The sequence below is a fragment of the Capra hircus genome, chromosome 14, assembly GCF_001704415.2.
Source record: "Capra hircus breed San Clemente chromosome 14, ASM170441v1, whole genome shotgun sequence".
Taxonomy (NCBI): Eukaryota; Metazoa; Chordata; class Mammalia; order Artiodactyla; family Bovidae; genus Capra; species Capra hircus.
In genome coordinates, this window is record NC_030821.1 from 20,707,363 (window position 1) to 20,779,451 (window position 72,089).

The following is a 72,089-nucleotide window of genomic DNA, read 5'->3' on the forward strand; positions in this document are numbered from 1 at the left end:
GTTCATTCAAAATACAGATTCTCAGACCTTGAGTTGACCATAGGGATCCATACAATGTTTTATTCATTTATTTACTTGACTCTGCTGGGTGTTTGTTGCTGTGTGGACTTTTCCCTAGTTGCAGAGAGCAGGAGCGACACTCTAACTGCAGTGCATGGGCCTCTCATTGCGGTGGCTTCTCTTGTTTCGGAGCACAGGCTCTACAGCGTTCGGGCTTCAGTAGCTGCAGTGCACAGGTTTACTTGCCCCGTAGCATGTGGGATCTTCCTGGACTGGGGATCGAACCCATGTCTCCTGCGTTAGCAGGTGGATTCTTTACCACTGAACCAGCAAGGAAGCCCAGATCTGTACTATTTAATAATCATCCCAGGTGATCTGGGGATAAAATGTAAGTTAGGGGTCTTGTCTACATAAAAATGTTGGGACAGAAGAAAATGCTGTGACTTTCCAAGAGTAGCTCATCTGTCCTTGTCATACTAACTTATACTGAATTCCCTGAGAAATGGAGATTGCAATCCCTGTGGCTTATAATCCAGCCCCTTGCTGTGGCAGGCAGTGACTGGGGGCCAGGGCTCCATCTCTAGGAATTTTAAATCCTGTGTCATTCATAAATGTGTGATGCCTTATTTTTCAAAGCAGCAGGTCACACTTTACTTGGGCGAAATGAGCTGTTTTAAGTAGGTCTGAGTTCTAACTACTCATCTCAGTGAAATATTTACTTATTAACAGATACTTAGGTAAATTGTAACAGACACTTATGTAAAATCATACCTATGTCCTAACTTTAGAGTAACTGAATGCAGTTTGGAGATTTTGGGGGAAAGTGCTGACAAGTAAATCCACAGCAGGTTTCAAAGAGAGATTTCCATTGTTGATTTCCCAGAGGTGGAATGTAAGGACTGTGATGGATTCAGCTTGAAAGCCATGTATTTAGCATTCCTCTGCAGTAACTGTCTCTTAAATTTCATTTTGGTTTGAGAAGCAGCAAGAACAAATACAGCATGAAGGGGGAATTTTGTTGTTTATTTTAACGGGGATGAAAATGAATGAAGAGCTTCTGCTCACCAGTAAAGAGGTTTCTCTCGTTAGTCTCCCACATGATTTTGTACCTCTGGTCACATCGGAAAGTTCTTTTTTTTCCTAATGCTGTCTGAGTTCTGCATTTTGGCACCCAGAACAAGGAAGTGTGGGATATACAAGACACACACATAATAGATATATAAAGAACAAGTGGGCTTCCCTCGTGGCTCAGTGAGTGATAAAGTCAGAGCCTGAACCAGGATAGTGGCTATAAGAACAGAAGGAAGGGGCGTGTGTGAGAGAAATTATGCAAGAGGACTTGTTAGGACTTGGAGCTAGGTGAAAATCACGAAGAAAATAGAGAGGATCTCAAGGTCTTCATCTTGATAAAATTATGGTATCATTTCCAGAAAAAGAAGATGGTTTACAGATGTGAATTGGTGCTTCTGACTTGGAACACATTGCTTTTGATTAAAGTGAAATATCTAGGTGAAAGTGTCTTCTAAGCAGTTGCAACATGGGAGGAGTAAATGGCATAAACTCTAGCTGAATGGAAGAAATGGAGAATGGCATGTTCACTCTTCAGAACGACTTGTCTTTGGTGGGTAGAGGAGGGAAGGAGCCATTGAAGGAGAGGGAGGACAAGTTGGATGAGCGAGAAGAAAAGTGATGTAATAAGCAAGTGTCAGGTGAGCCAAAAGAGGAGACAGACTGAAGCCAAGGAACGAGGGATGGCCGAAAAGGGAGAGGACGGGACCTCTCTGGCGGTCCAGTGGTTCCTCGGCGCTTTCACTGCAGGAGGTGCAGGTTCAATCTCTGGTCGGGGAAGAGCCCACATGCGGCAGGGTACGGCAGGAGGAAAAAAAGAGGACAGTGTTGGCCACCAGATGTTTGTGGGGTCCACTCTCATTCTCCTTACCTTCCTGCTTCCGGATGGCTCATAAGGAGGTCATGTGGGCTTAGGAGAAAGAGGGTGGCTCTGTAGAGTGAAGGCTATAGGTCCTACACCTGTATTTTTATTCATAAATAAATCTGATCATGGCCGGTGGCACCATCCTGGAATATATCAAAGTCCACCATTTTGATTTTTCACATCATTGTCAACCTCATCGTGAACTGACATTTTCTGAGCAACAGTGAGGATGCTTTGGCTGCAAGTTCAGAAACACATACTCAAACCAGTGTTAACAATAAATTGGAACACTGAGGTAGACAACCAACAATGAATGCCTGGTTGACCGGTGGCTCAACAAAACAAGGACCCAAGTTTTTTCCATTTCTTTTCCTTGCTATATTCAGTGGAAGCTTTTTCCTCAGGGAAGTAACAAGATAAATGTAGCAGTTCCAGGTATCACAGCAGAAGTCCATGTAACTATTTGGAGGAAAAGAGAGACCCCCCTTTTCTTGTCGCTTCCTTCTAACAGTGAGGAAACCTCACAGAAGCTTCCAGTCAACTTCCCCTCATGCCTCACTGGTCAGAATTAGATCACATATAAATTCACAACACGGTCATTGGTGAGGGAAATGGCATTGCATTCAGAGGCAGGAGACTCATTTCTCACCATTTCCACTGAAACCGTTGGCTGTATGATTGGGTCCCTAAACAAAACTGCTGCTGCTGCTGCTAAGTTGCTTCAGTAGTGTCTGACTCTGTGCAACACCATAGATGGCAGCCCACCAGGCTCCCCTGTCCCTGGGATCCTCCAGGCAAGAACACTGGAGTGGGTTGCCATTTCCTTCTCCAATGCATGAAAGTGAAAAGTGAAAGTGAAGTTGCCCAGTTGTGTCCGACTCTTAGCAACCCCATTGACTGCAGCCCACCAGGCTCCTCTATCCATGGGATTTTCCAGGCAAGAGTACTGGAGTGGAGTGCCACTGCCTTCTCCAAACAAAACTGGATTCTGTTAGAAAGGCTAAAGGAGTTAAATGAGGGGAATGTTACCAGACTCTAGGATTACAAAGAAATGTTTACACATTACAGTGTTGGTCTCATAGTAGGAACCTAAGTGTATTGCTGCTGCTGCTGCTAAGTTGCTTCAGTCGTGTCCGACTCTGTGCGACCCCATAGATGGCAGCCCACCAGGCTCCCCTGTCCTTGGGATTCTCCAGGCAAGAATACTAGAGTGGGTTGCCATTTCCTTCTCCAATGCATGAAAGTGAAAAGTGAAAGTGAAGTCACTCAGTCGTGTCCAACTCTTAGCGACCCCATGGACTACAGCCCACCAGGCTCCTCCATCCATGGGATTTTCCAGGCAAGAGTACTGGAGTGGGGTGCCATTGCCTTCTCCAATGGTTACATAAAAATTATATAGTAGTACACCCTAAGTCTTAAATGAGTAATAGAGCCAGGCCCTAGAGTTTCAGAAGAAGGACTGCTAATGGGTTCTAGTTCAGTGATTTAGTAAATACAGTATTGAAAGTGTTAGTCGGCCCGACTCTTTGCCACCACATGGACTGTAGCCTGTCAGGATTTTCCAGTTAAGGATATTGGAGTGGCTTGCCATTTCCTTCTCCAGGGGATCTTCCCGACCCAGGGATCAAACTAGGGTCTCCTGCACTGCAGGCAGATTCTTTACCAACTGAGCCAGAGGTTCTATTAAAATGCAGATACTCAGGCCACAGCTCCCAGACTTCATATTCAACGTTTTTCATGGGTCTTTGAATGGGTCATTGGAATTTTCCACAAGAATCTTAGGAATTTCTAGGACAAGCTCTGTTTATGTTAGGCAGAGTAGCTTTAAGGGTGTGGTTGAGGTAGGTAGGTAAAGTAAAAAAAAAAAAAACAACAATGTAATGAATCATCAAATTAAACTAGCAGTTTACTTTCTGATATTGTAAAGTGGTTGCTAGGATCCATAGTTCTTATCAAAGAGTCATACGTACAAAGGGAACTTACGCAACATTTCCCTGCTCGGCCTAAAATTGACTGATGAGGAAAAGGTGAATTATGTCTTAGCAATTAAACAGTGTTTCCAAGTTTGAAGATACCTGTTTATTTTAGAGTATAATCACAAAGAATTATCAGGGTTCATATTATATTAATAAAGAGTGGAAAACATTGGCTCATGTTTATCCCTCCCCAACCTCAATTTTTCCACCCTAAATTTCTTTATAATTTATCATATCCAGCAAATTTATAGGTCCTAGGAGACATTATTCTTTCCTCCTTGATTGAAAAATTTATGTTTATGGAAATAAAATATTCGTTTGCTACAGCTCTTATTTAACTGTCTAAAGTGAGGAAATGGAGTCTAAATTTCAACCAACAGCTTCACTCACTCTTGCTTTCATGTTGTCAATGCCATTTTCATTTATATCCCATTAATACTTATCCCCCTCTGTTAATTCACCCTCTTACTTCTAAGTTGTAGTCACTCCCTTTGCTTGGGGGGTACATGTGTACGTGTTACATATTTTATTTTCTCAAAGAATGCACACACCATTTTGGATTGGATATTTGTATAGCCTAGTTGGAAAATGTATATAATGATCATAATCATTACAAAATTTATATGTAGCAAGTCTAATTTCAAAATCAGGTTAGGAACTTGATTTTTTCCAGGGTCCTGAAGGTAGTGGAATCAGGAAAGAAAAACAAAGATTTGGTATGCCATGGTGGATTTGGTGGTATCATATAGACTGGATTTGATTTTTTCAGTATTTTTTTTAAACCGGTAAGATCGCCTCATATCCCTTCATACAGAATTAGCTATAGCTATGTGCTCTGTAAGTAAATTGATGCATTGGATGCATTACTAATGTCAGGGATTTTTTTCGATGCAATCTGGTATTTAGTGATATTTTAACTTTTGAAGGTGAAAAGTTTTACAAGTTCTAAATGTTTGTGTGAGTAGAAAATAGGTTATGATCATTCACTTGCTTCTTAAGACCCAGCTTGTGTTTAGCTTCTTCTTAAGGATGGTTTTTAATGTGGACCATTTTAAAAGTCTGTATTGAATTTGTTACAATATTGCTTCTGTTGTTTATGTTCTGGTTTTTCGGCTACGGCTGCATATGGGATCTTAGCTCTTAGATCTCTGACCAGGGATCGAACTCTCAACCTCTGCATTGGAAGGGGCAATCTAAACCACTGGACCATCAGTGAAGTCACATGTGCAGCTTCCGAGGCAGGTGTTTTCTGGAGTTTCAGGGCTCTGTTCTCATCTATGAGACCAACAAGCAGGGAGCGGATGTGAGGCCCTCCAGCTCCCCATGCTGAAATTCATGACCACCATCCTGTGCTTGACTGGTAACTATTCCAGTATCTTGGCTGCAGCCTTTTTTGAGATTCAGTCCCCTTGTTTATGTTTCAATTCTATTCATAAATAATAATGATCATTGTAGCTAGCAGTTTGTGGAAAGTCACTGGATGCCAGGGACTTGCTTAAATGCATTATCTCATTTAATTCTCCTAATAAGCCCATTGAGGGGTATATAGACGAGAACACCCAGAATCATACACAATAGTGAGTGGCAGACCCAGGTCCAAAGTGCTCATTACATGGAGTCCCTGCCTGATATCCATTCCCTCTAAGACTGTACTTCACAATCCTCCTTCTTTTTATCCAACTCAGGCTTATCCCTCACAGTCACAAAACTTTCATGGCCCCCAAGAGGAGTTACACCAAGAATATTTTGTCAGATGTTAATTCATATTAAAAACCTTGTGCCTCCCCACCCCAACAGAGTGATAATATGATATTAATTGTACTTTTCAAAGCCATCCCCAGCCTGCTTGAAGTTTTCTACTTTGGGATTCAAGTCCCATATCACACATGCCTTTGGGAGCTGTATAGCTCAGAAACTGAAAACCTACTGCTGAACTTAAGACCAAGAGCCAAGATATCTAAGCAATCTAAATATCCATTGACAGAGGACTGTATAAAGAAAATGTGATTCTATTTATACAATGGAATATTACTCAGCCATAAAAAAGGATGAAATCATGCCACTTGGAGTAACATGGATGGACCTAGAGATTATCATACTAAGTCAAGTGTGAAGTAAGCCAGACAGAGAATGACAAATATCATATGACCTCACTTATATGTGGAATCCAAAAAAAAAAAAAAGATACAAATGAACTTACATACAATGCATCAGTAGACCCACATACACAGGAAAAAAGCTTATGGTCGCCAAACAGACAAGGGAGAGGGGAGATAAATTAGAATTATGGGATTAACATATACACACTACTATACATAAAACAGATAACCAACAAGGACCTAACCTACTCTTTAGGAAGGGGACAATTCTCAAATTTTGTAATAATGCATAACGGAAAAGAATCTGAAAAAAATATATACATATGTATGAATGTATAACTGAATCACTTTGCTCTACACTGTAAATCAACTATATTTCAGTAAAAATAAATACCAAAAATTACAAAAAAAAAAAGAGCAAGGGTACTTTTGGACTCACGGGCCTCACTGGGTGGCTCCTGGATTGCCTGTCCCTGAGCTCTACTGAGACAGCTTGCAGCGCGTTAAGCCCTCCTGATGTGCCCTCCTGACCACAGCACTACCTGAGGGCTCTTCCTGCCCTCTCCGGACACCAGGTTCTATGAATTGGCCTACCCTCCCCCCACACCTCAGCTCCAACCCGTTCAATTCTCCCAACAGTCCACTTTCTCTACCATTTACCCTTAGAATTGACTTACTTCCCTGCGCCTGTAGAGTATCTTCCATTTTTCAATTAATAGACAAAGACTGACTGATCTGACCACGTTCTCTGCAGATACCAGCCTGACCTCTGACCGCAAATGTATCTTACACAATTGTTCGAATAAATCATTAGCCCATTTTAGTTCAGTTCAACATATATTTATCAAACAGGAAGCTGTTCCACATATTCGAGGAGTTGAGTTGGTGGAGGGCAGAGGGGGTGGTCAAAAACGTGAGGGGTTTGGGATTTCACCCTGGTTTGCAAGCTAACAAGGTAGCCTGCCATATTTTCATAGATGCTGACATAAGACACAAATCTCTTAGGTTAGTGAAAAAGGACTTTATTACTCCCCACACAGTAAGTGGCACGAGCATACTCATATGTATGTCAGTTCCCCTGCCTCAGTTCCTACAGGATGGATGTGGACAGACAGAGCTGGATGCCCAAACACACAGAGGGTTCCATCACAGAGAGGATCCTGAACTTAGAGAACCCATATCTCTCAGACTAGGCAGTATGAAAGCTTACCTAGACAAATGTACCAGGGAAGATCCTCTGGAGAAGGAAATGGCAACCCACTCCAGTATTCTTGCCTGGGAAAACCCATGGACAGCGGAGCCACCAGGATACATATGGGGTTGCAAAAGTCGGACACGACCGAGTAACTAAACCACCAATAACAGTAAACGATGATGACCATAGTGAAAACTGAATGTGGGGCTTATAGGAATTCTCTGCTATCGTTACCACCTTTCTGTCAACCTAAAACTATTCTATTCTAAAATAAATTGCTTACTTTGCCTTTGCTCTGGAGGGTGGGGCTACTATTAATATCTCTACTTTCTGACACTGTTATAAAAACACTCTTGAAAACAGAATCCAGACAAACAGCAGAAACGTGAGGAATCCATGAAGCATCGTCTCTCAGCAATACCCACCCGTTGTTTCTACACCATCTTGGTTTCTGGTGAATTTTTCCCATAAATAGCCACTCCACTGGCTGCTCTGATTAACTGACAGAGATTGGGCAACAAATCTGTTCAATTTGTCTCATACAGCATCTTAGTAAGGTTACTGTGATCAGGAATCTAGCATCACGAGGAGGCCTTCCTGTAGTACTGTCCTCAGTTATAACCCCCAGGGTCTTAGAATCAAACCACTGAACAAATCCCCCAAACTACCAGGGTCTTAGTTAAGAAAAGTCATGGGGCTCTCTCCATAAGTTTCTCTATTTATCTCTCCCCTTGGCCCAAGGCATTAATATAAGCATGGCAGGATTTATTAGCAAGCCTAGAAGCAATCTTATAGACTCTGCCATGGCACAAGAGGAAGAAGTTTAAAGCAATTCTACCGTTTATAATATCCCTGACCAGTAATCTGAGTCAGAGACAAATTTTGTACTGTTTTTTTTCTAATTGGATGACTTCCACTGGAGGAACAATTGGCCACAGATTGTGCATAAATCATGAGTCAGTCATCCCTTTGGGAAGCTCTTCCAGGGAAGTCCAAGGAAGCTTCACTGAGGGCTCTCAGTTATTTGAGGGCTATGTGGTCTACTAGTGGTATTTCCTTAAATACTTGAAGGTCTCTTATTATCGCCTATAAGGTGCAAGTCCCCGTGTTTGGGGAAGTCAAGATAACGCTTGGTTTCCATGCAAGCGATAGTTCTGGGAATGCACATGTTGGCACTGGCTTACTATTGGCGGCACCCCTCCAGTCAGACCTCCACTGTTCCAAGGACACAGGTTGGCAGTATCAGCAGCATGGCCTCTCCATCAGCTGTTAAATCTTGGCCTTCTCAGGTTGCTTTGAATAATCAGGTCTGGCCTTTGTTTATGGAGGAACTGCCTGATTGCAGTCAGACTAAACTCTGCTGTTTGTCCATGTCACCAGGCGGGTGGCATTTTCTCCGCCCCAAGGAATGGCTGAGCAATGGCTGTGGAATGGGGCTGGGGAAGACATCTAGAGGTGTGGACAGGGGTTTTGTGCGGGAGGTGCAGGAGTTGGGACACCCCTTGCTATTTCAGATAGATGTTTTGGATAAGTTAAGGAAAATGGGGGTCAAACTTCAAACTGTGTTCAGAGCCATCTGGCAGGGGATGGCAGACCCAGCCAGCAGTGATTTAAATCACCGTGCTTCCAAGAGTTTAGCAGAACCATGCTAAGATGTTTTCATTCCGAAAGAAGGCTCCGGGGACAATTCCAAAGGACAAAGGTCCTTAGGGTTCTTGCCCACCCACCCTGGATGACCTGCTGAGGTCTAAGGCGTTATTTGCAAAGGTGGTGGGTTGCTGTTCTCCTTTCGTCATCACATGTACTGTGTGTCCTATTCCAGTAGCTATACCTTTGCCTCTCCCCAGTCGTTCCCTCCTCTTACCCAGACCTTTCATCTCTGGGTCAGGCACGAGGGAGAAGGCATTTCATAAACTTACAGTGACTTGATGATGTTCCCACTTTGGCCCATGAGCCACTGTAGAGAGAGTTGATGAGCAGTGTATTGAACCAAATGGTCACTATCCATATGCTCTCTATCATTGTTGTTTGACAGGCTGTGGAAACTTCTGCCTATCCTGGACAAATATTAGTACCAGTCATTACAAAGGGCGGACCTCAGACTAAGTGCCAGAAATGTAGGAAGAGAATACTATAGCAACCATGACCACATTTGGAGTCTTTGAGATGACAGAGCCTGCAACCATTTCTCAAGTTTTCCTCATTTACAGGCAATTACAATTCGATCCCTGGTGGCTCAGACAGTAAAGAATCTTCCTGCAATGCAGGAGACCTAGGTTAGATCCCTGGGTCGGGAAGATTCCCCTGGAGGAGAGCATGGCAAACCACTCCAGCATTCTTGCCTGGAGAATTCCATGGACAGGGGAGCCTTGTGAGTGACAGTCCATGGGGTTGCAAAGAGTCAGGCGCAACTGAGTGACTAACACAGGCAATTAAGCAGAAGATCATTTATTGCTCAGCAGACCATACAATCTAGCCTACAACTGATTCCCAGAAACTGTACAATTGGGTTTACTATCAATTTCCATGGACTTCTTGCAAATTCCATTAATTGACCTATGCGATGCTCATCCTTTATTTTCCAAAAAACTCTATCTTTGATATATCCCATCCTTGTCACCAACATTATCAAGAACTGGGAAGGGTTTGAGATTTTACCCAACAAGTTAGCCTGGCCTATCACGATTTCATGGATGCTGGTAGTGGACAAAAAACCCCTGGGTCAGAGACAGAGGATTTTTTAAAAGTCTTATTTATCTATTGACATATAGTTGATTTAAAATGCTGTGTTGAGTTTCAGGTATACAACAAACTGATTCACTTATATATATGCATATATATATATATCCTTACATATATATGCACATATATATTTTTTCAGATTCTTTCTCTTAAAAGTTATTACAAAATATCAAGTATATTTCCCTATGCTATAGAATAGTTCTTTGTCAGTTATCTATTTTATGTATTGTAATGTATATATATTAATCTGAATCTTCTAAAATTTATCCCTTATCCCCTCCTCCTTTGGTAACTATGTTTGTTTTTATGTCTGTATATCTATTTGTTTTGTATGTAAGTTCACTTTTTTTTTTTTTTAGAATTCCACATATAAGCAACATAATATATTTGTCTTTGTCTGACTTACTTCATTTAGTATGATTATCTCTAGGTCCATCCTTGTAGCTGCAAATGGCATCATTTCATTCTTTTTTTATGCCTAAGTAATATTCCACTGAGGAGAAGGCAATGGCACCCCACTCCAGTACTCTTGCCTGGAAAATCCTATGGACGGAGGAGCCTGGTAGGCTGCAGTCCATGGGGTCGCTAAGAGTCGGACAAGACTGAGCGACTTCACTTTCACCTTTCACTTTCATGCACTGGAGAAGGAAATGGCAACCCACTCCAGTGTTCTTGCCTGGAGAATCCCAGGGATGGGGGAGCCTGGCGGGCTGCCATCTATGGGGTTGCACAGAGTCAGACACGTCTGAAGTGATTTAGCAGCAGCAATATTCCACTGAATACGACATGATCTTTATCCATTCACCTGTCAATGGACATTAAGTTGCTTCCACGTCATGAAGAACTGCAGGAACATACATTGTTTGTCAAGAAATTGGGACTCTGAGACTATCCCGGGTCTAGTACTAGGGTTCTCTGCCTCAGGACTACTGACATTTTGGATCAGATGATTCTTTGTTGTGGGGCTGTCCTAAACATTGTAGGATGTTTAGCAGAATCTATGACTTTTGCCCTGATTTCACTAGATATCAGCAGCATCTCATTCCCCACAGGCTATGACAAACAAAAACATCTCCAGACATTGCCAAACATCCCCTAGTTGAGAACCACTGGTCTAGTGTATCTTATTATTATTATTGGCTATGCTCTGCAGCTTGTGGGGGGATCTTAGTTCCCTGCCCAGGGATTGAACCCAGGCCCTTGTTAGTGAGAGCACAGAGTCCTAACCATTGGACCACCAGGGAATGCCTTAGCATATCCTATTCATTAACCTGAGCATTAAACTCTAAAAATTCCAGATGTATCAAATAATCTTCAATGCTTTACTTTCAGAGTAGGCTTAATTCAACTAAATCTTTAATGTTAATGATGAAAACAGATATGATGATGTAATGAACATATTTTACATAAATATTTTCCTATCTTTCCCATTATTTCCATCCTTATATGGATGAAAATAGAATGAGCATTTTTAAGGCTTCTCATCTATACTGTCAAATTGCTGACCATAAAAACTGTACCAGTTTACAGAACCACTAGCAGTATGAGAGATTCTGTCTTATCATATTCTCACCAGCATTGGCCATTATGTATATATTCCTATCTTTGCTAATGTAAGTTATTATTCCCATTTACTTTTATATATTATTTATTTTGATAAATATTTGTATGTATGTTATCTTACTTATATCTTTGAGCACTAGTAAGAGTGTGCATTTCTCCATATGTTTTACTTCAGCCAGTGGTATTTCCTTTTATCTCAATTTTTTGTGCTTTTTGCTCATTTCCCAGTTAGGATCTTATTATTGTTCTTATTAATTTGTCTGTGCACTTTACATAATATAAACTGGATACCATAAATTTTTACCAAAAAAAAAAAAAAAACAGTTCATGAAAGCATTTGAGTTCATTAAAGGTATGAGCAGATGGCAATGAATTTACATTATAGCAATTAAAGTGATCTCAAATGGGGTTCTAAGCAGACCTAATTTCACAAGTTCTTTATCACGTCGCTTTCCTTCTTCTCTGCTCCCTATGCCTTATGCATTCCTTGCATGCCTTCACCTGCTCCTCCTGTTTCCCTTCCTTTCCAATCTCAATTGGAAACTAGTTTAGACATGGCTTTTGTTTGTCTCCATGTAGCCAAGCTCAGCTTATCTTCAACTCTGCTAGTTTATCTAAGTATTTTCCTAAACAAGGACACTTCCTTTTCTAAGAGGAATATCAGTGCCACCTTTCAATATATCACAGTTGTTGCTCAGTCGCTTAGTCATATCTGACTCTTTGCAACCCCATAGACTGCAGCCTGCCAGGCTTCCCTGTCCTTCATCATCTCCCAGAGCTTGCTCAAACCCACGTTCATTGAGTTGGTGATTCCATACAACCATCTCATCCTCTGTCATCCCCTTCTCCCCGACTTCAGTTCAATTCAGTTCAGTTGCTTGGTCGTGTCCGACTCTTTGCGACCCCATGGACTGCAGCATGCCAGGCCTCCCTGTCCATCACCAACTCCACGAGTTCACTCAAACTCATGTCCATTGAGTCGGTGTTCAATGCTATCCAACTACCTCGTCCTTTGTTGTCCCCTTCTCCTCCCACCATCAGTCTTTCCCAGGATCAGGGTCTTTTACAATGTTAGTTCTTCACATCAGGTGGCCAAAGTATTGGAGCTTCAACTTCAGCATCAGTCCTTCCAATAAATATTCAGGATTGATTTTCTTTAGGATTGAATGGTTTGATCTCCCTGCAGTCCAAGGAACTCTCAAGAGTCTTCTCCAACAATACAGTTCAAAAACATTAGTTCCTTGGTGCTCAGCCTTCTTTATGGTCCAACTCTCACATTCCTACATTACTACCAGAAAAACTATAGCTTTGACTATACAGATCTTTGTCGGCAAAGTAATGCCTCTGCTTTTTAATATGCTGTCTAGGTTGGTCATAGCTTTTCTTCCTAGGAGCAAGTGTCTTTTAATTGCATGGCTGCAGTCACCACCTGCAGTGATTTTGGAGTCCAAGAAAATAGTCTGTCACTGTTTCCATTGTTTCCCCATCTATTTGCCGTGAAGTGATGGGACCAGATACCATGATCTTAGTTTTCTGAATGCTGAGTTTTAAGCCAGCTTTTTCACTCTCCTGTGAAAAATTATTTTGATTCCTATTTTGCAATTAATTTCAAATGCTTTCCTCACTTAGTTTCATTGAAACATTAATCTTTTTCCCTTGAAAAAACTATGAGGAAAAAAATAAAATCTTCTCTATGCATTTTTTCCAGTGCTTTAAGCTTAGAAGGTGCTTTAGGGACGTGGAAATGCAGGAAAACGCGTGTCATGCGTGCTATACATACTTAGATACCTATGATGCTCCTATGCACAGTAAGGAAAAGCAAGCATCCCCACTCTTTGTAAAACACATTCACTTCCTATCAGAAGCCATTAGAAAGCAAGCATGTCCTGCTTATTTTAAACATGTTTGCTAGATTTTTAAATGAGGCATGCTAGGTCTGATGATAACTGGAGCTCACATTTATTGAACAATGCTTTATTCTGCCTCTCAAGTATAACATGATGCTTAAAACACTGCAAAGTGTCCAGAGGTCAGAAATAGATGCACTTGAGTTTAAAAATTAAGAAACAGGCATGAGAATTCTGCCTCAGGGCCACACACAAGCATAAAGAAACCAAAAGGTTTCAAACGCAGACCCTAATTTTCACTGCCCAAAGCAGCTGTCACTAGTCTCACTGGTGGGTATTTAAGTTTTAATTAATGAAAGTGAAATAAATTGTAAAACTCAATTCTTCAGTCACAATAGCCACATCACAAGTGCTCAAGAGCCACTTCAGTCTAGTGGACGCAATATGGGAAGCACAGATTAACACTTTCACCACCAAAGAAAGTTGTATTGGACAGACAGAGCTACCAGAACATGGCCTCTGGGAGCACGTTATGATGCCAGATGAAGCCCTTGGAATTTCTGACGAGTTTCCAAAGCTGTGTTACAGAACCAGTTGTTGGAATTGCCTGAACAGCATCCAAAATTAGTGAAAAACATTAGGTTGAAGATACCTTGGTTGGTTGGTTGTTACTTTTTATTCAGATGTATTACTAAGGCTCTAAGAAATTCTGTGGTGAATTTCTGCATGGACACAACAGCCTGTAATTTTATCTGGCATAAAATAGGTCAGAAAACCTGGGTCCTATATAATACATAGTAATAACAGCAACCCTTCACGAGGCATTTCCAATGTGCCAGACACTACACTTCATTTAAGCCTTACAACACCCCTATCACATATATATTATTGCCACCAGTTTACAGGTGAAGAAGCTGAAATTCACAGGCCTGGGGTCACACAGCTAATTAGCAGCAGAGCCAGGACTGAAAACCAGATATGTCTATTCCCTTGTGCTAAACAGCTCTGTGATCTCTAGCTCTTCACCTTCACTAATATAAAAATACTGATTTAAAAAATAAAAAAGTTTTTTATTTTTTATGCATAGAGAAGATTTGTTTTTTCCTCATAATTTCTTCAAGGGAAAAAGATATAATGTTTCAATGAAACTAAGTAGGGAAAGTATTTGAAATGAATCGCACAATAGGAATCAAAATAAAAAACTGAATTAAAAAGTTCTCTAACATTTCATGCAAAGATGGGCTCGATAAAGGACAGAAATGGTATGGACCTAACAGAAGCAGAAGATATTAAGAAGAGGTGGCAAGAATACACAGAAGAACTGTACAAAAAAGATCTTTATGACCCAGATAATCACAATGGTGTGATCATTCACCTAGAGCCAGACATTCTGGAACTCGAAGTCAAGTGGGCCTTAGAAAGCATCACTACGAACAAAGCTAGTAGAGGTGATGGAATTCCAGTGGAGCTATTTCAAATCCTGAAAGAGGATGCTGTGAGTGTTGCACTCAATATGCCAGCAAATTTGGAAAACTCAGCAGTGGCTGCAGGACTGGAAAAGGTCAGTTTGCATTCCAATTCCAGAGAAAGGCAATGCCAAAGAAGGTTCAAACTACCACACAATTGCACTCATCTCACATGCTAGTAAAGTAATGCTTAAGATTCCCCAAGCCAGGCTTCAGCAATATGTGAACCGTGAACTTCCAGATGTTCAAGCTGGTTTTAGAAAAGGCAGAGGAACCAGAGATAAAACTGCCAACATCCGCTGGATCATGGAAAAAGGAAGATAGTTCCAGAAAAACATCTATTTCTGCTTTATCGACTATATCAAAGCCTTTGACTGTGTGGATCACAATAAACTGTGGAAAATTCTGAAGGAGATGGGAATACCAGACCTCCTGGCCTGCCTCTTAAGAAACCTATATGCAGGTCAGGAAGCAACAGTTAGAACTGGACATGGAACAACAGACTGGTTCCAAATAGGAAAAGGAGTACGTTAAGGCTGTATATTGTCACCCTGCTTATTTAACTTCTATGCAGAGTACATCATGAGAAACACTGGGCTGGAGGAAGCACAAGCTGGAATCAAGATTTCCGGGAGAAATATCAATAACCTCAGATATGCAGATGACACCACCCTTATGGCAAGAAGTGAAGAGAAACTAAAAAGCCTCTTGATGAAAGTGAAAGAGGAGAGTGAAACAGTTGGCTTAAAGCTCAACATTCAGAAAACTAAGATCATGGCATCTGGGCCCATCACTTCATGGCAAATAGATGGGGAAACAGTGGAAACAGTAGCTGACTTTATTTCAGGGGGCTCCAAAATCACTGCAGATGGTGATTGCAGCCATGAAATTAAAAGAGGCTTGCTCCCTGGAAGGAAAGTTATGATCAACCTAGATAGCCTATTGAAAAGCAGAGACATTACTTTGCCAACAAAGGTCCATCTAGTCAAGGCTATAGTTTTGCCAGTAGTCATGTATGGATGTGAGAGTTGGACTGTAAAGAAAGCTGAGCGCCAAAGAATTGATGCTTTTGAACTATGGTGTTGGAGACGACTCTTGAGAGTCCCGTGGACTGCAAGGAGACCCAACTAGTCCATTCTAAAGGAGATCAGTCCTGGGTGTTCTTTGGAAGGAATGACGCTAAAGCTGAAGTTCCAGTACTTTGTCCACCTCATGCAAAGAGCCGACTCATTGGAAAAGACTCTAATGCTGGGAGGGATTGGGGGCAGGAAGAGAAGGGGACCACAGAGGATGAGATGGCTGGATAGCATCACCGACTCGATGGACATGAGTTTGGGTGAACTCCGGGAGTTGGTGATGGACAGGGAGGCCTGGCGTGCTGCAATTTATGGGGTAGCAAAGAGTCGGACACGACTGAGCGACTGAACTGAACTGAACGTTTCTAAATTATGTTCTGAACCAGAATAATACCACCTACCTTCCTAAGCTAATGAAATATGCACGGCTCAGAAGAGCGGCTTGCTATCTTTTTCTCCCAAAGGATATGATTTCTCCTGTCCGTGCCTCTGCCCTGTAATCTTGTTTGGTTTTCATTTTTACCTACTGTGGTTCCAACCATCCGATGTTTATCACATGCCCCACAACAGACGCCCGAACTAGATTACAAGCTCTCTTCTGCAAGGAGTGATTCACGCCGGGAGACAATCCTAAGAAAATGAGCACAATGACGAGCGCATAGTAAATGCTCCAAGGACACGTATGGGATTAACTCGAAGTGGACTGTAAAGAAAAGGTGCATCAGAAGCTGAAGGGAACTCTAAAGGGTATTACTCAGAAAACCGGGCTGTCCGAACAAAATCCTGAGTGGAGAAGTCTGGAGGCAAATTCCAAGCCGCAGAAACGTGAAAAGAAGTGGGGGTAACCCTAAGGATGGCAGCGATGAAACTCACAGGATGCGGACGGGACTCCGGCGGACCTCCAGAAGCAGAAACCCCACCCACCCCGGAAGAGCTCCCCCTGCTCAGACTCTCGGGGAGCCTCCCAGCCCCGCCCCTCTTCTGTGGGCTCGGCCGCGGCGGCTGCGCAGTGGCGCGCGCATAGGCGGAGCGGCGCACGTAGGCGGGGCGGCGCGCGCCGCGGTCAGCTGACCGTCCCGGCTGGCACGTGACTTGCTCCGTAGGCGCCGGGGTCGAGGAAGCCGTGAGGCCGGAGCTTAGGTCGGGGAGGGATGGAGCGCTGAGCCGTTAACGCCTGCCAGGCTGTCCGCCTCTCTGCCTGTTACTGCAGCCACGTCCTCGTTTGACACTTCCGTGGGTCAGTGAGCGATGGCTACCCCGCCTCGGAAACCCCGGCCGGGCCGAAGCTCGCGCTGCGGTCGCCTCTTGGGAGGGATGGGGGCGGGCGCGGGGGCCGAGACTGTGGCGTTGGAGCCGCCGGCTGGGCGGCCGTGTCTGGTTTCTCAGCGCGAGTTAGTCGCCGCCGTGGGCCTGGGTTCTGTCTCTTAAGGGGAAGGGAAGGAGGGGAAAAGAGAAAGGGCCCTAGGGACTGTTCTGTGGCAGAGGCAAGCATAAACACTGCGGTTCTGAGGCGTTTCTCCTTGGGTTGGGGTAAGGGTCACAGCGAATCCTCGCTCAGGGAGACGAAAGGTAACAGTGGCCCAGATGAGGATCCGGGGTGGTGTGTGTGAGGTCACAGCGAGCGGGACAGTCTCCCCTGGGCGTACGTGCTTGCGAATAAGGTGATGGCAGTTTAGAGGGTCTAGGAGACCCTCACCGAGGACTCAGGGTCCCTGTGACGGGGAAAAAACGGGATTCCAGAGAACTCAGACCGTGGTTTGTTTGTTTGTTTGTTTTAATTAGAATGGGGGAAGAGTAGGCAAGAAACCGTGAAAAGGAACTGGAGGAGAGAGTCACACAGGCAAATTGAATCCCCTAGAAACAGAAGAGCAAAGGGAGAAAAGATTAGATTGTGTTTGCACCCCTCACTGAGGGTCATTGTAACTACCGCCCGCCCACCGCAAACAGCCCTGAAGTACACAGGAGATGTTGGATCATTTGGGGGTTGGGGAGACTCCTTTGTGAAGATCTGTTTCTGCCTTCCGAACTTATCCTTTGGTACTCTACTCCCGAATACCTTTTATTGAACAACAGTCACAGGAATTACGTTTTTGTTTTTGTTTTTAAATTATTGTGTGTTTTACTGCGCTGGGTCTTCCTTTTAGTGAGCCGGCTTTCTCCAGTTGCCGCGGGGGGGATACTCCCTAGCTGTGGTGTGCAGGTTTCTCAAGCTGTGTGCTTTCTTGTGAAGCACAGACTCTACCGCGCTGGCTCAGTAGTCGTGGTTTAGTTGTCCTGAGGCATGTGGGATCTTCCTGGCCGGGGATCGAACCCATGTCGCCTGCATTGCGAGTCAGATCCTTCACCGCTGGGCCGTCCAGGAAGCCCCTTTCTTGTTTGTTTTGTTCTCACAGGTCTTTGAGAGGAAGTAGATGAAAGTGCCATTCATCGTGTAGACTGGGACCTATCTAGATAGACTCTTGGATCTAGAAACAGATCAAATGATGTGTTTTAAGTCTAGTGTAACTTTTACTGTCTTCTGACTGCCAATTACCTGCCCAGTACTTAATCACAGTCTCTCTAGAGAGAAGGGTGAGTTTCTCCTAGTGCATTCTTACCTTTGATTCAGCACTTTCGGTGAAACTTGAGTAGGGCAGCTTCAAAGGGATTCTGCAGCGGTGGTCAGTGCTTTAAAAACCGCTTTTTAGTTAGTTTGGGTGAAGCTGTTCAGTTTACAGTTCAGCTGGAGGAGATAATAAGCAGCAGGGTGGGCAAAAGGTGCTTAGCTTGTCAATCACGGTTCTCTGGCAACCAGCACATCTCAAATTGTGCTCAAGAGGGAACCTCGGGTTTATGTCTCAGAACCCCCGGATCTTTTTCTCTCCCCGGTGTATCTTGCAGGGACTAGATAAAATCTAAAGAAACAGTACTCGGGATCTGACTAAAGTAAATGCTGTGAGCTAGATGGTTCGTGTATAGAACTGGGCAGTAAATGATCGCTTTTATTATTTGTTGTCAGTCTTCGGAGCCTTATTTACCTTAGTTCTACCTAAAAAGAAACATTTGGGCTTCAAAAGTCTGATTCTCTGATTATTTCCACAACTTTGTAAATAATTGCATTGGCCAAAGAGCAAAGCTGGAATGCCAAAATAAACCTTTGCCAAAGGGTCTCCTTGTGGTACACCAGTCCCTAAGTGATCAGTCTTCCTTTTGAGCTTGAGTCTGCTTGGTCATGTATGGCTGTGAGAGTTGGATTGTGAAGAAAGCTGAGCGCCGAAGAATTGATGCTTTTGAACTGTGGTGTTGGAGACGACTCTTGAGAGTCCCTTGGACTGCAAGGAGATCCAACCAGTCGATTCTGAAGGAGATCAACCCTGGGATTTCTTTGGAAGGAATGATGCTAAAGCTGAAACTCCAGTACTTTGGCCACCTGATGAGAAGAGTTGACTCATTGGAAAAGACTGATGCTGGGAGGGATTGGGGGCAGGAGGAGAAGGGGACGACAGAGGATGAGATGGCTGGATGGCATCACTGACTCGATGAACTTGAATCTGAGTGAACTCCAGGAGTTGGTGATGGACAGGGAGGCCTGGCCTGCTGTGATTCATGGGGTTGCAGAGAGTCGGACACGACTGGAATGACTGAACTGAACTATACTGCTTAGGGGTAACTACAGTTTGCACCAAATGTGTGTGTGTGTGTGTGTTCAGTCCCTCAGTCATGCCTAACTCTTTGTGACCCAATGGAAATACATACCTCTTAGTTGAATTTTGTTTTTGTACGTGTTCTAATCTGTCTGCCAGAGTAAACCTTTTCACTCTTTGGCTGTGCAACTTTATACCTTTTTATTTACAATCTAATTCATGTTCAGGTCACATTTCACTGATATTTTAAAGACATAGTAGAAACCATTAGCATGGTGCTCTTGGAAAGACAGCTCAAGCAGTGAAACCAGGCAATCTAAATTTTCTTTTCGACATGAGTGATCCTTCGAACTAGAAAATTCAAACTCTATTCTTGATAATGAAGCAAAATTCTGTTCCACAGGTGTAGCAAATCTGCTGTATATTTATTGAGTTCCAAGAGGAGTCCTTAGGGCAGTGGAGGAGAGGTGCCTTGGTTCCATTATAGACCAGAAGATGCAACCTTAGCTCTGTATTTGAAAATAAAATGCTAGACAAATGTAAAAATGGTATTTTATAGAAAGAGGTTGATGTATCTTTTAAGATACTTTATGTAAACTATCCATGAATAGGAAATTATTTGTAAATAAAGGTGGTTAACAGGTGGAGTGACTTAACCATGACAGTGTTTTGTTGTTGTTAACGAGCTAGCCTATAGTTTAGTGTTTCTCCATGGGTGGTGTTGGCATTTTGGACAGAACTGCCTCTTGTTTGGCCACCAGCTGCTAAATGGTGGTAGTGACCCCCCCATGTTGGGACAACCTAAAATGATCTCAGACATTTCCATACTTCTCCTTGAGGAGAGAGGTACAATTTGGTTGTAAAACACCCTTTGTGATGGCATCCTTTATCTGTTGAACATATACCTGAGTGCTTCTTAGTGACAGGCCCTCTACTATATGTTGGGGGCATAGAGGTTAAGAGTCGTGTTTTAGTAAACTTGCATGTAAAGTGTATGTAGTCACTAGCTCTGTAACCTTGGGCAAGACTTCATTAACTGCCCTCTCATTTGCAAATAAGGGTGGTGATACCATCTTCCTCGAAGGAATCAAGTACAGAATTGGTTAGCATGTTGAGTGCTGATCACATAGTGCATATTCAATAAGTGGTTGTCATTACCAGGAAACAGGATCTCAAGCTTACTTGAGTGAAGAATTGGGGAGAGCAAACATGAAATTAAAAGACGCTTACTCCTTGGAAGAAAAGTTATGACCAACCTAGATAGTATATTCAAAAGCAGAGACATTATTTTGCCGACTGAGGTCCGTCTAGTCAAGGCTATGGTTTTTCCTGTGGTCATGTATGGATGTGAGAGTTGGACTGTGAAGAAGGCTGAGCGCCGAAGAATTGATGTGTTTGAACTGTGGTGTTGGAGAAGACTCTTGAGAGTCCCTTGGACTGCAAGGAGATCCAACCAGTCGATTCTGAAGGAGATCAACCCTGGGATTTCTTTGGAAGGAATGCTGCTAAAGCTGAAACTCCAGTACTTTGGCCACCTCATATGGAGAGTTGACTCATTGGAAAAGACTCTGATCCTGGGAGGGATTGGGGGCAGGAGGAGAAGGGGACGACCGAGGATGAGATGGCTGGATGGCGTCACTGACTCGATGGACGTGAGTCTGAGTGAACTCCGGGAGTTGGTGATGGACAGGGAGGGCTGGCGTGCTGCGATTCATGGGGTCGCAGAGAGTCGGACATGACTGAGCGACTGAACTGAACTGAACTTGTTTCAAGTCTTTGGCTTGTTGGATTTCAGGCTAGAATACATCCTCTTAGAGATATTAACACCTTCTGGTGAAAAATGTGGTGGTGTGATTCAGTCACTATTATCAGATACCAACCTGAAAGAGAAGGGAAGTAACATTTTGGGAGACAATTAGTGTAGAGTCAGGGAGTTCCCTGGCATGGAAGGAATTGTTTGGTCCCTGGGTCAGTGTTGAGTTGCCTGTGGCAGAGAGGAAGTATCTGGGTGCTCCGAAGGTTCTGGTGATTCCTTTCAGTAATGGTACAGTGCCTTCCTTGCCTGTCTATGGATTCAACTTGCTTTAGCAGAAGTTGCAAGAGATTTTTTTTTTAAACATTGTGTTATGTGTTGTTATCTTTCTGGCTTGGTTCTGTTTTTATGATGGCATCTATGCCTAAGTAAGGCTTGGCTTTTGCAAATGTATTTCTAGCCAGATACAAAGATGTAAAAAAAAGATGGCCATTAATAAAATACATCTACTGAAGGTCTTTCACATTTCAGTATGTTTATGGCATGAAGTTCAGGTACTCCTTGATGTGGTTATAGGCCATCTATAAGTGCTGTTTCAGTTGAAGACAAAAGAACACAAAAATTAAGAAAGAAGGTGTGTATCCTAACAATTTTAAACTTACATATAAATCACTAAAGTCTCCCTTGGGAGGTAAAATTCCTTGTTGTTATTGGAAGCTTTTATTTAAACAAGTTTTATTGTGAGCAAGCCTGTCCAACAATCCCAGTTAAGATGTTTCCTTGTTAAAGGATAGAATTTAGCATTCAGAATTATTCATTCATTCAGAAGTTATCATTCAGGTTATTATTCTTACCTTTTATTTGTGTGGTATTAAAATTTCAGGGGAAGGATTAGCAACCTTTTAGGATTGATGGATTGTGGCTGTTTTGCACCGTGATCAGCTCTGTTTGAAGTTGATGTGTCACAGTTGGAGGGCTGTGTGATATTTCACAAGGAGGCATTCCTCCTTGTGCAGGTTGAAATAAGCCACTTTAGTGAACAGCTTGGTATTTTCAAGGACTGTAAAACAATGTTTTTTTGCATGTAGACCCCCATCAGTCTTCATTGTGAGATTCAAATTTACTGTGAAAGGTGATTGCATTTCAGAGACTGAGTGTTGATTTCTTGAAAGCAATTAAATATTGGAGCACTTATTGGGATGCTCTATTTTCTGTGGTTGCCCCTGTGTTGGTTCAGGCTCTTTCATCCACAAAAGAAGTGCTAGTAGCTGTTTTGAGTTTATTATCCTCACCTCTTGTGTTATCATGATAGTTGTTATTTACTCTTCTTTCGTGGTAGGGGATTTTGGGGATTCTGTGGGATTTTAGTGCTCCTGAATCCATGACCCCTGCAGTGGAAGCACAGGCTTAACCACTGGACTGTCAGGCAAGTCCCTGCTTTACTCTTTTTATTTCACGTCCTAATCACTTGTGGTTGGAAAATAATACACTGCCTTTAAATTCTTAGAAGTGGGCGATACAGTAATGAAATAAACAGGTTCTGAGCTTTGAACCCAGGATTTCCTTTCTTCTTTCCTTCCCTCCATTTTGTTACTGTTTAAAAAAATAATTAAAAAAGCATACTGATTGCAGTCAGACAAGATAGAAGTGTTTAAGAAATTTGACTCGTGTTTCTCTCGTGCCTCCAGTGTAGTCTGCTTGACTTTTTTTTAATCTCGTCATGTGCCTTGTTTTCTTTCTACTCCTTGGAGGAGGGCATGGCAACCCACTCTAGTATTCATGCCTGGAGAATCCATGGACAGAGGAGCCTGGCAGGCCACAGTCCACAGCATCACAAAGAGTTGGACACAACTGAATCAACTTAACATGCACAGCCTCCCATTACCTAGAGCAATTTTTTTTAAATTAAAAAAACCCCAAACTTGTGGCACCCTAGCTCCCCAGTCAGGGCTCGAACCCCTGTCCCTGCATTGGAAGGTGGAGTCTTAACCACTGGACCTCCAGGGGAAGTCCCTAGAGCAGTGTTTTTAGCCCTGGAAAAAATTTTCAAGAAGTTTTGGGAGTGAATCAGGACTCTACAATGTGGTCACAAAACCACCTATTTATATATATGGCATTTAAAATCCTCTATATTCTGTCCTTCACAAATGAAATAAAATTGTGTGTTTCTTGAGCAAAGCAGTAGTTTACCCAGATTTTGTTGTGTTTTGTACCTGATTTCATATATCATTTTGCTTTTCACTTATTTTTTAAGTTCATAAGCCGCCATAGAAAGCATGCGAAAAGTGGGTTGATACATTTAAAGTTTCTACATTCCATAGAACAAAAATCATTCCTGCATTATAGAACTGACAATACTGTGTGATTCTTGATAGTGATGATATGACATGTAGCCATCTTATTAAGGAACGGTTGCCATTTCATGTAACATTATTGTATAATTCACTAAATAATCAAGGAAATGCTTATTTTACAACACTGGTTCTAAAACCTGACTGATCATCTGATTTACTTGAAGGACTTAACAAGAAAATTTTGAAAAAGGGTCCTGGGTCTTACCCAGTATAGATTCATGGAATATAGGAGCAAAAAAGCATCCTGGATATGGGAATCCAATCCTCTCATTTTGCAAATGACATTTATACAGACGATGACATGCAGAACTGGGATTAGATTCCAAGTCTTCATATTCTCAGTGCAGTGCCCTGGTGGTTACGTTGCGTTTCCTTTGGAAACTGGCCTTTGGATTCTTTATGGCTGCAGTTCCCAGTGAGATAAAAAAGACCTTGCTCTCATGCTTCAGGCACAGGTACATTCCAGCAAAAGAATGACTAGAGAGCTTTAAACTAGGCAGTTGGCAGAGCTCATGGTGCTGAAGGGTTTATGAATACCTTATGAATTCCTGGGGCATTCCGAGGAATCCCAGGAAGATCAGATCTTAATTGGTAGGGCTACGTTAGCCCCAGAGTAAAGATTTAGTAAAGATTTAACCTAACAAAGTATTGGGGTGGCCAAAATTTTCCTTGGGGGTTTTTCCTTAAGATTTTACAAGAAAACCCAAAAGAATTTTTTGGCCAACCCATTGTAACAACCAGCCTTGAATGAAACATGCTAAAAGCTTAAGTAACTTAAGACTGTCAGAACAAAGCGCAACATACTTTTATTAATATTTATTTTTTTGGTTGCACCAAGTGTCCTGCAGATCTTAGTTCCCTGATTAGGGACTGAACCTGGGCCCTCAGCAGTGAAAGCGTAGTCCCAACCATTGGACCACCTGGGAATCCCCTCTTTTTAAAAAAAAAAACTTTTTTAAAGCATACCATTCTTTTAAATTTTTTAAAATTAGGTTTTATTGGAGTAGAGTTGCTTTACAGTTGTGTTAGCTTCTGCTGAAGAGCAAAGTGAATCTGCTATATGTTTACATATATTAAAACACAGCATTCTTAAAAGAAAGAACACAAAATCCAGTGATCAACAATTTAATGTTGTGAATTACAGATATGCTCAGGGATTCGATAGAAAACATGAAAATAATGAAGAAAGTTTTAAAAGACGGAACTTAACAAGGCTGAAAAATACATCTAGAGTGAAAAATTCACTTCTTGAGACAAATAGCAGATAACTGTAAAGAAAAGGTCAATCAACCAGAAGATGTAGCAAGAAAGTTTCTAAACTGAAGTGTAGAGAGAAAAACAGATGAAAAAAAAAGAATGGAAGCTCAGTGACCTATGGGACAATGTCAGGTGGTTTAATATACATGACGTATCTGCCTCAGAAAAGGGAAAGAGAAGCAGGAAAAAATTTTGAAGAAAATGAATTTTGTCCTGAATTGTTGAAAACTCTAAACACAGTTTCAGGAATCTCTCTGAACTACAAGCAGGATAAATCCTTGTGACCCTGGGGTAAGTGAATCATAGAAAAAGTTGATAAACTGGACATCAGAATTGAAAACTTCTACTCAAGAGCACCATTAAGGAAAGGAAAGGCACAGAATACATGTTTTATACACACATATCTCAAAGAAATTGCACCAAGATCATACAAAAAACTAACTCAGTAAGGTCAATGCAATTAAAAAAAAAAGGACACAATATTTGAATAGAAACTTCACAAAGAAGATATACAACTGGCTGATACGGTGAAAAGATCCTGAACTGTAGCCATCATGGAAATGAGAGCCACAGCCCACTGGAATAGTTCAAACTAAGAAGGCTGATAGCGCTAAGTGTTAGTGGACATGTGAGACAACTGGAACCGTGTATCTTGCTAGTGAAATGCAAAATGCTTCATCTACTCTGGAAAAGTTTGATGACTTCTTATAAAGTTAAATATAGGTTAATCATTTGACTCAGAAATTCTACTCTAGATGTTTATCCAAGATAAATGAATATGTATTTTCACAAAAGCTTGAAAAAGGAATGTTCTTTGTTGTTAGTGGCCCCAAACCGGTTACAATCCAAATGTCTTATCAACAGGTGAATGGAACCGCAAACCACAGTACATTCATGTAACGGAACACTAAGAGGTAAAACAGAACGAATCGCTACACAGTACATGGACAGTCAAAGCCATGCTGAGCAAAGGAAGCCAGATACAAAAGGGAATGCAGTGTGGACTTCCATTTACACAGGAATGCTAGATCAGGCCCAGTGAGCCTGAAAGTGAAAGTGAAGTCGCTCAGTCGGGTCTGACTCTTTGCCACCCATGGACTGTAGCCCACCAAGCTCCTCCGTCCATGGGATTCTCCAGGCAAGAATACTGGAGTGGGTTGCCATTTCCTTCTCCAAGGAATTCTAGATCAGGCCCAATGAGCCTAGAGTGTGACAAAACAGGTTAGCGTCTGCCCAAGGTCCGCAGTGGGGTTGGGACTGACTGACCCTACATGTGAGGGAAGGGTTTGGGAAGACAGAAATGTTCTTAAGCTTGGTTTTGGTGGTGGTTACACAGGTGTATGTGTTTGTCAAAAACTCATCTAACTGTGCTCTTGTGGGTACATTTTACTGTATATAAATGATATTTCAGTGAAATTGATTTTTCTTTTAATGTAAAGGAAGTAAAGGGGACCTAACCAATTTATAAGCAAGGTACTTTATTACCTTGTTTCATCTTCACTGTTACGTATTCATTCAGAAATATTCAACACATAGTTTTTGAGGTTTTGCATACCAGCTTCTGTGCCAGGTGCTGAGAATACACTTGTGAGCAAAAACTATCATGTTTTCCACCTCCTTTAATGTGCAGTTTACTTGGCAGAAAGATATCAATAAAAAGTGTCAAGGAAATATTGAAAAGGTGCTATGAGGGCATATAACCCATTCATGCTTAGCATATAAGCATGTGATTTGTGGCACTCGTGATATATGACATGATAATGCACTTTACTATATATTCATAATTTATGAGGCACTTTCTGTGCCTTGGTTTCTTCTTTTATAACTACTGTCCATCCAGTATGCTAAATGAGTTAATCCATATAAACTGTTTTAACTGGTGCTGGTAGATAGGAAGTGCGGAAGAAGTATTGGCTGCTATCTTGATGACATTTGACAATTATGGTTGTCCAGTGTTGCAGGGTACTAGGTGTGCTAAGGGAACACTCAGGTAGGACCGGGTTTGGGGGAAGAGATTAGGAGTTTGACTAGAAATATTTTTTTGTTTTTGTTTTTTGAGATATTCAGGTGAAAATGTCTTGTAGTCGAGACATGTTGGGTACAGCTCCGGATGCACAGAGGAGCCTAGGCTGAAGCTAACAGTTTGGGAGTGTTCAGCATCTAAGCTGGAATCACCTTGAGTATAAAAAAGACCACCCAGAGAGCAACCGAATACACACATACAACAGAGGGACCTAAACCTTGATCTGAGTTTTGAGGAATGCCTTTTAAATCATTTTATCTTTTGTTTAACATGTGATTTGCCTATGTTAATGCCTGACTTCCAGTATTAAAGATGGAACAAAGGGAAATAATTAGGCATAAAAACCAGTGAGTTGAAGCAGTCAGCAGAGGTAGAAGTGTCCAGACTTTTTGGACAGGTTTGACTCTGTTTCTGTGCAGCTCAGAGAGAAAGAGAAATGTTTTGTAACATGGATTTCATTTTTTTACCATCCCTTTCCCCCTCACACACACACACACATGTTCATCTGCAGAGATTAGTTTGTTGGAACTGAGCTTAAATTGTACTTAAATTTCAAAGAGAAAAAATTTTATGTGACTTATCTAAGTGACTGGATAACAGTGGGCATTGTTTAAAAAATAATTTGTTTAAAAACAGATTTTGCAGAAGACTTACTGATGCCTTTCTCATGAGCAGTTCTTACATTTATCCTTAGATACTTCAGTAGCTTGTCTTTCCCATCAGGTTCCTCTTGTATAGTTAGTTTCCTTTGACCAGAGGACAGAAGAAATGAGGCCATTGCTTTGCCTAAAGTACTTGGAGGTTCTTTCTCAATCCCTCTTTTTTATATTTCTGTATTCACACTTAAAATAACGAAAGACAAAGGCTTAGTTACTTGCAGCTTTATCAATTTTTAATGTCTATGTTACTCTAAGGTTGTTTTCTGAAAGACTCTTAAGTTAAAAAAAAGTTTAAATTTTAAATATTTTTCTCGGCTCTTATTTTTTTCCTCCAATCAGATTTTTTGATCGGAGTCATTGGTATATTTCACTTTATCATAAAACAAGCATTTATAAACTCCCTGATATTGACAGGAATTGCATGTGTTGGGCTTTCAGGGCATTAGAAAAGAAGGTATGATTTTGGTCCTTCAGGATTTCCCAGTCAGGTGGAGAGGAAAAAATGTTATGAAAAAAATGAAGCAGAATAGTGTGATAACTGCATTATAGTGGCATTGATAAGATAGTAAGTAAACAAGATAATTCCTACTTGGGATACTGGGAACAGCCTTTGAAGGCCAGAGGGGACTCTAGTTCTATTTAGAAATAACATGACATTATTTCATTCAACCCTAATGAAAACTCAGGAAGTCGGGCAAATATTTATTTATAAATGAGGAAATGTGGTCCTCTTTCTTATTTCTTGAAATCTTTTGAAAACCTGTTGGCTGAAAAAGATTTTCTAGAACTCTAAGTGGTATGATAGTGACATCTACTGTAATAGCTCATATTGTTACAGTCTTTGAAGAAACTGCAGTTTAGATAATTTAGCAGAGTCATAAGGAGGACGTTAAAAATTGATTCCATCACCTGCCATTTTTCGAGGAGAGGAGGTGTAAAAATGTGTCATCAAAGACTGGTTTTCTGGCCAGGCTGAGTGCTTTGTCTGGGCCTGCCATCACTATAAAAGCTCTGTTTAGTTTGTTGGCCATTTAAGAGAGTATAGTTCTTAGTGCAGCTTTTTTTTTTTTTTTCCCCAGTAATGTTGGAAAAATCATTTTAGAGTAGGATTCTTGAGAGATTGATTTAGTACCGGCATCTGTATTTTTATCAGTCTCATCTCTGTGAGTATGTTTTTTAATCTGTAAATGGAAAGGATCATATGTATCTTATAGAGGTGTTAGGAAGATTAATTGAGATGACAGTGTATAAGACATTTAGAGCAGTACCTAGTTTATGGTAGATGCTCTTGAAATGAAGTTAGGAAAAAAACAAGTATATAGAATGACATCTGTGATCGCCTTCAATTGTGTAATGACTGCTGCTAATTCACTTCAGTCATGTCTGACTCTGTATGACCCCATAGATGGCAGCCTACCAGGCTGCTCCGTCCCTGGGATTCTCCAGGCAAGAACACTGGAGTGGGTTGCCATTTCCTTCTCCAGTGCATGAAAGTGAAGTCGCTCAGTCGTGTCCGACTCGTTGTGACCCACCAGGCTCCTCCGTCCGTGGGATTCTCCAGGCAAGAGTACTGGAGTGGGGTGCCACTGCCTTCTCCGTGTAATGGGCTTCTAACATAAGGAAGTGAAGTGAAGTCGCTCAGTTGTGTCCGACTCTTTGCGACACCATGGACTGTAACCTATCAGGCTCTTCTGTCCATGGGATTTTCCAGGCAATAGCACTGGAGTGGATTGCCATTTCCTTCTCCAGCAGATCTTCCCGACCCAGGGATCGAACCCAGGTCTCCTGCATTGTAGACAGACGCTTTACCATCTGAGCCACCAGGGAAGTCCATTGTAATTAACTGTCATGCTTTACATTTTAAAGGAAATGTAAATTTGCAGAGTTCTTTCACATTCATTATTTGATTTATTATCAGAACAACTTTGTAAGACAGTTAATCTTCTATCTAAGACTCCAAATTTCAGGAAAGGTTTAAAAACAAGCTGTGGTAGTAGAAAGTTTATGTTGGTTATAGTGAAAGCATATTAAAGTAGAAACAATGATACTGTTATATTGAGTTCTTTTATATTTGTGTTTTCATGCTTACCTGCTTACATTCCCAAGAGGTTTGGCTTTGGGCTTTGTTTTTGTGTGTGTGAGAGAGAGGGGAGGGAGGGGAAAGGGGAGAAGGAGAGAGGTTGGGGAAGAGGGTTGTGTGCTTAATGGAGCTCTGGAAAGAGAGAGCCACAGCCTCTTACTGAGATCCAATAGTGTTGTATGTTATGCACCCCTCCCAGGCATGTTTTAAATAAAAGACTGATTTACAAGGCTGATTGGCAGTATTTTTTCGTGTGTGCAACTTTGTAAGCAGTTGATGGCCATTAAGTATATGCTAGGGATTGAGATTAGTTTGACTAGGGATTAGAATTTGGCTGACCTTGTAGGATTAGCTAAACCCGATGTAGCAAATTTATTTGGTGGCTACTGTTGAAGTGCATTGATTCAATTCTTTTTCAAAGGTCAGAGTTATATATGGTTTTTCACTTCCTGTTTAGGTTTTTTATTTTAAAAATTTGAGATAAACCCATTAATTGATGACTCTCCAACTTCTTTGGGGGGTTGAAACTGTTGGGGACTGACATTTTTGGTAGTCTCCCTTCTTGACTAGCTCCCGTTTTAGGATGTTGGGTAATTTTTTAAAAATTGTTTACTTCATGTATTAGGTCTTTATCATCACTTTTTCCTGCTGCTGCTAAGTCACTTTAGTCGTGTCTGACTCTGTGTGACCCCATAGACGGCAGCCCACCAGGCTCCTCTGTCCCTGGGATTCTCCAGGCAAGAATACTGGAGTGGGTTGCCATTTCCTTCTCCAATGCACTAGTATTGTAAATAAATCACTGTTTCCCATTTATATGGACTTATATCCAGGTAAGTAAATTTGACTTTGTTTAGGATTGTATGCCAGTGTTGAATCAGTTTTGCAACAGGCTGTGCTTATCACTCTGAAATAATTTAGAAACAAGTGGTAGTAAATGTATTTTTAGTTTGTTTCGTTTTACATTTCAGAGTCTTAATTTTGGAAGATACATCTGGTAAACAACATGACTGAGTTCTGGCTTATATCAGCTCCTGGGGAGAAAACATGTCAGCAAACATGGGAGAAATTGCATGCAGCAACTACAAAGAACAACAACCTTGCAGTTTCTTCAAAGTTCAACATTCCTGACTTAAAGGTAAACCTGTGCTGTGCAGAGTAGTTCATTGTGTAGGAAAGGACAGCTGTCTCTGCTTACCTTTTGGTCGAAATGAGATACCCAGGTTCTTTTGAGAGAAAAGTCTATGGATTGGCATAATTTACAACTTACCTTGTTCTTTCTAATTTTCAGATTTTAGATAACAAGGAAATTGAGGTTTCTTTGAAGAAAACTGCTAAAACAAAGTAACATTTTCCCCTAAACTTTTGTGCTTTTCTAAATTATAATTTAAATTTTAATGAGAAATCTTATGAAAATACTTGATGTGTTACTTTCACAAGGAAGAATTTTAGAAGTGAGAAATCTTAAGAATATGTATTCTTAAATATCACAGTGAATACGTTTTTCTGTTATTCATGTAATACTCACTGATATTGTAACTGTTCTACCATTGCATCTCTTTAAATTATTCTTGGCAAATTTAGTTATTTAATGTAGTTTATCTGTTTAATGTTTATTAAACATCAGTAACCTAGCAACCTCTTAAGTGAAGCAGACTGCCAGTAATCAGCTGACTGAACTTTTGTAATGGATGGAAAAGATCATGAGATTCATATTTTGCTGGTTAACCAAATGAGACAGTTATACACAGCACTCATTTAAGAAATACTTAAAGCCCTTTGATACACTCCTATAGACTGTGGGCATTTCTTCTAAAACGTGCTCATTTATACATACTTGGTTTTGTGTACAAAGTAAATTACAGGGAATTCTCTGGTGGTCCAGTGGTTAGGACTCCGCGCTTCCACTGCAGGGGATGCAGATCGATCTGGGGTCTGGGAAATAAATTCCCGCATGCCCTGTGGCATGGCTAGTAATAATAAAGATTTCTTTAAAAAAAAGACCAAAAAACCTAAATGGAACTAAAGACCCTCTGATGCACAGCCCTGGATCCACTTTTAAAACCTGCTAATGTAAACCACAACTTCAAGTGAACCCTCCCATTGGGCAGGACAAGTAGAGGCACTTGCCTGCTCTTGTGGAATCTTCACATCTAAATGGTGGTCCTCATGAATTAGAGGATTATCTTGTACAATAGCTTTGAAATGTCTTGCATTTTTTTAACCATATTTGCATATTGTGAAATAAAATATGGAGAACTTAAGATCTGCAGGCCTTTCAAATCAAGATGCTGTATTACCTTGTTTTTTAAAAAAAGGATGAAATCTAAGAAATAAAACGTTGTATTTCCCTTCTAGGTTGGCACACTTGATGTCTTGGTTGGTTTGTCAGATGAACTGGCTAAACTGGATGCATTTGTAGAAGGGTAATGTATTTATCTATATGCGCAGGCTAGAGCAAAATGAGAGTGGCTATTATCAGGCTCCCTGGGATTGGGTTTATTATTATATATATACATACTCTGCTTATTGGAATGAATTTCGAGATCAGTCAACTTTAGTGCCTTTTCATCCCCCTTCTGTTATCATAACATCCTATTCCCATTAGCAGTTATCCCCTCCTCCCACTACCCACTAATCTGTGTTCTGACACTATAGATTTGCTTTTTGTGGACATTTCATATAAATGGAATCGGAAAACACTTGGTCTCTTGTGACTGGCTTCTTTGCCTTATAGTGTTAGTTGCTCAGTTGTGTCTGATTTTCTGCAACCCCATGGACTATAGCCTGCCAGGCTTCATTATCCATGGGATTTCCCAGACAAGAATACTGGAGTGGGTTGCCATTCCCTTCTCCAGGGGATCTTCCAAACCCAGGGATCAAACCCTGGTCTCCTGCATTGCAGGTGTATTCTTTACCATCTGAGCTTCCAGGGAAGCCCTTCTTTGCCTTAGCGTAATGTTTTCAAAAGTTCATCCATGTTGTAGCATGTATCAACATTTAATTTCTGTTTATTACCAAATAATATTACATTGTGCAGATAGACTGTATTTTATTAATCCATTTATCAGTTGATGGACATTAAGGTTGTTTCCACATTTTGGCTAATATGAATAAATGCTGCTATGAATATTTGTGTGTATTTATATGTTCATATGTTTTCATTTCCTTTGGGTATGTACCTAGGAGTGGAATTACTGGGGCATACGGTAACTGTATTTTCAACATTTTGAGGAGCTGTCTAATTGTTTTTCAGAGTTGGCTGCACTATTTTACAGTCTCACCAGCGGTGTATGAAGGTTGTGATTTCCCCACATTCTTGATGAGACACTCATTACGATCCATCTTTTTGATTATAGCAGTCCTAATGGATATTAAAGAGTATTTCACCGTGTTTTTGATTTGCATTTCCCTAATGGCTAATAATGTGTTAAGCATTTTTCCATTTGTTTGTTGGCCAGTTGTGTTTCTTCTTTGGAGAAATGTCTGTTTGGATCCTTTGCCTGTTTTTTGATTGACTTATGATTCTTTTGATTATTGACTTGTAAGAGTTTTTTATATAGTCTGGATACAACTCTCTTATCAGATAGGACTTGCAGATATTTTCTCCCATTCTCTGTTTTTTCTTCACTTCCTAGATGGTTTTGCTGTCCAGTTTATCGTTTTTTGTGGCTTATGTTTTTGTCCTTGTATCTAAGAAACCATTGCCTAATCCAAGGTCACAGTTTTGTGTCTATATTTTCTTCTAAGAGTTTTCTAATTTTAGCTGTTATATTTAGGTCTTTTTAATGGGAAATAGATGGAGAAACAGTGAAAACAGTGTCAGACTTTATTTGGGCTCCAAAATCACTGCGGATGGTGATTGCAGCCATGAAATTAAAAGACGCTTACTCCTTGGAAGAAAAGTTATGACCAACCTAGATAGCATATTAAAAAGCAGAGACATTATTTTGTCAACAAAGGTCCGTCTAGTCAAGGTTGTGGTTTTTCCAGTGGTCATGTATGGATGTGAGAGTTGGACTGTGAAGAAGGCTGAGCGCCAAAGAATTGGTGCTTTTGAACTGTGGTGTTGGAGAAGACTCTTGAGAGTCCCTTGGACTGCAAGGGGATCCAACCAGTCCATTCTGAAGGAGATCAGCCCTGGGATTTCTTTGGAAGGACTGATGTTAAAGCTGAAACTCCAATCCTTTAGCCACCTCATGCGAAGAGTTGACTCATTGGAAAAGACTCTGATGCTGGGAGGGATTGGGGCCAGGAGGAGAAGAGGACGATAGAGGATGAGATGGCTGGATAGCATCACCGACTCGATGGACATGAGTTTGAGTGAACTCTGGGAGTTGGTGATGGACAGGGAGTCCTGGTGTGCTGCAGTTCATGGGGTCGCAAAGAGTCGGACACGACTGAGCAACTGAACTGAACTGAACTGAATTCATTTTGTTACTTATTGTATATGGTGTGAGGTAGAAGTCCATCTTCATTCTTTTGACTGTGAATATCCAGTTGTCCTAATGCCATTTGTTAAAAAGACTATTCTCTCTCTGCAGTGAATTGTCCTGACACCCTTGCAAAAATCAGTTGAACATAAATGTAAGAGTTATTAACATTTCTGAACTCTCTTTTGTGTTCCATATTCCTGTCCTTATGCCAGTACCACATTGCCCTCTTTACTGTAGCTTTGTAGTTAGTTTTAAAATCAGAAACTGGGAGTTCTCCAAGTTTATTTAGTCTTTTCAAGATTGTTTTGGTTATTCTGGTTCCTTTCATTTCCATTTGAATTATAGGAACACTGTCAAATTTCTGCAAAACGTCAGCTGGAATTTCAGTGGGGATTGTGTAGAATCTGTAGATAATTTCAGGAGTGTTGCCACCCTAGCATATTAAGTCTTTGGTTGGTGAACAGGGGATGTTCTGCTATTTATTGGAAGATCTATTTAGTGATGCTTTTGTGTCCAAAATTCAGTTACATTAAAAGACTTTTCTAGATTACAGGTTTAGTTACTTAGGAAATTCAGTTTCTGTGTATTTTGGCTGAAGGTGGGTATGGGATCCTTAATAACTTTCTGTATCTTGATTAATTGACAGAATCAGTCTACAATCAAATCATTTGAGTCTTGAGATACAGAGCTTTTAATACTTAGGGCTTAGGTAAATAGGTATAATTAGTTAAAAAAAAAAAAGAATTTTGGCGAATCTTAAGAAGTGTATATCTGATTGACACTCTTAAGGAACAGGGTTGAATAGAGGGGAACTTCTCCAAATCTATGCAGAAGGGTCTTCCCTTCTGTGGTGTTAGACTTTTGTGAATTGATAGAACCTCAAATGCACTGGCTCTGGTAATAGAGGCTGAGGTGTTTCAGAGAAATCTTTCCACATAACAGCGTGTGCTAAGGAAATAGATAGACCTAAAGATGTACTAGGCTTCCCAAGTAGGGCTAGTGGTAAAGAACACACCTGTGAGTGCAGGAGATGTAAGAGATGTGAATTTGATCCCTGGGTGGGAAAGATCCCCTGGAGGAGGGTGTGGCAACCCACTCCAGTATTCTTACCTGGAGAATCTCCATGGACAGAGGAACCTGGCAGGCTGTGGTCAATAGAGTCGCACAGAGTTGGACACGACTGCGGTAACAGCACGTATACACGCGAAGTCGTATTCCTGAGTGAAAGGCCAGTTAAGAACCAGTTTTACAGTTGAATTAGGCAAGAAATAATGGAAACCTCAAGTAAGAGGAGGCATTAGGCAATAAAAATGGAAAAAAGAGGATGAAAGCAAGAGTAACAGATTTGCTTTAAAGGGTTAATAATTCCTTGCATCCGTATAGAGCAAATGTGAAAGTAATTATTGATGATACTCTGAAAAAACTGACTGATGGTAAGAACTGTCTCTTGGTTTCTTAATGTAAGTTTTTAATTAAGAAACGAGTTTGGGGAAACTTTCTGTGGCTGCCACCTTGAGGTGATTGTCTTTCCTGTTGTCCCACCTACCTCATTACAATGTTAAGTCATGACAAGGAAAGAGACATTGGGGAGGGAGGCTCCTGAAAATATAATTATCAACACTTATTTGGAGCCTTATTCATCACCTCAATAGCTTTCTAGATTTTTCTTTAAATCAGCAGGATGTCCTGAATATAGTATAAGGTTGGTGCACATTTTTTAGGAAAGTAAGTGTCACACAGATGCAGTTCTTACGCACTGTTATGCAGTCATGTCCTTATCAGTCTCCCTGAAAGATGTGAGGAATTTAAAAAACCATATGGTTCTTAGACTTTGGTAGAATTGATAGATACTAGCTTATAGTGTTTGGAGAAGGCAGTGGCACCCCACTCCAGTACTCTTGCCTGGAAAATCCCATGGACGGAGGAGCCTGGTAGGCTGCAGTCCATGGGGTCACTAAGAGTCAGATATGGCTGAGTGACTTCACTTTCACTTTTCACTTTCATGCATTGGAGAATGAAATGGCAACCCATTCCAGTGTTCTTGCCTGGAGAATCCCAGGGATGGGGAGCCTGTTGGGCTGCCGTCTATGGGGTCGCAAAGAGTTGAACACGACTGAATCGATTTAGCAGCAGCAGCTTACAGTGTTACAGCTTTGAAGTTTGAACATTGTGGTGGAGTAAATTATAGTTTGTACTTTTTCAGTGGCCTAACCGTTAGAACAGTTTTTTTTTTTTAAGGTGACTATATGTCACAGATACTCCTGTAGGGATGCAGAGGGAGATTTTGAATTTCTGAGTTATGTAATATTAAGTTGATAAATTTGATATCAGGCAGTTTTACACTCTGAACAATTTTCTGTGGTAAACCTGAACTTTTTTTTTAAATTGAAGTATAGTTGATTTGCATTGTTGTGATCGGGCCCATTTTTGAATGTTCATAGCACATGGTTCTGTTTACAAGATGCTCCTCAAGTTATATGGGAATAATGATTCATCTTTGAAGGAATGGGTGAATTTTGGAGATACAGCCAAGTGTATGTACAGATCCCAGGTTTAAGCATGTTGAAGACTTACAGTTTATGTCATTTTTTTCTGAATTTGTTGCACTTTCTTAGAATTGAGGTCAGTTATGACCAACCCAGATAGTATATTCAAAAGCAGAGACATTACTTTGCCGACTAAGGTCCGTCTAGTCAAGGCTATGGTTTTTCCTGTGGTCATGTATGGATGTGAGAGTTGGATTGTGAGGAAGGCTGAGCGCCGAAGAATTGATGCTTTTGAACTGTGGTGTTGGAGACGACTCTTGAGAGTCCCTTGGACTGCAAGGAGATCCAACCAGTCAATTCTGAAGGAGCTCAACCCTGGGATTTCTTTGGAAGGAATGATGCTAAAGCTGAAGTTCCAGTACTTTTGGCCACCTGATGCGAAGAGTTGACTCAGTGGAAAAGACTGATGCTGGGAGGGATTGGGGGCAGGAGGAGAAGGGGACGACCGAGGATGAGATGGCTGGATGGCATCACAGACTCGATGGATGTGAGTCTGAGTGAACTCCGGGAGATGGTGATGGACAGGGAGGCCTGGTGTGCTGCAGTTCATGGAGTCGCAAAGAGTCGGACACGACTGAGCAGCTGAACTGAACTGAACTGATCCTAGGTTTGTCATTCACATTTTGTCTTTCTGTTGCTTTTTCCTGGCCCTTCTTGGTTCCTGTTGCAGGAGTTTCTTAATTTGTCTTCCAGTTTACACTCCCTGCCATTAAACACAAAAGTCCTAAGAGAAATTGTCCCAAGTCCTGACCACGTTACCCCTCTTCCTGCTGACTGCCATCAGAGGCAATCCACATGCAGTCTGACCCCAGCCTGCCTTCCTAGCCCAACCTCCCTTTCTCACCAGCATGACACTCCAGACTGTCTGGACCCCTCCTCATTCATTGCTTTTCTCTCTCTCCAGATCTTGACTCATACGATGCCCTGTGGCAAGAATATACATTCTTCATGCCTAATCAGCCTTTCAAAACCATTCCTATCCTTCACTGCCCTGTTCTTGTTCCATTATGCTTTTTTGATTACAGTCGCTGGAAGTGAAATCTTTTTCCTTTATGCATCTCTCTCTGTAACCTGATCATCTCAGTTGACACCACAGATTTGCTTTGAATTTAGTCATCTTGTCTTTTTTGGTATTAATGTTTCTTCATTTCCGTTTTAAGCATTGGGAAGCTAGACGGTTTTGTCATATATTTAGGCGTCTCTTAATTTCATGGCTGGTGATTGCAGCCATAAAATTAAAAGACGCTTACTCCTTGGAAGGAAAGTTACGGCCAACCTAGACAGCATGTTCAAAAGCAGACATTACTTTGTCAACAAACGTCCATCTAGTCAAGGCTGTGGTTTTTCCAGTGGTCATGTATTGATGTGATAGTTGGACTGTAAAGAAAGCTGAGCACCGAAGAATTGATGCTTTTGAACTGTGATGTTGGAGAGTCCCTTGGACTGCAAGGAGATCTAACCAGTCCATCCTAAAGGAGATCAGTCCTGGGTGTTCATTGGAAGGACTGATGTTGAAGCTGAAACTCCAGTACTTGGACCACCTCATGCGAAGAGTAGACTCATTGGAAAAGACCCTGATGCTGGGAGGGACTAGGGGCAGGAGGATGACAGAGGATGAGATGGCTGGATGGCATCACTGACTTGATGGACATGGGTTTGGGTGGACTCTGGGAGTTGGTGATGGACAGGGAGGCCTGGCGTGCTGCGGTTCATGGGGTTGCAAACAGTCGGAGACGACTGAGCGACTGAACTGAACTTATATATCCCACTCATGGCCCATAGGTGGACAAGGAATGGGGTGTGAGGGGAACAACACAGAACGCAAGAATCAGGATGACAGGTTTCTCCCACCTGTCTGCCAGGAACTGGTTTCGTGACTTTTGGAACTAAATCATGCAGTGTCCTTATACTTGGGTGTGTTTGTGAAGTAAAGGGGTTGGCAAGGTGATGCCCAGTTGCTTCAGTAGTTTGGCACCATGGCTTGTTTCCTCTTTAGCTGAGCAGGAGATCCTGTGGACAGAGGAGCCTGGCAGCCTATAGTCCTTGGGGGTCACAAAAGAGTTGGACATGGTTTAGCAACTAAACAACAGCAAAACAAATCTCAAATAGTGGATCCTCAGTAAATAGGTAATGAATGAAGAGTGTAGGACTGCACTGTTGGTTGTATTCTGTTGCCTGCGGGATTCCTTTTGTCCTGAGGGGAGGTGTGCTTCTGATGAATGCAGGTTCCTGCTTCCCACTTTGTTTTTGCAGGGCGGCGAGGTCTGTTGCACACTCAGCTTACCCTTGCCAACTTTCCACTACTTTCTTTCCAGACTTGATAAACGTATTGCAGGTGGTCTCCTTAAAACTACAGTTATTAAAAAAAAAAAAACAACAAAAAACTACAGTTATTGAGTTGAGTTTTACATATAATAAAATCTTGGTTCATTTGTCCTTAACATTATTTTAGAAGTTAGGACCCATTGTTTAATATTATTATACAGGTAGTGTAATGGAAACAGAGTCAAATTCATGTGTTCATGTTACGTGTTCATTGTGTAGCATGGAATTTAGGTTGTTTTCCTGAAAGTGACCACTGATTTTTTTTTCTCCTAAGGGTGGTTAAGAAAGTGGCTCAATATATGGCTGACGTATTGGAGGACAGTAAAGATAAAGTTCAGGAGAACCTGTTGGCCAATGGAGGTAAGCTAATGTTTCATGATTTGATATTGACTTCAATAAAGTGGACAACATAAAAAAGATCTATAGATAAGGGTATCAAATCCAGTAGAAAGCCATTAAAATAGGATGATTATTAACAGTTTGGTTATATTGCCAGTTACATTCTGTCCTCTGAAACACAACCTCTCATAAGACAGTCCTACATAATAAATAGTATATATATATATTTTTTAATATGGATCCTTCCAAAAGCAGTATCATAAAGATTTACCTTAGTTCTTTCCAGGATCTACCTGTCAGTTCCACTTAAAAGTGTGTTTCTGAGTTACGTGTTTCAGCATTGTTCCAGGTGAATACTTGCAGTTTTCTCTAGCTTTTTGTATGTAATTGCGTCCAACTACAGAAGCTTTGGAATAAAAATTATTAATCTTATTGCAAAGTAATGCCTCTTCCCCTCAAATTTCATATGGCATTTCTTTAGTACCCATAGAATAGTCTACTACTGACCTGTCTGTAGCTAGAAGCTAATATTTACATAAAGTTTTTTCTGTGTAATAATAGCTGCATAAAGATGGTTTCAACTGCATCATTGTCGTTTGTCCTTGCATTTGTTGTTTCCTCCTGAAATATCAGTTTAGGATGTGTTTATTTTTCAGTTCAGTTCAGTTCAGTCGCTCAGTTGTATCCAACTCTTTGTGACCCCGTGGACTTGGAGCACGCCAGGACTCCCTGTCCATCACCAACTTCCAGAGTTTACTCAAACTCATGTCCATTGAGGCAGTGATGCTGTCCAACCATCTCATCCTCTGTCATCTCCTTCTCCTCCTGCCTTCAATCTTTCCCAGCATCAGGGTCTTTTTCAGTGAGTCAGTTCTTTGCATCAGATGGCCAAAGTATTGGAGTTTCAGCTTCAGCATTAGTCCTTTCAGTGAATATTCGGTATTGATTTCCTTTAGGATTGACTGGTTGGATCTTTAGTGATATGTCATTAAAATAAGAAAAAATCCTTTCCTCTCTGTCCTGTATAGCCTACTGTGGTAGGTCACTATGATAAATTAACATTTGTTAGGTAGAGCCCTGGGTTATCATAGGATGTTGAGCCACAGCAACGAATGACCACAGGGGAAAGAGAAGTAGAGTTGTTTATTACTCACAGGTTCTGGAGGGAGGGGAGCAATGCAGGGAAGTTAGGGCGGGGCGCAGACAGGAAGAACGTAGGACCTGGGGCACATACCTTTATTAGAGTCCATGGGTGGAGTGATTCAGGATTCCCAAGCCAAGTCCTGATTGGTTAATTCAAACTGAAAAGGGGAATTTTGATTAACTTGAAGAGACGTATGCATGCTCAGTTGTGTCCGACTCTTTGCAACCCCATGGACTACAGCCTGCTAGGCTCCTCTGTCCATGAGATTCTCCAGGCAAGAATACTGGAGTGAGCTGCCATTTCCTGCCCCAGGGGGTCTTATCTAAAGGGTCCACTAACAGGGGAAGCCCTGGGCAGCAGGGGAGAGTGCTTATCACAGGTTGGTATCGGAAATCGAACCAGGAACTGAGCTTATATTTACTTGTGATCGCAGACTTGTTATCTAGGGCTGTTAGCCAGGAAGGCTGTTACCTAGTGTGATTTCTAGGCACCTGCTGGCTACTTGGCCATGTAAAATGGATGTGGAAGCAGCAGTATGGAGGTTTGGCTAAACTCTCAGTGGTCACTGTATTTTAAATTCAGTGTTTCTCATTTCATTTGTTTCCTTTGGAAATCATAGATGTTCAGTAAGTACTTAATCAGTTAAAAAAAATTAGTAATTTATTTTTGCTCTCTGTTAAAATAGCAACCCTGACTTGCTTACTGTTTCTGTTAATGTGTGGTTGGGGCAAAAGGACAGGAGTTAGATGTGTTAACTTAGGTGCCTTCGCTGATCTCTAGGTACTTGATGAAGTAGGGCAGTCAGTCTACTTGGACGAATGGGGAGGTGACAATCAATCTAGGGGACATTGCATCCAAACTGCTTTTGAAAATACCAGATATGTTGCTGACTTGCTGGTATTCTGTCGGGAGAAGTTGAGGAGAGAAGATATTTTGATGTGAATTACTTTCGCCAATTAACTATAATTGACATTTGATTTCCCTGACCTTGATCCCATCAGGCTTGAGGGATAAAAAGTCATCTTGACTACCAGACTTCCAGGGAATTAGTTGTTGAGTTTCTCTTTGGCTTTGCATTTTTTATTCTTTTCATTTGAAAGTGAAGAGGTCCGTGTTTTGAATATTACTGAAATACAGACTCCTAGAAACAGTCATCACATGGTTTTAACAGACAAGTTCATTTTCAATTTGTTTGGGTAAGTTGCAAAGAAATAACATACTTTTGTCAAATTCTTCTTATTGAGGAGACACTTTGCAGTAGTTTCTCAATCTCTGTGTGTCTCTCACCTTCCCATGTATCATGGGTATGTGCATATTCCATTTATTAAGTCATCAAGTTAGAAGGAGCATTTTAATATATATATTAAATTTTGAGTAAGGAGAAGAGAATTCAGTCAGATTACAGGTAAAAATTTTGAATAATCCATGTTACCTAATACAGTCCCACATTTATTTAACCTTCACAAATGATGATATCTTTACTGATTTTCTTAATGCCCATTTTGGCATTACTATATAGCAAACTATAAAAAATTCTATTGCTTCTCCTCAGTAATTAATTTCTTCCCTTATTTCAGTTGACTTGGTTACTTACATAACAAGGTTTCAGTGGGACATGGCTAAATATCCAATCAAGCAGTCCCTGAAAAATATTTCTGAAATAATTGCCAAGGTAAGATAAGAAAATGACACAGGTAGGCCACATTGATTTATAGTGATTCTGTTTATTTTATAAGTATTTAGCTATTAAGTTCTCTAATTTAGGTTTTGACAAGGCAACTTAATTCTATGTGACATTTTGCAACTTTACTTAAAAAAGAAAGTTGTCAGAAAAGGATAACACTCACATGCACATTATCCATGTGTGTAGTTTGTTTTTTTAAGTGGTTAAGTTAAAGGTTGCATCAACAATGTTTGACTAAGAAAAGTCACTTTAAAGTTATAAATTTTAAGCATAACTGAGATCACATAAAATGAGAAATTGGAATTGATTAGAGATTTACAAATCATTCAGATATATGATAATGGTCACTTGAGTGTGTTTATGTCCAGTACTGATTCAGATTAAACTTTTTGGGTTTTCTGACGCCTTCTGAGGTTCAGTTTTGATTCCCTACCCAGAAAAATTGCCCGTATTCTCATACTGCGTGATTCTATGAACAGTTTCAGGGAGTCCACAGGTGTTGAAAGTCCATCCATGAACTCACTAAACTAAGAGTTCCTTTTTTGTTGCAAAGTCCTTGAGCTTGAGAGAAAAATGTAAAACTGAAACTGTAATGAGGCAATAGACAAGGACCTATTCACTGTTTGACAACATATCTATGACCTGGCTGGATGAACAGTACAGTTTAAATCATTTGGACAGACTTCCTTAGCATCCACGGACTTTATTTGTACATTGTGCTCTATGGTTAAATGTAAATAAATGGGCTATCAAGGATTTAACTCAGGGTCAAATAATTTAATGAAAATGAGTAGTCAGATAATATAAAATGGTGTCCTTCCTATGACTAAGCATTATTTTCTTTTAATCCTTATCAAGGATTTAGTCATCATCTTCCTGATACTATTATAGATGAGGAAACAGGCTCAGAGAGGTGAAGTGATTTACCCCAGAGTGCCACATGGCTGATAATGGTGGAGCTCAGTTGAAATTAGTTCTTCAGATGTTAAATCTACTGCTTTGTGTTTTCTCCTTAAATTGTTAGTAGTTTTAATCATATTTTTGAAAAAATCAGCATGTGTAACATTTATAAATAAGTTGAAGCAAAATTTTAATTTCATCGCAAAAATGTTTTGTGTAAGAATGGTGGTGTTATAAACAACAAAACTGTATGATTTCATTCCTTTGGAAATGAACTCTTCAGACTTGTGTATTAAAACCTTTCATTAGTCATGTCTTTAAATAGTGTCCTAGATTTCATTTACATGGTTTAAGAATATAGTAACAATAATGAAAATACATGTAGACTAAAATATTATCTTTAGTAGAAAAGATTATATGAACATTCCCATAGTTATTAAAATGAAGTAGCTTATTTTTTTAATGACCTTTAAAAATAATGCCTTTAAAATAATAGAATATTCTTACATCAGGATCTAGTGGTGGGTTTGTTTTTTAAAATTTAAGCACAACTACTTTAATTGTATTAGTAGAGGCAGATTTAGGAAGATTCTCCCTATTTCTCTTCTTTCTTCTATAAAGGGTGTCACTCAGATTGACAATGACCTGAAATCTCGAGCATCCGCATACAACAACCTGAAAGGGAATCTTCAGAATTTGGAACGAAAGAACGCGTAAGCATGTCAACTATATGTGAATAATTTAGAATTGGAGAAGCACTGTGGCACAGGGGTCCCCAACCTCTGAAATCTAGTGCCTGATAATATGAGCTGGAGCTGATGTAATAATACTAGAAATAAAGTGCACAATAAATGTAATGGGCTTGAATCATCCTGAACCACCTGGCCCCACCTGCCTGGTCATGGGAAAATTGTCTTCCATGAAACGGGTCCCCAGTGCCGAAAATGTCAGGGCCCACTGTGGATTGGACGTCGCAGTAAACGGGTGCTGGGGGTTTTAGTAAGTTCCAGTTTGTGCCGTTTCTGTAGTCAGATGGTGTTTTTTCACTTGCTCATTAACTCAGGCTAGTCAAAACAGATGTGAGGCTGATTTATCATGCTCGTTTCACACATAATGCTTCTGAGCTGGGTCCTGGTTTATCCTTTATCCATCTGATTTTTCACTGTAAAAATTATCTAAAGTTAATTGTTTTAAATTAAATCATAATTTAATTACATAGCAATTATCTGCTGCTTAAGAGGATTCTATAGAAAAATCCTTTTTTATGTAATTCTCATTCTTTAATTTATCGGTTTTTATGTTTCAGTTTTTTATGCTAGGTTTTCTTAAAATAGAACACTCTTCTTTTGGTTGATCTCACTATAGTATGACTACTACAAGTGTAGCTTTAAGCACTTAACTCTTCAAGGTATACATTCGTATCCCAGAGGCAGAATTGACTTGTCCTGTCAGGGGTACATACAGGGCAAGTCATTTTCAGTGTGAAATCTACTGGGAGACCAAATGAAGACTTGTATTCAAAGAGTTGATTGTTGGGTTAACTAACCAAAATTGATACCCAAGGAGAGGGAGGAAAATCAAAGGTTGTGCTTAGATGATACGATTTCATAATTATGGTGAGGTAGACTTTAATTGATGCTGAATGAGTAACGCTTTCCCAGTCAAGACATTGTATATATATAATCAAGAGAAGAGCTGAGTTATAATAATTAAAACAAACGCAAAGAGAAACACTAGAGGCAAATTCTGATAAAATTTTGACATTTCTTTGGGTTTAGATATGGGAAATATTCAGCTAAATTTTGGCTTCTTGCTATATCAAATAAAAATGTTAACTCGGGCTAATCCCTCTCGAGATGTATGTGTAGTATATGTAACTATACTTAGCCTGCTGTATCTTTACTTGTATTATGGAACCACATAATTATCAGCCTAATGATCTTTTTCTTATTCCTCAGAGGGAGTTTGCTAACTCGAAGTCTAGCAGAAATTGTGAAGAAGGATGACTTTGTTCTTGACTCAGAGTATCTTGTCACGTTACTGGTCGTAGTTCCCAAGTATGTCTTTTCATTACAGAAGGTTTTTACTTATTAAAATACAAGAAAAATGTTAGTGTCTGACACTGTAATTTGAAGTTTTCCACAAAACCCGAGTGTAAATGGAATATCACCTTGTCATTTGTTCTGTCAACCAACATATACTCATATGGCACATACAGTGGAATTTATTTCTTAACCTGGTAATAGAGATGTCAGTTATAAATTGAGATTCTAAATCAAGTTCAGCTTAGTAGAGTTGACCCATTAAAAAATTAACTAATGCTAAACTATTGGGTTTTTTAAAAAATACTGTTTTTAGATATTTCAAAATAAGTTCTTTTTTGAAAAATCTTTATGATTGATTAGGATGAATTAAACCCTCTAAGAAGTAAAGGATTGGATTAGATCAAAGGTTAGCATATCTTTTATATAAAAGGCCAAATAATATTTTACCCTTTGCAAGCCATATGGTTTGTGATACAGCTACTCAACTCTGCCACATCAGTTTTGTGGTTGTAGCTGAAAGCAGCCATCCCCAGTGTGTGCGTGAAGTGATGTGGCTGGTGTGAGTAAAACTTTATTTACAAAAACAGGTACAGGTTATGGGCATAGCTTGGGTTGGATAATTCTTTGAACTCGCCTCTAGATTAGGCCTTCCGCATTAATTAACATTTGGGCCTAGTTCATCTTGATAAAATGAAATCTTTTGAAGGTTAGAATTCTGTATGTGTGGGTGGGTGGCGGAAAACACTGTTAATGGTTTCATTTCTGACCTGCACTGAAATCTTAGCATCAGGAAATCATTGGGGGATCCAAACTGGCGTGGGAGATTTGGGGACTCTTCTCAGCATTATTCATAAAGTCTTCTTTTGATGTGCTCTCCATTTTTATCTGGCTAGGAAACTGGGAATATAGGAAAATGATGCCTCCTGGAAAGGGGTGGGAAAGTACCTCTGTTTAATTTACAGTGGCGACAATATCATCTGATTTTTGCCTTTCCCTGCTTACTGCAGAATAAGAAAACACTGATTATTTCTGAAAAATTTCTGTGTATTTGTGTTTTTATACTATGCATGGAAATAACCTTTGCCCAGATAAAAGATTTGTCTTATGCAACCTTTGTTTAAAATTTGTGTTTAAGACAAGAAATTTTCATAGTTTTCTGTACACTGTACTTGAAACCTAGGGTCAGACGTAGGGTACCTTGTATAATGGCTTATTTATTATCCTGGCTACAGTACCATCAATCCAGTTCTTTATTTTGTGTTGCCACACCCACGAAAGCCAGCGGTCTCTAGAGAAGGCTGCTGCACAGTGGCCCGTGGCCGCTTGGCTCACTGTCGCTCTGTTGACTCAGTGCTTCCTGGTGCCCTGTGCTTTCAGTACATGTGCTTTCACCCGGCGCTTCTGAATGGCCACTGAATAAAGATGTTAGTGATTTCAGCATGGCTTCTCTCTCTTTCTCTCTCATTTCTCTCTCTCTCTTCCTGCTTTGCTTTCTTCTTCTTTTTTTTTTAGTGAGGTAATATAAATAAACCCTGAAGTTTAAAAATAATTTCAAATCTCCAGTTTGCTTTGCTTCTCTCCCAAATTGAGTTGTAGGGTGTGCCTCTTTTGCAGTAGTTACTGGATGTAAGAGATGGTGAGTTATGTTTCCTCCTTCACCACTCAGTGTATTTCAATTCATTCTCTGTAGGAAACTTGATTTTTCTTTTGTTAGATAGATTTGAGATATACTTACTATAGTTGAATTTCCTATTTGTCTCATAATTTTTTCCTCTTTCTGGGTTTGGCAAGAAGTAGGACTTGTTTTTCTCTTCTAGTAACTTAATTGTACCTTTTCTGCAGGTTAAACCACAATGACTGGATTAAGCAGTATGAAACACTAGCTGAAATGGTAGTTCCAAGGTCTAGCAAGTAAGTAGTAGACTTAAAAGCCTGCTCATGCCTAGAATTCCTTTGATAGTTTGGGTGTTGGATTAGAAAATATCTTTATCTTTTCTTTGTGGTAAATTTTATAGTTTTGGAACCATCTTTTTCACCTAATAAATGAATTATGTTAGCTCTAGTTATTATAATTTTAGACTTGGAAGGGCCTTTGCACAGTCTCACCAACCCACTCATGTTGATAGATGTGGAAGTTTGAGGCCACAGAGCTGAAGTGGTTTGCCCAGAGTCGCATATCTCATACGTGGCATAGATGTAACCAGAACCCAGGTCTCCTGTGTGGTACTTTTTCTGCTGTACCACCTTCTCAAGATCCTTCTTTCAGTACTCATCTCATACCTACTGTGTGTCTATAATTCCCCATTCATCTTATTAAGGAAGTATACCGAAATGGCTACCAGGGTACTGTGTTGGTCTGCAGATATTTACTATCACTTTCCAGTGAGCATAGATTCTACCTAATCTGTACTTTCCCTTGGAAAAAAAAATTACTAAGCATTTTTGAACTTACAGATTAATATTCATTGTCTAATTTGATATTTACAACAGTTCTGTGAAGTAGTTTGGGCAGTTGTTACACTTTTTCTCATGGATGAAGTAAAAAATGCAGAAGAGTTAAGTTGTGGCCTAAAGCATATGGCCATAAAAGTGTCAAATGGCAAAGTCAGGACTAAAAATTCAGGTCTTTCCACTGCAAGTTGTGCACTCATGACACTGTAGCATATCATCTTTTCCTGTATTCTGCCTTTCCACATGAGATGCTTGCTAAGAAAATGTAAGTACAGTGTGTATGCTCCCCCAGAGAATTCTTGTGTGTGTGTATCCCTCAAGAGGTGTCAGCATGATGAAAGGAAAGTCTGGGAGGCAGTAGAGAAGTGGTGTTAGTAAGGCCAGGCCCATGAAATATTTTCTTTTCCAGTTTCATTGTGTCATATGGGAGGTAGCTTAGTATAATGGAAAAAGTCCTGGACCCAGGAATCTTGAGTTCTTTTGCTGGTTCTGCTACCAACTTGCTGTGTGACCTAGGGGAAGTCTTTTAACTTCTCTGGGCCTCATTTTCTTTGTAAAATGAGCATCATGCCTTCGCTGTACACATTATGAGGTCCTTTTAAGACTCGAGATATATGAAGTAGGAGTTCCCTGTTGGTGCAGTGGTAAAGAATCCGCCTGCCAGTGTGGGAGACATGGGTTCAATCCCTGGTCTGGGAAGATCCCACATGCCTTGGAGCAGCTGAGCCTGTCGCCACAACTACAAGCTCACACTTTGCAACTAGTGAAGCCTACATTCCTAGAGCTGGTGCTCTGCAACAAGAGAAGCCATCTCAGTGAGAAGCCCGCACACCACAATGAGGAGTAGCCCTGCTTGCTGCAACTAGAGAAAAGCCTCACAGCAGCGAAGACCTAGCACAGCCAAAAATAAACCAGATAAATAATTTTGAAAAGATATGTAAAGTAGGAGGTAATATGAATCTTGCAGTTTCATAAATGCTGACTGTTTTTCTTTTTTTTGAGAACAAAACCACAAACTTGTGCTCATTGTGAATTTTTTTCCCATTTTTGGGGAGTGCTTTCCATTCACACTGGCCCTTCACACGGTAAACTGAAGATTCAGGTTGTGTCTTGATACTGGTTTTCCTCTGAAGCTGTTTATCTGGATGAATGACACATTCTTAAACCTTGTTCTTTGGAGTGCATTAAAGCCACAGAGATTGGCTTGACATTTGGGGGTGGGGGAGGAGGAGAGTGAGGACACAGTGCGCATGGCATGCCCTCCGGCGCTGTGGTGAGCTGAGTCTGAGCCCAGGGGAGTGGCATGTGAGCCCAGGTTTACTCAGGAAGAAGGACTTTAGAAATATTCAGACATTTACATCTTTTGAAAATCACTTTAGTAGTTTAAAGGAAAAAATTTCAGATGCTGCCAGTTGAGTATAGGCGATACCTATCTTCTGAATGACCCCCAAGCGTCCACTGACAGCCTGAGCACCTCCAACTCTTCCTCACTCAGTGAAAACATCTGTTCATCTGTTTAGCAGTTCTAAAGACTGATTTCAGATCACCTCCTTGAAAATGTATTTGAGTCATTAAGAACAGGGCAGTAGCTCAGCCAACCCTGAAGAGGATGGTTAGTTTATGTGAGGCAAACAAGTTTTAGTGAGTCAATCTGAAATTCTGTACACTGTTTAGGAAAGAGCTCTATGAGCTAATGCTGGATTTTTTGCTTCTCCTAATAACTAACATTTTTGAGTAATTACTATGTGCTAGTTATTGTTCTAAGTGCCTTATTTTAAAGGGAATTGTAAGTAGCAACATTGTCACTTGTTGCCTTTTGGCACAATACTTGAGTGATTACTCTTGGAAGCAGTGAAGATGAAAGTGGACTTTGGGGAAGAAGAATAGATTGAAAAAGACCATCTTCAAACCTAAAGACATAATTTAAATTAAACACAGAAAATCTAGCTATTTGCAAAATGTTCTCCATAAATCTTGAAAGACTGGACCATGTGAAATACTGCTGTCATTGGGTGGCTAAGTGCCACATCAGAATTCACACAGCCAAAGAAGTGGGAGCTAGACTATTGTTCTGCTGCTTTTTGTTGGAAAAACTGTTCAAAAAGAGGTGCTTTTCACTTATACTTTCACAATTACCGCTTAGCTGTTTGTCTCTACTTTTGCCTGTTCAGATAAACTAGTTGGGTCAGATCATTGGTTGACTCTGGCCTTTTCTCTGTTGTGGGAAACAGCACCACAGACTTGGTGGTGCTTCACAGAAGCTTTTTTGTTCAGGGAGCTGGAGTTCTAGATGAAGCAGAGGATGCTAGCAGGGAGGACCTAGAAAAAGATGACACTAGCCGTTGTGCAGAGAAAAGTTTCACCTGTGCTTTGGAGCCGGGTTTGCACAGATAATTTATGAAGAAAAGCAGGAAAGATGCTTCAGCAGTGAAAGGGGTCAGTTGATTGGAGCAGAGCAGATGGCAGAACTGAGCGTTGGGAGAGAGGTAAGAAGGGAACAGGCAGAGCCTGTAAGCTCCAGAAGCACTGCCACACACGTGGGTGACTGAAAATGCCATGAGACAGCTGAAAGCACTGACTCTTAGTTTCGTCTTGGCTTGGTTACGCAGGTGAGAATATACCGTTTGCTTGTACACAACAGCAGAATTGAATGCAGCGAGTTTGGAGACTCAGACCTGCAGCTCACAGACTGTTATCCCCGCTTGAGTTCTGCCTTGGTTTTTAAATGAAGTTCTGCCCACTTGGTAGCTGCCTTGCTTTGGATTTGATGGGCACTGGGTGCAAGAGCTAAGTGTAATAGTCTTGAGAGGGCACAAATTAAAAGGGATGGGCCAGGTCTCTGGGGGCAGGGCAGGAGAGAAGAGGAGAGAATTCAGGTTCCAAAAGAGAAGAGGGCAGGGAGGAGGGAAGAGTCTGGAAACCAGCCAGTTGCTGGACAGTTTGTCCTTGGCTGGCCTGCTGCTGATACAGATTGAAAATCATGGTTCTTAGAGTTTGGAAGCTCTTCTAGAGTTAATGCTTAATTTTGTTGGTTAGGAAGAAATGTACAAGGGGCCTATTAAGACACTAAGTAAAAACATAAAGACTGCGTGTTCTCAGTGTTTGAGGCAGTACAGCTGAAAGGCACTGAGGGGTTCAGGAAGGGCTGCCATTCCTTTCCGTTTGTTCTCCTCCCCTTGTTTCTGAATTCTGCCCTCAATATGAATGTGAGCAATAAATATAAAGCTTTAAATGGACTTTGTCTTTCTCTCTCCAGTGTTCTCTCAGAGGACCAAGACAGTTACCTATGTAATGTCACCTTGTTTAGGAAGGCAGTTGATGACTTCAGGCACAAAGCCAGGGAAAACAAGTAAGAGGATTATTTAAAAAAATGTTTAATTTGTTAGATTACCTATACTTCCTGTGGACAATTTTGGCTTTCTTTTTTTTCCTAATTTAGATTCATCGTCCGTGACTTCCAGTATAATGAAGAGGAGATGAAAGCAGACAAAGAAGAAATGAACAGGCTTTCTACTGACAAGAAAAAGCAATTTGTATGTGTTTTTAGTATTTAATATTATCAGTGTTAAGCAGAAAAACTGGTACTGCTTTTCTTTAAAAGAAAAAACTTTCCTGATTTTGATTTCAGTTATTTTTTTCTATTAAATAGTCAAAATGAGTTTTCTCTAAGCAAGCTGAGATCTGTGAATTGTTATCTTAAAATGTATATTTTAAAATTAATGCAAGTCTGTATCAAAAGTTAATTTTAAATACAGTGTTTTGATTAATGCCCCTGTAGTGAGGGGTCATTTTAGTTAAGTAATTGTTCTCTCTTTTCAGTAGGGTAATTGTTTTCTCTTTTCAGTAGGAAATTTCATTTTCTTGAGGCAGAATTTTTTTTTTTTAATGCTGTAGTCTTTACTGAAGGAATTTGTATTTACACCATTGGTGAGTTAGTATGTTCTAGGCACAGTGGAGAACAGGGATGGAATTGTGAGTGAAAGATAGTGTTGACTTTCTTGCCATCCTCAAGTAAAGGATTTTTGTGAAGATTAAAGAGTGTATGGAAGGGAAAACGTGATGAGTGAAAATGTGTTTCTCTTATAATGCAAGAGGAAACAAAAGCACATTCCATTTACAGCTATTTCCAAGTACTTTATAAACCGTAACATCTCAGTTGGGAAAAACTAACCCTAATGAAGTAATGTCAAATAAAACCAGCTGGTTGTGGGGGAGATCCAATACCATAAAAGAACAGATATTTTAACCAGAGACTTTCACTTTGTTGTGTTGTTATCCTCTTTGCGTAAGTGGATTGCTATATCCAAATGAGCCTAGTAATATTACCCAAATAACTGTTAGCTGAACTGATCGTGTGTGTCTTTTGAGAAATGGTAATAAGTTGTTTGAAGTTTGTTTCTTTAAAGAAGTGTTTTTATTTAGTACTAGGAATCATCCTGAATAGTTTAATAAGTTCATAAAGAATTTATGCTGTCAATACATAATAGAATCATTAAGAAATTAGAACATAATAAGCAGGTTTTAGGGATCTGAGTCAACCCCCTGATTTTATAGATGAGAAAAGTAATACTTAGAAATATTAAATGACTTACTACATAACTATTTTTCCTGTTCTGAGAAGTTGTTTGTAATTAAATTCTATTTTGAATGTATTAAATGCTTAACAGTATTGGATAGTAAATTTAGATTTTTATACTTTGGTTTTCAAATCTATAGGACACTTCTATACTCTGTATCATTTTAAGTGACTTTCACTATAGTATATGCCTTTTTGAGAATTCCCTGGCAGTCCTGGTGGTTAGTACTTTTACTACAGGGACCATAAGTTTGATCCCTGATCAGGGAACTAAGATTTGCAAGCTGCACAACATGGCCCCCAAAAAGAAAAATACACACACATACATGCCCTTTTCTGTGTAGTGAATTGAGTCAATGGATATTTGTATCTACTGAGGTTACACAGTAGTAGCTAAACTTTTCATCTAATGTAAGGTAAAGTATGCAAGATATGAGAATAATGAAACATTTTTAAAGTGAATTACAATGTGATTGGGGCTTCCCTCGTAGCACAGATGGTAGAGAATCTGCCTGCACTGCAGGAGACCTGGGTTTGATCCCAGGGTTGGGAAGATTCCCTGGAGAAGGGAATAGCTACCCACTTCCGTATTCTTGCCTAGAGAATCCCCATGGACAAAGGACCCTGGCGGGCTACAGTCTATGGGGTCCCAAAGAGCTGGACATGACAGAGTGACTAAGCACACAGACACATAAAGTGATTGAATTCTACTTAAGATTCTCACTGGATAGTCACTCCTTTAAAAATACTTGGTTTATCTGATTTCTAACTGCCATTTTCAAGACCAAATTTGTGGTGATTCTTTTCTGTTTTGTGGTGATTCTTTTCTTTCTTTCTTTCTATAGGGACCACTAGTACGGTGGCTGAAAGTGAATTTCAGTGAGGCGTTTATTGCGTGGATACATGTGAAAGCTCTGAGGGTTTTTGTTGAGTCTGTTTTGAGGTAAAGAAAGCTCATTGAGAAACTTGGAACTAAAGAATGTGTAGGTCCCTTGGCATTGCACCTCTTCATTGAAACACAGTCTGCTAATAGGAAATTGATTTGGGGAAACCGAAGGGCTACTTGTGAGGGAGAGATTGTCAGTATCATACTGCTTATGACGTGCATGTTGGTCTTGCCCTTAATACCGAGTTTAGAAAAAGATCATGCTGCTGTGCTCTGGTTCTTTCCATATTCTGTGCTTAAGTTAAACATAGGTTATATTAAGTCAGTGTTTGTTTAAAAGACCTATCACATATTTTACATGTAGTTTGATACACAGTATGCCTTATTTGAAGTCCTCGTTTCATAGTAGCCTAAAATATTTTATTACTTTGAGATACTTAAAATCTCAACCATCTTGTGATGCTTTGTACATGTTGCTCATATTAGAAATAGTTCAAAATACTTATCTGCCATCATGCTATTTGTAAATTTCTTTGAATTTCCATAGTAGATGGGTAATCTCATGGTTTTTTTCCCCCTATATTCTTTATTATCATAAAGGAATCAATAGTTGACTCTCCATATTCTTGGGTTCCAAATCCATGGACTCAACCAACTGTGGATTGAAAATATTTGAACAAGAAATTCCAGAAAGTTCCAAAAAACAAAACTTCAATTTACTGGGCACTAGCTATGATTTACATAGCATTTGCATTTTACTTACAACTAATTACATAGTATTTATATTATATTATAAGTAACCTAGAAATTATTTAAAGTATATGGGAAGATATATGTAGATTATACGCAAATCTTAACACCATCCTTGGATTGGTGAACATCCTTGGATTTGGTGTTCACAGAGGTCCTGGAGCCAATTCCCTGCATATACCTAGAGAACATCCTTGGATTTGGTGTTCACAGAGGTCCTGGAGCCAATTCCCTGCGTATACCTAGAGACACTGTACTGTTTACATATTATCACTGTCTGCTGAGGGTGGGCATGCTGCTGCTGCTAAGTCACTTCAGTCGTGTCCGACTCTGTGAGGCCCCATAGACAGCAGCCCACCAGGCTCCCCCATCCCTGGGATTCTCCAGGCAAGAACACTGGAGTGGGTTGCCATTTCCTTCTCCAATGCGTGAAGGTGAAAAGTGAAAGTGAAGTCGCTCAGTCGTGTCTGACTCTTCGCGACCCCTTGGACTGCAGCCTACCAGGCTCCTCCGTCCATGGGATTTTCCAGGCAAGTACTAAATTACCTTAAAAATTGAAGACTAATTAAAAGTAATTCCTAGTAGACAGTTGGCTCTCATTTTAAAGATTTCTAATGGATGGTGAGGACCAGAGAAGGTGTTGAGTTTCTGAACTTGTAAAGGTGGTTATTAAAATGAGGCACCTCTCCCCATTAACTGTGATTAAAGAAGAGTATGAGAATACTTGCTTTTAAGCAGAAAATCTCTGCATATGTTTGCTTGTGTTACATTCTGTATTTCTGCTTCCTTATAAGGTATGGCTTGCCAGTGAACTTCCAAGCAATGCTCCTTCAACCCAATAAGAAAACAATGAAGAAACTAAGAGAAGTGTTACATGAATTATATAAACATCTAGACAGCAGCGCAGCAGCTATTATTGATGTAAGTATTTATTAGCCTGGTAGAATAGGAACTGGATGAATTTCAGAAAAAAATTATTGGAAGAAGATGTTATTTAATTGCTTTAAGATTCTCAATTTGTTAGTAAATAATTTACCTTGCTTACTCCATTTTATAGTAGTTGCTTCTTGGTATTTCTAAAAGCCAGTCATTATCTTGCTGTAGATCTGATGTTTATAGCTGCAGAAATACCCACACAAGCAGTGATACTAGTTGTTTACAAGAATTACAAATTGCAGAGAGGAAGAAAATAAGTCATTACTGTAACTTTATTTGGTAGAAGTAGCAGTCAATAGATGAGCATTTTTAAAGAGAATTATCATTTCTCTAAAATGGTGTATGTTTATATCTTTTTTAAAACAGAAATGTATGATCATTTATGCATACAAAAGCATACAAAAATGTGTGCTTTTTGTTGCTGCTGTTGTTTAAAATTGTAGCAGGCTTTATATTTTTTGTTTCAAATAGCTTGCTGATATTTTCTCTAGTTTAGAATGGCAGTATTTCACATGTGCATTAGTTAGAACCCATGGGAGAAAAATCAAGGTTTCTTAATGGAACAAAATGCAGGAAATGACTCTAAATTTTCATGGAATTGTTGATAATATGTAAAGTCTAACTCCCATGCATAATTTCATACCAGTAAATTCTTATAACATGCATGCATACTAAGCGGTATCAGTAAAAATCACAGTTGGTTTATTTTTATCATCATTTTATAAGCCTTGTGTCTCATAAACTCAATACCCCAAGCCTGAGACTAAAAAAGTAATTTTATACAGTATGCATAGAAAAGGGTGGTGGAGTCATGGTTAAACCCACACAGGCTTTGAGGGCAGAGTACTTGAATCTGGCATTACTACTCACTTGCTCTGTTTCCCAGGGCAGGTCAGCCTGAGATTGTTTCCTTATTTGCAAACTGGAGTTAACAATGTCAAACTCAGATTAAATTAGGAAAAATGTATAAACTTAGCCCAGTTCATTAAGAAGGTGCAAGCATACCTCATTTCATTGTGCTTCATTTTATTGAACTTTGCAGATACTGCATTTTTTTTACAAATTGAAGTTTTGTGGCAACTGTGCATTGTCAGATGATGGTTCTCATTTTTTAGCAATCAAGTATTTTTAAATTAAGATAGGTACATTGTTCATTAAGACAAAGGCCATTGCACAGTTAGTAGACTATAGTAAGTGTATAATAAGTGCATATCATTAATATGCAGTGGGAAACCAAAAAATTCATGTGACTTGGCTTATGGTAACACTTGCTTAATTGTGGTGGTCTGGATCAGAGTCTGCTATCTCCAAGGTATGCCTGTGAATGGTAATATTTTTTTTCTTTTCCTTTTTTCATTTCTCTAAGTACTTAGTTGAATAATCATCTGACTTTTCCGTAGGCTCCTATGGATATTCCAGGCTTAAACCTGAGTCAACAGGAATACTACCCCTATGTGTACTATAAGATCGATTGCAACTTGCTGGAATTCAAGTAAAATGAGCCCTCCAGACAGCCCTGTCCTCGCGTCGTGTCGGTGTTTGCTAACAGACAGAGGCTGCAGTAGGGCTGCGCTTTTAACTCTCTTTTACCCCTTGCTTGCTTCTCCCCTTCTCTCCTAGGCGCCTGCTCTCGTACAGGTCCATTTCGCAACATTTTCTTTTTAAAAGGAAACTATATGTCTTGTTTCTTTTTATTGATCAGGTCTGTAAATGTGTACTGAAAAAAAAATCAGAGTTTATTTATGAATTGAATAGTTTATTTAAAAAGAAGGTCTTTCCTTATCCATGTTGTGGTATGCATTAATTCCATTTGTTACTGTTGTGACAAAAGCCTTGTTTACAAGGGAATGGTGTAAACAGTTATGCCATTTTGTTCACTGTATTTAGTAGACATAATTGTTTAATAGTTACTGAATCGTGATGTAAAGAAAATGTGACAATATTCAGGTATGTGCTTTCTGAACGTTTTAAATTACAAGCTCTGAGCACTGTTGACACCCACAGGAGAGAATAAAATTACCTGTGCAAAGGTGGGTTGTGGTGTGCGTGACTTCCAAGAGTACAGTTCAGTTTGAGAGCTTAATGAATGGTGTCGTGGCTGATGCCCTGTGTCGCTTTCAGGATTGTGCTGTATATACCAAGAGGTGACCACCATGGCTGACTTGCGTGATGATTCAGGTGTGCCAAATCTGGGTCAGAGCACCAATTGGAAGATTATTTTTGAACATGTGATGGGTATTTATATTTGCACACTGGACTTTGGGGTATCTCAATTAGGAAGTAGGGCCAGTTTTGAATAAAGTTTAGTAGAACTCTGCTGCTTTAGTCGTTTGTTTTGTCTTAAGTCCTTATTTTCTGTTTGTTTTTTAAGACTGTTAATTTTGCCCTCATCTTGACGTCTATGTTAGTTTTGGTACAGTTTGAAAAGAGGCATGGCTAGTCTTATAGATCTCTGGAATAAGACTTAGGTTGATGTCCTGAGTGAGCTTTTGGAATCAGGTTTTGTGGCAGTGCTCCCTTTATTATGCCCTCACAGGCTTGTAAATGAAAGAGGTTTTTACTTTTTAAGGGCATTTCTAAACTATCATATTCCACCTAGAAAATGAGCCTCCTAAATCCGTTTGGTTTCAAAGTTGTATATTGTTAAGTCAGAAGTAATGCTTAACTTCAAACAAATCCAGACTTCTATAAAGTAAAACGTGAGGCCACCCCTCCAGCCCCCTCAATTCCTTCTCTACAAGGAAGTTTTTACATAGTTTTTCAGGTTTTCTCCTATATCTCTGTAACATACATATCCACACACAGCTTATTTTTAAATAAAAATAGGATCATCCCTCACACACTCTGTCCCTCACTTTTTTGCTTACCTAGTGTTTGTCGTTGTCTGGTCACTCAGCCATGTCCGACTCTTCAGAGCCTAAGATTTCTGACCGCCTGGCTCTTTGTCTTCCTCCCATGCTCCCAGTCTCTAGTAGGCGCTGAATGACTGAGGCAAGCACATTCCATAATCTCTTTTCAAGATAGACAGTGATGTGGAAAAGGCATGGAGTGTGGGTCATCAGATAATGAACCATGTCACTCTTTGGCCCAGAACATTTGGACGATGTGGCCAGGTGTTCCGTGCTGGGTTTTATAGCCTACATTATTCAGCCTGGAAGATTTCCCTACTTGATGGAGTCGCCCTTAAGCAGACGCCGTTTGTTCTGGGTAGAGCTTTCTGAGTGAGCATATATTAAGCAGTACCTTTAAAGTAATATCGTGTATGGAACAGATACTCAGCAGATGTGAACTGTTCTCTGCTCTCACTTTAAATAGCCCCAAATGTTGGAAATTAATATGTACACAGGGTTAAAATGGCTTCCCAGGTGGCGCAAGTGGTAAGGAGCCCCTCTGCCAATGCAGGAGAAACTGACTCAGATTCTCCCTGGGTCAGGAAGATCTGGAGGAGGGCATGGCAGCCCACTCCAGTATTCATGCGTGGAGAATCCCATGGACAGAGGAGCCTGGCGGGCTACAGTCCATAGCGTCGCAAAGGGTTGGACACAACTGAAATGACTCAGCACGCACACACGAGGTTAAAAATGGTATACACAAATATCATGGAACAGCTTATAGTGAAAACCTTGCTGGACTTTAGAAGAAATGTGGTTATTGTCTCCTTTACTTTAGTAAAGGATGGTTTGTTCTAGAAAGTCTGTAACAGCATTGTAGAGGAAATGTGTTGAAAACTTCCCTAATTTAGTTCTTGTCTCTAAATTGAAGTTTACCCATTTCAGTATTGTAAAGTTTTCTTGTGGTCTTTATTTTGCTAGCATGGATAGCTTTATTTTAATATATGAATGTAATTCTGGTCTTTTTAAAAAAGAACCACATCAGAACTATTTTGTTTACTGGAAGATTAACCCATAGAATATTCTTAGATCCAAGTCCAGTGACTTGAGAGAGGAAAAAGGAAACAGAATAAAACCGTGGAAGTGATTAGCAGTAGAGAATACCCCTGGGATTGTTTAGCTAGATTTAAAAAATGAAACTGAGGGGAAACAGGACAACACCCTTCATGCAAGAACAGTCAAAATAATGCAAGAAGAAAAAAGTTTACAACAAAGCAAAAGGCAGGCAGCGCACACAAGCGACATTTCCTAACAGTTGTTCAGAATTGAGCTTATGTCCACAGTGGTTCTTTACCTGCAGAATTTAATAAAAATGCAAAATCATTGCTAAATTCTCTAGAGTTGTGGTTAACAGTCTAAGGAGTACATCTGAGGAATTACCTACAAACACACAAGAGGCTCAGATGCTAGTGTCAGCCAATTTCAATCTGAGACTGCTTTTTAAAGATTGATCTTCTGAACCCCTCCACCCAGATGGGGTTGTTGACTTAAAAATTTGTGAGCTTCTTGGGGTCTCATTCAGGTAGTGATTCTTCTCTATTTCACACAGACCACACTCAATAGGATCATCATGGATAAGTCAGCTCTTCCTACCTGTCAGCCAGACCAGCATTCTACATCTACACGGATCAGGAGAAGCAGAAAGCTCTGCCTTGGCCAAACTGACCAGTGTCGGTGTCCATTGCCCTTGCAAGGCCACAGAGTATCAAGTTGAAATTTGCAAAAACCATCTAAAATGATCAAAGTCCCATCTTTAGTCTTTTAATGGAAGATCCACTGTGGGTATGATTGATCACTACTTATAAAGTGTAAAAGTACAGCCATAACAGTTTCAAAGAATGGTTTCTATAAACAAAAAAAAGGATATCAAAAGTGAAAAATAAATTGGATACAGCAAAAGTTTTTGTTGATGGTTGCCCAAAAGTGGAGTAAACAGTATATGCAACACTGCCTTAAACCTGACAGTAGTAGTGGTAGTCTTTCTTTAACTAGAGGATAAACCAGAATGTGAGACCTAAAAAGCAGTTCTCATGGGTCTCACTGTTTCCTAGGTATGTAGATGACCTCGTTGAATAATTCTGTGACAAACCATTCTTAATTATCTTTTTCACCAACACAACTGGCCAGATTTTATAGTGACCGCTATACATATATGGGCTGATTCTCAGAATAATTACTTGTCAGTACAGGTTTTAATGTGTACTAGAAACATTTGTTTTTTAAAAGTTGAGACCACACAAGTACTTTATTTTCCCACAAGAGGGCACTCTGGTGCCGTTGAAAAGCTAACAGTCTCTCCCCGCCCCCTTTCACTGCCCCTCAGGGTAGTTGTGAAATACAGTTTAGAGAAGCCCATTCTGATCTGTTATATTTTGTTACAAGTATTTATTCATGTAAAGTTCTCAGAAAATGTTAGATGACTCATTGATTTTGTGATTTAATCCAGCCTGTGTCTGTGTGTGTGTGTGTGTGTAGAACCCAGACACCTTTCAGGTGCCTGCTAGTGACAGTTTTCACGAACAATAAAATGAAAAAAATAAGGATGTCTGTGTGTGCCTGTATAATCACTTACTTAGCAGACAGTTATTGAGCACATACTAAGCACCAGGCATTGTTTTAGGTGCAGGGCATATGCCTAAATGATGCTGGGCAGTAAAAAGGCAGAGTGCCTGCCTTGGTGGGCCTTAAAGTCATCTGGTGGCAGCCTTACTTGACAAAGTATAAACTTGGCAACCCCAAATAAGAAAAAGGTATTTTACTGATCTGTGAAATCCAAAGTCTGAAAACAGTTAAGGATATCGGTCCAAAAAAGTCAACCTGTCATTTCTGTCAGTGGGTATAGAATAGACTAGTCTTTTTTTTTGGGGGGGGGGTATTTTTTAAAATATAAATTTATTTATTTTAATTGGAGGCTAATTACAATATTGTATTGGTTTTGCCACACATTGACATGAATCCACCACAGGTATAGACATGTTCCCCATCCTGAACCCCCCTCCCTCCTCCCTCCCCGTACATCCCTCTGGGTCATCCCAGTGCACCAGCCCCAAGCATCCTGCATCATACATCGAACCTGGACTGGCGATTCATCTCACATATGATAATATACACGTTTCGATGCCATTCTCCCAAACCATCCCACCCTCGCCCTCTCCCACAGGGTCTAAAAGACTGTTCTATACATCTGTGTCTAATTTTTTTCTTTTTTTTTTTTTTTCAGATCTGACCACATGGTTAGTCTGGTTCAGCACTGTTCAAGAGATTTTCCTATCGCGATGGACATTCTGTGTTTCTGCTCCCCAGTGTGGTGGCCTCTATCACAGGTGGCCACAGGTCACTTAAAGTGTGGCTGGGGTGACTGAGGGACTGCCCTTGTTATCTTATTTGAATTTAGTTAACGTGGACAGCTACAGGTGACTAGTGGCTAGCACACTGTGTCAGGTTGGACACACTGGAGCAAGGAGCTGTTCTGCCCTTGATGTTTTAACATGCTGCATGTCTGGTGGCTCTCTTTGTTTCTTAACTGGCAGAGCCAGCCCAGCTTCTTTTCACTTTGATTGCAAGACTTGATTTCCCAGGAGAGCAAAGGCTTGCTTTCTGGGTCATTGTTGATGGGCCTCAGACTGCTACACGAGACAGCTTTCTCTTTGATCACAAAAGACAGCTACGCATACTTTGTGCCTTTCTGTGCATGAGGGTAAACCCGTTGCAGTATTGAAAGACCAAAAGCTGTTTCTGATGGGAAATATTGAATCAGCGGGATTGAAAACACAGCTGGGTGGCTCTAAAGGGAGTGTAATTTCTCCTGTCAGTCAGCGCTCACTTGGCACTCATTGTGGGCAGAGTGGCTGCCATGCCAGGCTCTGGAGGGAGACTTTGAGGGGACATTCAGTACATGTTCTTGAAGGACATTATTGGTCTCTGTTGACTCTTAGAGGGATTTAAGAGGTTCATAAAATAGCGAACAGCTCAGGTTTTCAGCAAGAAGTCTTGCAGTTTACAGGGCGGCCTTGGAAAGAGGCAAGTTGTGTACACAGACATCTCCCTTGTGTGCCGGTGGTTTTCACCAGTGACGTGTTGTCACAGGTTTTGCCTCCTTGAACCCAGTGGCAGGATAACTGGCCAAGGAAGGAAAGAGTGACATCCAAACTCAAACCTCCACACCTCCTTTCTCCAGCCTCTCACACCCTCCTCTGTTCTCTGCTCCTTGTCTCGCCCTTTGCATCCAGGCACTCCAGCGTTCCGGGGTTCCTCCTCCCCTTCTCCACCCCCAGCCCTGCTCTCTTGACAGCCTCCTAACCAGCCTTGTCCCCACCCTTGCTCAGCCTCAGTGCGCCCGAGCGAGCGCTGCTGCTAGAGGAATGTCTGCTCACAGATCTGAAGGGCTCACTTACCCACGGAACAATGTCCCTTGGTGCAAAATGGATGCTTTCCTTCTTTTTAATTTAGCTTCTCTGTGTGGGTTCTGAAAGCAGAATATTATTTTATTATTGTTTTATGTTTGTTTTAAACTTGACCAGACTCTCTCTGATGGAGAATTTAGGCCATGGGTGCTGGTGAGGAATGCCCCAGCGGTCTGCGGTCTCTGCTGGCCCCTTGGAGCTGGACATAACTGCCACGTTCAGATCTCTGTGCTCTCTTCTTGTGTGGTCTTGGGCAGCCTGACATCCTGGGGTCTGAACTCATTTCTTTACCTGCATAAGAGGGATAATTATAACAACACTCTAGGACTATTGTGAGAATTAAACCTCATGGTGTGTACCAACTTCCTAGTAAGACACATGGCACAGAGGAGGGGTTTAACTTGTTAGCTGCTATTTTTTTTGTTGGTAGTATTCTTTTTTATGTTACCTGATGATTGTTTCTTTCTTGTCTCTTCTACATGTCATGTGAATTAAAATCAGTTTTTCTCTAGCTACATATAGTTTGAAGGCAAATTCCCCCATTAAAAACTCACCAGGATCATGTGACTGGAAATTCTATTCCAAGGCATAATCCCGAGAGAATTGTAAACATATATCCTTACAAAACCTGTACATGAAAGTTCATAGCAGCATTATTTATAATAGTCAAAAAGTGGACACAACACATGTGCCCAGCAACTTATGATGGATGAGTGAATAAACTGTGGTACAGCCGCACAATGGAATATCAGCCAGAAAAAGGAATGAAGTTCCAATCTACAACATGGATGGCTCTTGAAAACATTATGCCAAGTGAAGGAAGCGAGACATAAAATGTCATATATTTGTATGATTCCATTTATATGAAATGTCAGGAATAGGCAAAGCCAAAGATCCAGAAAGACTGATGGTTGGTAGAGACCAGGAAAAGGGAGGGATTTGGGAGTGACTGCTGCTGCTGCTGCTGCTGCTGCTGCTGCTGCTGCTGCTGCTGCAAAGTCGCTTCAGTCGTGTCCGACTCTGTGCAGCCCCATAGACAGCAGCCCACCAGTCTCCCCCATCCCTGATATTATCCAGGCAAGAACACTGGAGTGGGTTGCCATTTCCTTCTCCAATGCATGAAAGTGAAAAGTGAAAATGAAGTCGCTCAGTTGTGTCCAACTCTTTGCGACCCCATGGACTGCAGCCTACCAGGCTCCTCCACCCATGGGATTTTCCAGGCAAGAGTACTGGAGTGGGGTGCCATTGCCTTCTCTGGGGAGTGACTGCTAATTGTACCCAATTCTTTCACTCCAGGAGATGTTGATGGACAGAGAGGCCTGGCGTGCTGCGATTCATGGGGTCGCAAGGTTGGACATGACTGAGCGACTGAACTGAACTGAAAAATAGTCTGAGATTAGATGATGGTGATAGTTGCATAGCTTTGTGACTATATCAAAACCCACTGAAGTGGTGGCTCAGACTGTAAAGGACCTGCCTGCAATGTGGGAGACCTGGGTTCAATCCCTGGGTTGCGAAGATCCCCTGGAGAAGGGAATGGCAACCCATTCCAGTATTCTGACCTGGAGAATTCCATGGGTAAAGGAGCCTGGCAGGCAGTCCATGAGGTTGCAAAGAGTCAGACATGACTGAGGGACTAAGCACAGCACAGCACACTGAACTAGACATTTTAAAAGGACAAATTTTATGATCTATATATTATTTCTAAATTTTAAAAGGCTGCCAGGTTTTTAAATTTTCACATTACATACAAATTCCCTCAGTTCGTTTCTCATATATCAATGTAGCTAAAAAATTAATTTGAATTCCCCTTTATGAAAGATGTGGAGTTTTACACTTGAAGGTTTTACTCCTTTCAATACTCTTGCTATTTATTCTAAGGTTTAATGGCCTTTCCTGTCAGTGTCTTTATTTTCGTGTTTTCCTTTGTTCCACTCATCCTTGCGGTTGGACTTCGCTGCAGCAGGCTGCGGACCCCTCCCCCACTACCGGGTCATCACACATCTGTTTCAGGGAACTCTGCTATTGCCAGTTGTCATGACAACATGCAGCACTCCTTCCCAGCAGTGTCTGAGAAAGTAAGCTATGTGAGGATTAACTGGTCTGATGGTCTCTCTGCCGCTTTAGTACGTGTCACACACTCCTCTACACTCTATAGAGAATATAAATACACTCTAGAGAGAATATCTCTAGTTCATTCATTCACCAGGGGATTCCCTGGTGGCTCAGACAGTGAAGAGTCTGCCTACAGTGACAGAGACCTGGGTTTGATCCCTGGGTTGGGAAGATATCCTGGAGAAATAAATGGCAACCCCCCCACCCCCGCCCCCCAGTGTTCTTGCCTGAAAAATCCCATGGACAGAGGAGCCTGGCAGGCTACAGTCCATGGGGTCACAAAGTCAGGACACGACTGAGCGACTTCACATTCTTTCAATGGACAAGACAACCCTTCCCTGAAGGTACACATTGTGAGTTCCCTGAGGGCAAAATCCATTTCCTTCAGCAAACGTTGACTAGTTGTGAAAACCCGGCTGTGACAAAGCAGTCTGGAGAAGGACCCTGCCCACCTGAAGCTGACCTGTTGGTGGTGGAGCGGCAACAAACACATCAAGTGCAGCCTTTCACCTCTGACCTTGTGAGGTGATGAGAGAGTGACCTGGGCTGAGAAGGGGAGAGGAGAGCTGCTTTAAATAGGGTGGTGACTTGCCCTAGAAGACACTGGGCCTTCATAGAACTAGGGGAAGGCCATCCCTGGCTGGAGGGGCAGCAGATGCAAAGGTCCCTGCAGGGAAGGCACCCAGAGGGTTCAAATAGCAAGGCCAGCACAGCTTCTGACCAAGAGCTTAAGCAAAGAGGGGGTGTCAACAGTTTTAAGCCGGGTAGGGTTTTACAGACCATGGCAGAGAACCTAGGTTGAGTTCTCATAGCAAAGGGAACCCACCGTAGGGTCTGATTGACATGTTTCAAGAATCCCCAGCAGGGCTCTTACTCATGTGTTTGTCACTCTGTTTCTTACATCGTGTTTGTCACCTTTATGGCCAGTGCTGGGTTCATCCAGTACATGGATTTATTGAGAGCTTTCTATGCCAGGAAGTATGTTGGACTTTGCACCCCAAAGCTGTCCACCCCATCACTTTTTAATAGTGCTTTGCGAACAGACTCACTGCTATCCTGCAAATGTCCATGGAGATCCAGGCAGAGTTTAGTAATTTGTGAACTTTACTATGAATTTCTGCACCAGTTTTTTCAAACTCCTAGTCATCATGTGTTTATAAAATTACTTGGCCGTTTAGATCCTATTGGATACATACCCAGCTAACTCCGCAGCTCTTTGGCAATAGCCAACATATGACAACGGGTCGTAGGGGTGAAGGACACTGTGGTTTCCATCTCATTTTCCCAATATGTCTGTGTCTCACTTCCACATTCATAACAGGGGCAAGTTGTCTTTTTGCTTCAATCCATTCTGCTCTTCTGCTGGGAAACAAGAAGCTATGCTCTCTATTCTTTAACTTAACATAGAAATCTATCAGAGCGACTTCTCTGGTGGTCCAGTGGCTAAGACTCCACTCTCCCAATGCAGGGGGCCTGGGTTCAATCCCTAGTCGAAGACCTAAAATCCCACATGCTGCAACTAAGAGCCAGCACAGCCAAGAGAATAAATATTTTTAAAAATGCGTCTGTCATATAAATGGTTGCTACTCTAACCTCTCTCTTGCCTCTGCCTCTTAAGTCATTCAAGGTATTCATCTGGCTCAGCTATTATCGCATTCCTAACTCTTTCAGGAAGTACTGCAACTTCAGAGAGGTGTGACCATTGGGAAAAAGGAATTGATTGCTTGAGAATTGCTAGTGTTAGTTCTGGAATGGGGCCGTCTAACTAGGTACTTCAGTTGAAGGAAAGTGTGAGCTTTTCCCAAAGTGCTACAGATTTTAATTGGCTGTTTGCCCTTGCTTCAGAATCCCTTTTCTAAAATAAATGATTTGGAAGGCTCTTATCTTCAAACTCAGACACACAGGTTCAGTTCCTCCTCCCTGGAAAAGTTAACTCTCCAGTTTAGTCTCCCCAAACTCATCAAATCCCACATTGAAATTGTGAGGCCCCAATAACATTTATCAAGACTTATCCATTTTTCCTTTTTTTTACTCCCTCTTTGATAACTTTGCATATCTTCCATGCCTTATTTTGTCTGGTCACAATCTTTTAACATTCTGGTTCTCTTTTAATTGTTTTCCCTTGGTAATTCTTCTGTTTATTCTGTTTTCCCTTATTCTTGCTTCATTTCAGAACCCCTTTCCAATGAACCTGCTTTTGCTCCTGTAAGGAACAGTTTGCATGTTGAAAGGCTTGCCTGAAATTTCATGATGCTAAGCGGCCTTTCAAATCCTCTCTGAAACTGAGGGGGATGAATGGTGAAATCATGCAGGGAGACAGTAGAGTAGTTGGGGGGATTCTCCAGAGAAACAGAACCAATAGGAAACTCTGAGAAGAGATTTATTATAATGAATTGGCTCACACAGTTATGGAGGCTGGAAAGTCCCAGACCTCCAGAGCTGATGTCGTAGTTTGAGTCCGAAGGCCAGACACTGCAGTAGAATGAGGAAGAACTAATGTCCAAGCTCGAAGGCCATCAGGCAGGAGAACTCTCTCTGACTAGTGGGAGGTCAGCCTTTCGTTTTATTCAGGTCTTCAACTGATTGGATGAGGCCCACTCACATTAGGGAGGGCAGTCTGCTTTACTTGGGTCCACCCATTTAAATATTAATCTCATCCAAATACACCCACACAGAAACTCTCAGAGTAAAGTTTGACTATGGTCTGGGTACCCAGTGATCCAGTCAAGAATGATATATAAAATTAATGCCCTATAAGCAACTCTTCCTTTCTCAGTAACCCCACAATCCTGGGTTTAGAGTTATTTTTTGTTGGATGTATACAGAAGTTGAACCAAAATAAGAAGGACTGGAATGTCAGTCCAGAGCTGGAACGTTATTTTTAAGTTTTATACCATTCTGGTTTCACAAGCTCCTTATGTACCCTTTACCAGGTTGTGAACATGCTCTTTTTACTGGTCTCTGTCTCCCAATCCTCACAGGAATTGTTCCAGAACTTCCCATTCTCCAAGGTTCCTTCCCAACTCCTGCCCCTTTGAGCTCTATTTAAGATCTGGCCTCTCACAGATGGGCAAAACCGAGACTCAGGTCCATTGCTCTGCCTAAGGCCACATGGCCACTGAACAGTCAAACTGAAGTTTAGTTTGGAACTAGTGGGCTCCTTAGTCCCAAGAGCCTGCTGGGTGGGAGGCATCATGCTAAGTCTTAAATGTCCTTGCTTTTTCAACACCTCTGGACTTCTCCCTGCCTTTGTCATCCCCATTTCTGGAAAGGTATGTCCTGTTTCAACCAGTATTTCCCTGCTCCTGCTACCTGCAACACTTGGCTCGATCTTATGACAGTAAGTGACAGTAAGTCACTTTGAGCTTCTAATTTTTTTTCTTTCTTTTTTATTTTTCACCTTTGTCTTATATAAGCATAATTCTGTCCTCTTTACAAAAAACTCCCCCTTAACCCTATGTCCTTCTAAAGCTACTTAGCGATCTCTCCCTTTTCTTTTACTCTCCATTTTATTATTATTATTATTATTATTCCAGATAAGCCCTCAGTCTGCCCATCCATGGAAAACTATTCCTGGCAAAGTCATCGAGAACATCCTGCTTCATCAGACGTAGTGGCCACTCTGCTTGAGTCCACGGCCTTTGTCCCCATTGACCACTTCTTCCAGAAACTCTCATTTCTTCTCTTTTCTCGCACTGTTTCCCTCATTTTCTGCCCAACCCTTACCTCGATGGTTCTCTCAATTGGTTGTGCATCAGAATCACCCGGAGAGCTTGTTAAGTCACAGGTTGTTGGCCCCAACCCAGAGCTTCTGACTCCGCAGGTCTAGGATGGGGTCAAAGGTTTGGCATCTAATGAATTCCAGGTGATGCTGATGGATTCCAGGTGCTCCAGAAACTACACTTAGATGCTGACTTTGCTGGTTTTTCAGAATGTTCTCTCTTTGTGAGCTCTTCTTAGTGTCATTCATTTGAGATGATTGGGTTGCATCACTGATTCAATGGACATGAACTTTGGCAAACTCTGGGAGATGGTGAGGAATAGGGAAGCCTGGTGTGCTGCAATCCACAGGGTCACAAAGAGCTGGACACAACTTGGCAACTGAATAACAAAATACATCTCATAGATTCTGGATCATCTATTTCTGAGATTCCATCTCTCGTTCCCACTTCTCTCCAGTCTGGCAGGGAGATGTACTTTAAGATTGTCTCCAGTGTTTCTTGAAAGAGGCAGTTTTGGCATTTGGGATGTAGCGGTTCTGTGTTGAGTGGGGCTGTCCTCTTCCTTGAAGAATGCTTAGTAGCACCTAGCCACTGGAACAACCACAGCAAACATTTTGTAGCTGTGTGAACTTAGGCAACGTTAACGAACCTCTCTGAGTCTCCATCTCTCTCACCTGTGAAAAGAACTTCACAAAGTTATTGTGAAGATCAGCAGTGAGAAACACTGAGCTCTTTTCTCTGACACAGATGGGGCACTCAGCAATTAATAGCTCTCTCTATGGGTCTGATAATCTCTACCTCATATCACTGCAGCTGCCCACTTCCTGCTCACACAGTCTTGGTGCTCCAACCCTGGCTCATACTGCTATAAAAGTAGCTTCTAAGAGGCAGGGTTTAAAACACAGAGATCACTTTCTCCTTGGGCATCTTCATGTGTCTCCATCACACATACAGTAAACCTCAAGTCCTTAGCCTATGAATAGCCTACATATCACAGAATCTCACCAAGTGAGGTTCAGGAGGTTTCTTCTGGGTTCTAAAGTACCTCATTCCTTTGTAACTTAATGAGGGAAATAGTCACCACTAATAGTAAATGACCTGGCAGAAATTTCTTTAAGCCTAGATTTCCTATTGCAAAATATCAGCAAGAGACACTTAAAATCATGAGAATTTTAGATCTGTCAATAAAGGATCAGGAAGTCATATAGAAGGAATAATTCAGAAGGTGAATTTTCTGAAGTTGTGTCTAGGGTAGCCACACAATTTGTTGTTTAACACTATAGTTATATGTATCTATGAAACCTTATAAATTGTATTAATCACATAGAATATGAGCTTAATAGAAATATCTGAGCTGAACATACATGACATACATTTAAACAAGGAGACTTCACTGCCGCTCCTCCTGCTGCTTTTCCTGATCCCAGGCGGCTCACTTTACTTGTCCTCTTTGGAAGCTATGTTAGTTGTGGCTACATCTACTGCAGTGTAAGACTTGTAACTGGGTCCTGCAAGAGCCTCAGTGTAAGGGGGAGAATGAGGCACTGACAAAATCTTGTTCCAGTATGCCTGGAGCCAAATTAATTTAAATTTGTCATCTCTCTCTCTCTTTTTTTTTTTTTCCCACAAAACAGAACACACAAAATAATCCATAATCCCACATATCTGTGTTGTTTTTGTAAAACATCACATTACCACCTCAGTGGCCATCAACAGACAAATGGATGAAGAATATTGCACTGTGTATATACGTACACATACGCACACAATGGAATATTATCCAGCCATAAAAAGAATGAAATCTTGCCATTTGTGATAAAGTGGATGGACCTAGAGGGTATTATGCTGACTGAAGTAAGTTAGAGAAAGACAAATACTGTATGGTCTCACTAACATGTGGAATCTAAAAAGCAAGACAGGGACTTCCCTGGTGGTCCAGTGGTTAAGAATCTGCCTTCCAATGCAGGGCACATGGGTTAGATCCCCTGCTGGGGAACTAAGATCCCACATGCCCCAGGGCAACTAGGCCTATATGCTGCAATTACTGAGCTTGCGCACTCCACAGCCTGCTTACCGCAACTGGAGCGAAGCCGGAGAGCGGCAATGGAAACCCCACGAGCTGCAACCAAGATCCTGATGCTGCAACCAACACAGCCAGATAAATAAATACACATTTTTAAAATAGTAAAAATAGAAAGGGACTTCCCTTGTGGTACAGTGGACAAGAATCCACCTGCCAGTGCAGGGAACACAGGTTTGACCCCTGATCTGGGAAGATTCCACGTGTCATAGAGCAACTAAGCTCCTGTGCCACAACTACGGAGCCCACGTGCCTCAGCTCCTGGAGCCCAGGTGTCCTAGGGCCTGTGCTCCACAGCCAGAGAAGTCACTGCGAGGAGAAGTGCTTGCATTGCAACAAAGAGTAGCCCCTGCTCACCACAACTAGAGACAGCCCTGCACACAGCAACCAAAAATAAAACAAATTTTTTAAAAATAGAAAAAAAAAAAAAGAAAGAAAGAAAACCATTAACAAAATAGAAACAGAGTCATAGATACAGAAAACAAGTGGTTGCCGCCAACAGCCTGGGAAATCTTTTCCTGGTCTGAGGGTATAAATATCTGACCCTTACTCATGATTTTCCTATGCTCTGAATTTTCTCAAGGGCCTAGGCTTTTAAAACTAAAAACAGACTCTTTTCTCCCTCCTTCCATCATGGTATTTTTTAATTTACAAAACAGTCTAGATGCCTAAGTGGGGCAAAATCCAAGAGAATGTATATGTGTATGTTGCAATGGAGGGCAGGGGTGGGTGGGGGAAAGCAGTGGTGTTGGTGGAGGGGACGAAGCAGATAGAAGAAAAAAAAAAAAGAAAACAGTATCATTTACTATTTTAAGCCTTGCATCCATTTAAAAACCTCAGCCTTTTTAGAGATGCTTGTGATAAACTTTCATAATATTTCAAGGAGGACATGGGTAAAGCTCATAATATTTGAAAATTTTAAGCTTTGACCCATTATGATCTGTCAAAAAGAAGGTAAAGTGAAAGTGAAGTCGCTCAGTTGTGTCTGACTCTTTGCGACCCCATGGATTGTAACCCACCAGACTCCTCAGTCCATGGAATTTTCCAGGCAAGAGTACTGGAGTGGGTTGCCATTTCCTTGTCCAAGGCAGAGCCACTTTCAAATCCAATAAATACTCTTCATTTGCTTCAGCCATTTAAGAAATATTTTCAGAGCCTACAGTGTTTCAGGGTCTAGGTGCTAGGATATAGCAGTGTGCAAAGAAGAAAGAAATCCCTGCCCTTGAGGATTTTATTTTCTAGAAGGGGAAAACAGACAACCAAGAACTCAAGTAAAACAGAATGTAAGAAGATGATAAACATGATGGAGAGGAATAAAGCTGGAGATGTTGGGGAGAGGTTGCAGTTTTAAACGGAATATCAGTGCTCCTTAGTATTTTGGTTTTTGTTTAACAAACAAGAATGAGAGGCAGGTTCTGATGGTGGGGAGGAGGCCCCTCCTTGTCAGGGATGAGCGGGTCTCACAGGACCACGATGACTCAGCACAGGAACATCTTTGCGATGCAGTGGTCCTTGTTGACTGGCTTGGACTTCTTGCCCTTGCCACCCTTGGAAACCTCAGCCCACCTCTCCTTTGCGTTCTCCAGCACCATGTTGCAGTGCCCATCCGAGGCCTTCACAGCATCCAGGAGCTTCCTGTTGTGGCAGCTGATGGGCACCTGGGTGTTGTTCTTGACCGGCTGCACGAGCATGGAGAGTGGCCTCGGGTTAACCTTCTCCTCCCGTGTCTGCAGCTGCTCTGGGATCGTCTCGCCCCTGCATTTCTTGAGAAGGCCCATGGTGGCTCTCAGGTCACTTCTGTCTCCTCCGTTTCCTCAGCCTCTTCACTGCCTGTTTCAGACTTTGATTTCTAAAGGGGAGGAGGCTGGGTGGCTCCCAGGCTCCATCCTTTCCTCAGAGCAGAGCAGAGTGGGGACAATGAGGTGTCTGCCATGGGGGTCTGGCTAGTCTCCATGCACCAGAGTTCCTAGGGTGCAGAAGGGCAGTGAGAGGGGCCTCAGCTCTTTGGGAGGTGGTGAGGAGGATGGAGGCTTCTATCTGGGGAAGACACTCGAGAATACTCTGGAAACATCAAGAAATCTCAACTTATCCCGCTCCTGGAGAGCATCTCCTGTTATTATGGAGAGGGCTGGTCTGCTCAGGTTCTTTGCCACGTTGGTGGGATCTGTTGTCATGTGTTAGTCCCTCAGTCATGACTATTTGTGACCCCATGGACTG

General features: G+C 41.0%; 1 protein-coding gene and 1 pseudogene across 1 annotated transcript; one reads left to right on the forward strand and one right to left on the reverse strand.

Annotated features, from left to right (window-relative positions):
* On the forward strand, window positions 16,991-56,978 carry ATP6V1C1 (ATPase H+ transporting V1 subunit C1). Its single transcript, XM_018058330.1, has 13 exons — window positions 16,991-17,134; window positions 30,615-30,781; window positions 32,002-32,069; window positions 39,225-39,310; window positions 42,011-42,105; window positions 43,639-43,730; window positions 44,976-45,074; window positions 46,905-46,973; window positions 50,770-50,862; window positions 50,953-51,046; window positions 52,935-53,032; window positions 54,520-54,646; window positions 56,062-56,978. The coding sequence occupies exons 2-13, from the start codon at window positions 30,650-30,652 to the stop codon at window positions 56,155-56,157; spliced, it is 1,149 nt and encodes a 382-aa protein (XP_017913819.1). The 5' UTR covers window positions 16,991-17,134; window positions 30,615-30,649; the 3' UTR covers window positions 56,158-56,978.
* Window positions 71,351-71,650, reverse strand: LOC102188691 (annotated as a pseudogene).

What these genes read in the sequence shown, in the direction of transcription:
- ATP6V1C1 (XM_018058330.1), top strand. Translation starts at nt 30,650, where the DNA reads ATGACTGAGTTCTGGCTTATATCAGCTCCTGGGGAGAAAACATGTCAG. An exon ending in TCAACATTCCTGACTTAAAG is followed by an intron (nt 30,782 to 32,001) that starts GTAAACCTGTGC and finishes TTTCCCTTCTAG; the next exon opens with GTTGGCACACTTGATGTCTT. An exon ending in GTAGTTCCAAGGTCTAGCAA is followed by an intron (nt 46,974 to 50,769) that starts GTAAGTAGTAGA and finishes TTCTCTCTCCAG; the next exon opens with TGTTCTCTCAGAGGACCAAG.